The sequence below is a fragment of the Panicum virgatum genome, chromosome 2K (genome assembly GCF_016808335.1).
Source record: "Panicum virgatum strain AP13 chromosome 2K, P.virgatum_v5, whole genome shotgun sequence".
NCBI classification, from domain to species: Eukaryota; Viridiplantae; Streptophyta; class Magnoliopsida; order Poales; family Poaceae; genus Panicum; species Panicum virgatum.
Window position 1 is genome coordinate 51357113 of NC_053137.1, and position 58693 is coordinate 51415805.

The following is a 58693-nucleotide window of genomic DNA, read 5'->3' on the forward strand; positions in this document are numbered from 1 at the left end:
TTAGATACAAAACCTAGAAATATAAGTCGGTTATAGAAATTGTAGAGAACAAATTAAGATAGACCTAAAAATTAATTACGTCCCATTACTCAATTTACAATTATAATTGATGATAAAAAATGCTATCAATATTGGAATGGTCATCAATACAATATAACTGAGTCACATACAGTGCTTGTTTAATTGAAATATGAAAAATTGGTAGGATCGACGTATGTCGACATCTGTGTAGACAGGGGCGGGCCCAGGATTTGGGACCTTGGTATTCAAAATTGTAAGCAGTGGAAAAAAAAATTAACAGCCCAACATACATATTAGTAGCACATGATTTAGTACTAACAACATAAATTGTTCATAATCTGAATTCTGAAATTGTTCAACATATAGAAAATAGAGGTACTAAAACAATAAATGGCATTGATAAGGATGCTTACAAATTACAAGATAATTTTTCGGTCCTTCATAGCTTGAAAATAATTGATGATGTCCTCATCCTTCGCTTGAAAATACCACTATCTGCCTTTGATTTTCATTAGTAGGTGGAGCAACAACCTCTGACTCAAAAGGTTTTTTCTTTGCCGCAGCTCTTTGCAAGAAAGATTTCAAATCAATGGCGGCACTACCACCCCTCTTTCTTTTCATAGTTTAAACCTACAAATTAGAAGGATTCAAGATTTAGAAAATTATGACTACATGTATACATTACTGCTACTTTTTTCACAAATCCATAACTATAATTAATCACAAATTATACATAAATTTCAATTCACCTTGGTTCACGGTCTCTGGTGGTCTTCTTCGCGAACCGAGCTAAGACACTTGCCGGCTTCCTGTCTCAGGCCGTCGCTCCGTCCGGCCTGTCCGTCGCTCCGTCTGGAGTCCGCCGGCCCGCCTCTACCTCGGGCGGCTGAGGCTGCCTTCTGCCGCTGCACGCCATAAAGCAGCTCTGTTTAGATCGAGATCAGCCAGCTTGCTAGTGAATGATTGAGGCCCGCTGTTCATCCATTGATGACTAGTCTGCTCTTGCCGGACAGGATGATGGTTACTTACAGGGTTGAGAGTGGGGTGCTCCCGGAAGCTGTCCTCGAGCACGGCCGCCTGGTCCTTGGACAGACGGAGCATCTTCCTTGAGCCGTCGATGCCGCAGCCGCCTCTACCTCGGACAGCTGAGGTGCGTGCCTGGCCGCTGTGCGCGGTGCGCCGAGCGCGCCGGCCTGCCCCTGGCCGCTGGCGACCTGGCGTGGCACCGAGCCGCGGCGGGGGCGCCTGGACGCGCGGCGCCGGCACAGCGGCACAGCGGCACTGCAGGGCCGCCCCAGCCCCAGGACGACTGGAACGGACGGATCCGGGGCTGACGAGCGGCGGCCTGCAGCGGTGCAGCCCGCAGCCGGCGGCGGCGACCGGCGATGGCCAGGCGAGGCGGCGGCGCGGGCGCACTAGCGAGGACGGGGCGGCAGGCGACGGGAGGGCGGGGAGGGGATCAGGGGAACGGCCGAACGGGCCAACGGGGCAGGGGTGGGGGTGGGATTGACTCATTTTTGGGCTGTGTGAGGGAATTGGGCCTGCGGTGGGTGGGCTGTTTAGTTGTTTTTGGCCCAAATGAAGATTGAGCTCTTAGTAGTCCAGTTTGTAAGTATGATTTTTATTTTTTTGAATCATATACTTAGAATACACTATATGTATAAAATTTTTGTTCAAAAATAATTGGTATTCAACTGAATACCATTGAATTGAATGGGGCCCGCCCCTGTGTGTAGAAAATATTATTAATATTTAAATTGTGGTCTGAATTTGACATTACAAAATAACATAAATAATTACTGGCGTTGATTAAATTGTAAGGACGAGTAATTAATGTCGTAAATGTTGGCAGACATGTCAGATGATTTTAATTTTCAAGTATTCTATGGGTCAGGAGAAGTTAGATATGGTCCTGAAGGGGTAGATTTGTCAGAGTTTAGCTCGATCACAAAAAAATACCCCGAGCTAGAGAGAGGACTTGGATTTCAATATCCAATTGGCTATTTAAGGCTTTCGGCCTTAATCGAGACGGGTACGTTATATCGTTTGTTTTACTTATTGTTACATGCCTTCAGGAATGTACGATTTAGCGGTTAACATTTTTTTTGTTATGCAGCCTTCTTGGGTCGGCGTGCAGACGAGCAAGTCATACCACGACTTCGTGGGACAGTTTGACGCTCTTGTGGACACGGACGTGAGGTGGACTCCGTACACTGCAGCCGACATTTACGCCCGGGCACCGAGCGATCTTTCTTCCTTATGCCTGCGAGACCACGAGTACTGGATGACGAGAAAGCCGATCCTTTACGACATCCACGTCGAGGAGTACCACGTGAACCGGGTCATGAGGCAGTTCGGTCTCTACCAGCAGACCCCGGTCCCAATTGTGCACTCAGTGGAGGCCCACGTCCACAGGTATCGAATATATAGTTCTGTTAACAATTTATTTATTTTTTTTAACCTACCACTTAGCATTGATTCGCTCAATCTTTGTATTATAGGTGGACACGTCAGGGCCAGCCACCAGACTCGTGGTGGGCCGACAAGATCCGTCCTTACGTCGACTCCTGGGCCGCAGCCCTCGACGACGTCATTTTCGAGGATCGGCTGCACAGCAACGAGGCGTTCGCGGACTACCTACGGTGGTACCTGCCGAGGACGCGCACACATGTTGTGCACGTTCCACCAGATGCTCGGATCGAGGCCGCAAGGGTGTCCGAGACGTACCCCGTAGTTCGAGACCAGAATTTCGTCATAGCGGTATGTTTCTCTGATTGATTTTACATTCTACAAAACTGATTGCATATGATGTTACAACTTTCTCGGTTCAGTACGATGTCATACGAGCGATTGAGTCCGAGGCTTCGTCGAGCATGGGCCAGTACCATGACATGATGCCCGCGCAGCACCAGAGCACGCTGCAGAAGATCGTCGACTTGTGCAAGCAGTTTCGGCGAGCCGTGATTTGTCGTGAGGACGACACCTTGCTCCCACCTCGCAGTTGTGGGCCGGTGCCTGGGGCCGGTCCGTCGTCACGACGGTCTACACCCACGGCACAGTCAGGTCCACCACCATCGCCACCCGTCACGATGGCGACACCTTCGGCTTCTGTAGCTCGGCCCACGTACGTGCCGCGGCCGGCACATTTGTACTCGGCAGGTAAATCATACTCTATCCTCGTGTCACTTACAATACCGCATTATGTAAAACTTTATTCATCAACTTGTACTTCTTATTCGTGTAGTGCCCGGCTCGTCGTCGTTTCCGCCGATAGATCCGTACGGCGCAGGATCGTCCTCCCTTCGTCGTCCAATACACGATTTAGGTACGTCTAAAACGAGTTGTTAATTTGCAATAACAAGTACATACTTAATTGAACATTAATAGATGGAGGTTTGTGAATCAGAGTACCGGCAGGTGGGAGGGACAGACGACGATGAGAAGATTCAGGACGTGAACGACCTCGCGCAGATGGAGTGGGTGAACACGTTCTTCTGTACTGCACCGACGCAGGAGGTCGTCGGCACTTCACAGCTGGGGGCGCCCCATCCGCGACCCAGGACTACACGCAGGTGGAGCAGACGCCTGTTCCTGAGCAGGGTCGTCGGTCCACTTGCGAGACCATCCCGCCGGAGCCACTGACGTACTCGCAGCACCACACTAGGGTGGCCCAGGCTGCACAGCGACATGGCAGGAGGAGAGGGGGCAAGCGCGGACGCATTTAGTGTACAGGTTGTAGCTTGTTAATTACTTTGTTCCGTCAGACTATGTTACGTAGGCCTGTGTAGACTATGATGGGCGATGGGATGTGTCTGTGCAGTGACATTATAACGATTAGGCTGGTGCCGTGCATTGGATTCGAATATGAATGTGTTGAACGTTGTGGCCGACATGGGATGCATACAGTTGTCATTTTCCGCTGCACAGTTGCGTCGGCCTCATTTATTCGTGCATTGGATTCGACTATGAAGTGAAGTGACATAAGGTCACGTTCAAAGGACGCTCATTGATTGCTTTGCCTGTCCTGGCGTGCGAGTGCAGTACTGTGCCGCAGTGAACGGACACAACTTTTACTGTCCCGGCGTATAGCAGTGAGAGGTCGTGTCGGTGTTTAAAGTGGTATAAGTGAGCGCTGTGGACCGTGCAAGTGCGGAAGTCATGACCAGTGAGACGTCATGTCGTTGTTTAAAGTGGGAGGAGTGAGCGGTGTAGAGCGTGCGAGAGCAGAAGTCAGGATCAGTGAGAGGTCGTATCTGTGTTTAAAGTGCTTGGACGATGCAGGCAGCCTTGCGTGTATAAAAGGCGACCATGTGGTTGCCGAGAGTACAGACTTGCAATTCAGGTTCCATATATCTTTAGTTAGTCGAAACAAACAGCTATGAGCTCCTCATTCTCCCGGGCAGCTTTCTGTCGGGAAATGGAGGCTAATTTAGGACCCTCTCCTAACGATCCCAATAGATGTATTACAGATTGCAAGGTATGGCCTAAAGGTGTAGAACCACCCGATTGCTATTGCCAGATGCGTTGTGTTCCGAACATATCTCGTGATTACGAGACTTTTGGCCAGAGGTATTGGTGTTGCAAGAATATCGAGGAATTCCAAAAAAGAGGTGCAACATCACATGTATAGATTAATTTGTAAATATATTTTGTTATTTTTTATAATTTAGAATCGTTTCTTTTTTGCGACAGTACGCTGGTGATGACACGCATACTCATTGGTGTCATTTCCATGAGTGGATTGACACGTGGATCACTCGTCGTGATCAGCAATACATAGAGTGGTTGAAGAAGGTGGATGAAGATGTACGCAAATGTGAGCGTGCGAAAGCAGACAGGGCGGGACGTGATAAGGGTACTGCCCGTGAATGATTGATGTTGTACTGCTCCGTCTGAATAAATAATGTAGCTGCCCGGCCAATATGTTGCGTGTTTATTTTCGGCAGCCTCTTCCGCCTGTCTATGTAATGTTGTTTGTTGGAATTACCTAAGGCATGTTAGGTTTATGTTTGGACCTCGTTACCGTAGCTTGCAACAGGTCCTGACATGCCATGTCATGTGTTGTGTGCGTTCAATTGTGTGGACCACTACTTTATTTGTGTTTAATGTATGCAGGGTGATTGTTTTGTTTGTTTTTATTATGTGTAGTGGCCGACATAACGTCATGGAGTTGTCATCACGTCGGTATGAAAAGTTTACTTGTACACCAATACTTCTGAAAAGTCTAGTTGTAGCTCATATTTTATGAAACGGGTACTTGTAGTAGAAAGTACATAATGCAGATTAATTAAACATTAAAATTACATAAATAATTGCACTGGCATGTACATGGAACACGCTAACGTCGTGTTCTATCAAGACCTAACATGCCTTATGGAATATGAAATTCGGACATTAAATGATAGTGATCTACTGAGTGCACTGAGGATACTTCCCCTTCCTAATAGCCTCGGGCCCCGCCTCCTTCGCACGGCGGGCCCTCTCTCGCTTCCTCTCCCTATCAGTTTCACGCTCCTCCGCCTGCCGACGTTCCACATCTGCGAACCTCTTCTGGATCTCTTCTTTATCTTTCTTGCGCTTCTCCTCCATTTTTTCCTCTTGCAGCATTCGCTGCCACCTTTCCGCAGCCCACCTTGCTTCGCGTTCAACGTATTCCTTAGCTTCGGTCGATTGCTCCGTGTCCAGCCACTGTATGAAATCAGAAAGAGGTGGTGGACTCTATTGCCAAGTCGGGTTAGATTTAACTTACTGTACTCCGAAGGCGCAAACTAGATAGTGCGAGGTGATACCTTCGGTTTGTCCTTGCCGTAGCGCTTTGGCGGATCGTACTCGTAGTTGTCACACATGAAGAACCTCCTGCCGAAGTCATCGCCCAAAACTTTGGACTCCATCAGCTTGCACAACGAACCGCAGAAGCACATTAGAACCTGCACTCCTTGAGGTACAAGTTCTCTAATCTTATTCCACGGAATGTAGGTAGAACCAGAGCAAGACATGATGGTAGTGCGGGGATGTCTAGTGATTTCGTATGAGATGGGGTGATATCCCTATTTATAGATGGAGGTATTTGGTCTATAGGCATGGTTCACGCAACCTGAAAAGCGCCCATCTGTCAATTGACGTACCATCACATTCACACACAGTGAACGAGTGGGGGTGCAGAAGAATCCGATGCAAGGTGACAGGACATCGAAATTATAATTGGAGCTCATGATAATATGTTATGAAAATATATTTTCACATTCTCCTAGAGTTAAATCTAATTTGTATTAGATTTTAAAAAAGTATTTCCATAACCTCTGCTATGTCTATTGTTTTTTTAAATATCTCCAAGCGTAAAGAAAATAATTACAGTTCAGAGAGCCTATAAAATAATTAAACAAATAATTACAGTCCAAAAAACATACAAAATAATTAAAAAAATATGGGAGGACTTACCGCCGTTTGAAACGGCGATAGGCAGTATCGGTCTACAGTCCGGCTACAGCGCGACTATAGCCGACTGTAGCGCGGCGGTAGCACCTACCGCCAGTTCATTCGGCGGGAGGTACCTCCCGCCGGATGAACCGGCGGCTGGGCGATATTTTTGTAAAAAAAAATCGGCATATATATTTGATAAATCGAAAAAAAATAAAAAATAAAAAAATTCCCGATTTTTGCTTCCGCAACCACCCAGTCGCCAACTCGCAATCTGGCTGAGAGAGAGCCGTGTCACTCACCGGCGGCCCCTCTCCGCATCCCCCCCCCCCCCCCCCCACACACACACACACCGATTCGGCCGCCGAGAGAGTCCCGTAGGCTCGCCGGGGTCGCGGTCCCAAGCAGGATGGCCGCCAACTTCTGGACGTCGTCGCACTGGTAAGCCTCCCGGCCCCGGCCCCTCCCCGTTCGCGCCTCCCGATTCGGCCCCGCGCGCGGCGAGCCGGGCGGCTGATTGATTGTTGTCTGCCGTGACGTGCAGCAAGCAGCTGCTGGACCCGGAGGATGTGGAGCAGGTGCCGGCGGCGGACCGGGAGCGGGGCATCACGCCGGAGGAGTTCCGCCTCGTCAAGATCCACATGTCCTTCCGTGAGCTCCTGCCCCCCCTCCCGCGCTTTTCCTTACCCCCTTGCTGTACAGGCTAGGGCTGGACGAAAAACTCGTAACTCGCTAGCTCACTCGACTCGCTCGTTAATAGCTCGGCTCGAGCTCGACTCGTTTTATAATGAGCCAGCTCGTTTTATAACAAGCCAGCTCTCGCGAGCCATAACAAGTCAAGTTAACATCCCTCGATAGCTCATCCCAGTCCAATTCTAAAATTGTAGACTTATCATCATGTGTAAACTGTGGAATTGTAGATCAATTGATGGACGAATTTATGTTCTATAGTGTTAAAATTATAAGTACTTTGTTTTTGTTGCTCACTTGTTTTTATAATCTCTCTATATGTGTTTTTATGATTTGACTCGCGAGCCAAACGAGCTGGCTCGAGCTTTTTAGCGAGCCGAGCCGAGCCAGTGTGCTAACGAGTCGAGCTATAACGAGCCGAGCTGGCTCGTTATCCAGCCCTAGTAACAGGCCGTAGCGTTTTCCTGGTGTGGGTTAGGTTCTGGCTGCTTAGTGCGACGCGCCCTGACTCGACTGCCTCTGGGACAATTTGTTGCGATTGGGGAATTTGCTGTGGTTAGCGTAAACGATCAGGTGTCCTTTAAGAACTGCAAAAGCTGCGCCGAGCTTAGCGTGCTCTGTTAAATGTTACCAATTGAGATGGTTTTATGAACATAGTCGTACTGAGTGTATAGCCCAATTCGATAATCAAACGCTCAGCTCTTTTTCTGCAACAGTTACAAATTGATTTTGGTGTATACGCAGTTGTAACCGTGATGCGTGTTGTATCATACAATTTTCTGCAACGCGATGGTTGACTGTTTGCCTACTCAAGGAGACAAGAGTGATGTTTTGCTCTTTGTTTCACTTTGGTTATTTCCGAGAATACAACTTCATGTCCTTTTTTTAATGATGTATCAGTTTTTGGTGATGATTAGTTTTGCAATCACATTATTTGTATAGGTGCTAAATTTGCAGAATTTTCACAATTGCAGTTCGTTTTGTTAGTGTAGCTGCGAAATTGGCACAATCATAGTTCATATTATTGGCATAGGTGTAAATTGAACTCTATTCTATTAGAGAAATCAGAAATCAAGTGCTCAATTTAGTTCTTGCCATCTGCAGCAGTCATAGACTCAATTATGAAGTATCTCACAGTTTCACCACAGGTTGATTAATTTACTTTTTCTGTTAAGGTCACTTACTCACTTGTGTGTCTTACAAAGTAAAGCATTTGATAATTCAGATATCTGGCGGCTGGCACAGCAGGTGAAAGTTAGGCAAAGGTTAGCCATTATTTGCATAACCCATGCTGTTCACTTGTTTTGTAGCTATAGATTTTATCTTTACTGGGAAATGTACCTGTATGCATTGATTTCTTACATATCAGGTATTATTCTGTACTTTAGATGCTAAAAAACAAATCATATAAATTTTTGTTGTGTTAAATAACACAACACAACCACTTGTCTTCTTTCAAAGCATTTAATTAGGGCTAGAGTGTGGAACCATTGCGATAAGTAGACTCTTGATATCCTCAATGGACAGACATTGTGCAACATATTCCCTTGAGGCTATGGACAAACTAACAAAACCGAGGGAATAACATCTTAAGAGAAAAATGAAACCTGTCAATATAATAATTTGCCCCATTAATGTTTATTGGTAATTTACATTGGACTGTAAAAGTGTCATTCAGTCAAAGGAGTTTATAACATGGCTTATGATATTCTGCCTCTAGATTTTTTAGATAACACTTGGTTCTTATGATCCTAAGTTGTTACTTGTTATTATTTCAGAGTTATAGCTACAGCAGTCACTTACTTCAGGCGTGTGTATACAAGGTATGCATCTTTATTTAATAAGGATAATCCACATGCATTTCTGTTTCCATGCATTCCATAGGTAGCATTTTTGAATGACTGCTGAATTATCTACTTAGAGGAAGGAAACACAGTATTATTCTCTAGAATTTAAGGTCAGGAAACAAGATACAAATTCCTATTGGGAATTAGGAAATACAGTGGAATCTTGTGATTGCAAGATTTTGAGAATCATCTAGTTTTGTACTGCTCACCTCTTACAATTCTATACTTAGAAGTACGAGAAAAAACATGTTTTGAAACTAACCTTCTGCAATCAACTAGTTGAATGCCCGTGCGTTGCTACGGGTGAAACAAATTCTATCTATGAGTGTCAATAATCTTCATTACATATTTATAACTACCATGACTTATGTGTTAGAGTATATTAGGCAACTCCAGATATGATAGTTTAGGATTTATGTAATCCCGTGATAGCCTTCCTTATCTCTAGGTGAGGTGTCTTGCCCTCCAAGCTTTGTACTCCTATATATACCGCCCAAGGGGCTCATTGCAATACAATCGACCACATTATACGCATCTTACCTTTCCTACATGGCATCAGACGCCTAGGTTACGAGATCCTAACCCTAGCCGCGCCGCCGCTTCCGCTGCACCCGCGCGCCCCTGGGGAGATCGAGACTGATCTCCGCTGGGGGCAGCGCCCTCCTAGGCACTGGGCCTGCATGCCTCCGCGTCGTCCTCCCTCTCGGCTCCGCATCCGGATCCGCCCGCCCCTCCCGCGCATCAGGCCAGGCGCCCCGACTCCTACCAGCGCCGCCGCACCGCTGCCATGAGCGCGAGTGCGTGGCTGCGGAGGACCACCGCGGGGACGCCAGGCCACTGCGCCATTGGGGCCGGCGGGCCACCGCACCGCCGATCGACGTCGCCGCCGGGCCGCAGCGCCCAGGGGCTTCGCCCCTCCCGCCTTCCATCGCCGGCTCTCTCCTCCGCACAGTCAAGACGGCGTCCCCTTTGTCCTCAGCGTCGCTTCTGCCGCCGCCTTGTGCGCGAGGATGCGGCTGCGAGGGCGGCCCGGGGGCCGCCGGTCCACCCCGCAGCTGGAGCAGAGGCCGCTCGGGTCTCGCCCCCTCTGTTTTTGCCCCTTCCTTTGTCCTCTGGCCAACAGGCGGATGAGGATAAGGTTTGGGGGGGCATTACTTGGTGCACCCGAGATTGTACCCGCAGGTTCGTCTTGATGCTGCTGCTGACAGTGTTACACGGATACTGGTACGAGTATCGGATACGATACGTATCGGATACGATACGTATCGGATACGATACGTATCGGATACGTGGATACGCACTTTCCCAAAAAACACTGATACGGGGATACGGCTAGAATAATTAATAATTATATATAATTATATAAATATCACATAGCTATTCAGCAAGTGAGATTTTACTCTTGAGTAACTTCCCCTATACTCAGATGTGCAATACTTGTATGTCCATATAACATTACCTCTATAATTAGTATTCTTTAAAAGCACAATTGATTCTACAAGGGGTTCTTCAGTTGCTGCTCATCTAGTTCTACAGTTCTATTGCAGCAAGTTCATCATTTTGTATCATCTCTTACTACCAAAACAACATTTGGGTGGGCTGATTACTGCTTTGGGCTGTATCCCATCTAGCCCAAAAGTATCGGATATGCGTATCCAAGCAAATACGTATCCGTTTTTTCAGGATACGGCTAGAAACGTATCCGAGGCGTATCCGGGGCGTATCCGTATCCGATACGTATCGGATACGGATACGCCACCTCCTAGGAGTATCCGCGTAACAGAGGCTGCTGATTTTCCCTTTTTCCGATTTAAGATCGGTTTGCGTCGCCCTGCCGTTCGTCTTCGATCCATCGTCGACCCTCCCGAAGGACGAGGTTGTTGTTGCGCCCTCTAGGCTGCAGCGACGACGTTCGTGATCATGCCAACCTACCGGTGTCGCCGCCTTTTCAGGCGGTGGCGCCACTCGCCGCCGGTCTTCGTCAAGCAGGCGCTCGATCCGCCTCCGCGCCTCCAGCCTTTCTCGCGCGGACATCGCCGCCGATGTTCCTGACGGAAGACGTCGTCGCCACCCCTGATCTGAGCGCGACACTTGCTGCAACCTGCGCCGTCGCCACCCCTGTCCTGAGCGTGACCTAAGTCGCAAACCGCGCCGTCTACCATCGTCATCCGTTGCACCGTCCTGCTGCTATCTTCGGCAAGAAGCTGCTGAGTTTGTGTACTCGAGCACCTCGACGACGCTTCGACCCGCGCCCCCTCCACGGCTTCGACCACGTCCACCTCGACTTCGGCTACTACGGCACTAAAGGGCTATCATCTGCATGAGTCTCCAATCAAAGCTTTCGCACCGGCGTTCCGACTGCAGGGGGGATACGTCTCCATTGTTCTCCAGTCTGACCGTTCGTGTTGCTACCGCTATGACTGCGGGGGGATGTTAGAGTATATTAGGCAACTCCAGATATGATAGTTTAGGATTTATGTAATCCCGTGATAGCCTTCCTTATCTCTAGGTGAGGTGTCTTGCCCTCCAAGCCTTGTACTCCTATATATACCGCCCAAGGGGCTCATTGCAATACAATCGACCACATTATACACCAATCCTACTTTCCTACATTATGTCCACCAAAAACCAAGAATGACACTCAACATAACTCTCAACTGGAACAGGCAAACAGCTAGGTGAAGAAACTAACACAAGCAGAGATCTGAATCAAGCATCCATCATCAGTCCATCACTAAGCTTATCCAATCATCGAGCTTACCTCTGTTCAAAGAGCATTAGAAAAATAACACAATATTGAAGTTTATCTTACTGCAAAACAAGATCCCTCCACAACGGACCATATAAATCAAGTACAATTGGGATCTAAAAAAGCAAAGATTAGCTGGTTAATACATGCAGCTATCCAGTTTCAAGAATTAAGCATGCCTTGATCACTGCAACATGAAAGAACCACTATATATATCTGTAATTGTTCCTGAGCAGTAGTAGTACTTTGTATTTGCAGCATAAATTATATATAGAGAAACAGACCAGATCTTGGTGTGGGACACTGAAACCTGCCGAGCTACTATCCCACGGTACAGAGATGCCATGAGACCACCAGCAGAGGAACCTTTTCCAGATGTATAGACTGCAATAGGAGCTGTCTTCTCTACAAATTTGAGGAACTGTCGAAAAATAGACATTCAATATCACTGAACTACATACGGACATTTGGTTTAAAATAACATCAAAAGAATCACAGGCATCAGTGTCAAATTACTAAACTGAATCATAATACCAATTCATATGATGCCAAACCACAGGTGTAACACAGATGTGAGTTTTATTGTCACTTTATTTTCACCATCAAAGTAAACTCTATGACAATATCAAACAAAACTTGCCTGTGATTTTGCTGTGAATGGATCACCCAGAAGCAAGACAAGAATGTCCCCTCAAATGTACACCATCTAGTAGCCTCTGTAGAAAGAGATTTAAAGTATAGCATGAGAACACTATCGATTGGTAAATGGAATTAGGATTGCTTCTCTGAACATATATCAGTCACTTGATAAGAACCTATACCTTCTTAGATCCCCCAAATAACAAGCATGTAATAGCTTCCTTGACATCAGAATGACCATAAATTGAGGGGCCAATCACTGAGCAAACCTTGGCATATGCATCTGGCTTCTGTTCTCAAATTGCTTTGCAATTACCTGAAGAGCTAAGGTATGTCCAAACAAATCTTCGCTGCTCCTCAATGTCGGAGAGTATAGAGAAAGTAAATGATACAGTAAGCATAAGTAAAAGAGCAAGATACAATTTAGAAATACACATGGTTATGAGTAAAACTAACCAGGATATTTTGCAAAGTCCAGGACATGAGGTGTTGATGTATGGTAATCAGCAGCCATCTCACAAAAGTGATTAGCAATGTAAAATGCAACAGGGTTAAAACTGGCATATTCATAGTTCTGCAGGATTTGATCAACAAAATAGCAGTCAGGTTCAGGAAGACATGGCTACCAACCAAGTTGCCCCCGCCCCTGGCAATCTAGCATTACTTAGCATACCAAATTGTTCATTTTTAGGATCTTTTTTTTTTCTACCAATCTGCCCCCCATTCCTAGAGTAACTGACTTGCTGGAAATTAATAGTTCTGCATCTTTTTACCATATAATTATGCAAGCAGGTACCACACCATGTTTAAATCAAGAATCAAAACACCTTGTGGATCCATTTAATCGTAACTTACAATCAAGGTGACTTGTCTGGTCTCTTCATATATCATAATATTCCCGTACTGCAGATCATTATGTTAAAATCCTACTGTCTGATTGACCCCCGACAGCGCCTTCTCCAGCAATGCAATCTCATCGCCAAGCTTATTCAGCTGAAATTGTTTGGACTCTTCCTCGGAACACCTGACACGAGCCTGCTCAAGCCACCTCCTGATTCAGACAACACCAAGCAAATCAACCTCTGATCAGCAATCACTCACATTTCTTGCAATGATAATAGAAGGTGACATAAAAAAATTGCATGCCTGAGCCTCTGCCACAGTGAGACATCCTTGGGTCCAGGCATGTGGAGATCGTGAAACTCCCTCAGCTTCTTGGCTATCAGCTCTGATATCTCCGGGTCGCGCAGATCGGCCGCAGATAGCATCTGGGTGCAAGCAATACGAGAATAAGATATCACCATGCCAACACAAATTCTGAAATTAACAATGGGGACGCGCGCCTACACTTGGCGTTGATGAACTCCTCCAAGCAGCCGTTGGCGAATCAGCCGAGGAGGCAGGTGCGACATGCACTCGAAGGTGCGGACTTCGTCGGCGCGGTCGAAGAAGATGTCGACACCCTGGCCATAGATGCGGTAGAGCATCTTGCGCGGGTCGCCCTCGCCGCCGGGTCAGGCGGAGTAGGATGCGGCGCGCGTCCTACGGGATGCGCTCGATGCTGGGGCTCTGCCGCACCACGGGTGCGGGGGCCGCGGCACCCCTGCGTGGCCACGGGTCGGCGGTTGCCATCGGGGGCGGAGGAGGGCGAGGAGGCGGCAGCGATCTGCGTAGGACAGAGAGGTAAGGGCGAGTCGTTTCGGTTTGCGCTCGATGGGGAGCGAGGGAAACGGGATTTGGGGTCGGCGGGGCGGAGGAGGTGGTGCCGAGCGTGCCGCACCGGTGCGCGAGAGCGGGGCGGCGGAGCGGTCCGCGCCGAGGGGAGCTGCCGGAGGAGGGGCGCTCGGCTGCGGAGAGGTGGCGAAGGAACCGACAGATGGGGGTGCGATTTTTTTTTAGCGTGGGCAGACTCACAGAGGAGCGGATTCATCCGAGAGGTAAACAGAACTTCGTTCTTTTTAGGTAGTAGGAGATAGCTGGACTCAAGGATTCACATTTAGTGCTCATCTCTTGAATTCCTGAACTTAAAGTATGGAAACCATATTTTCTTCTACTGGGACCTTGTGTTTTGTGGATGTATGTATTTGTAGTGTGAATTTTGTTCTAACATGGAATCTGTTACCAGAAAGAGCATGTCAGAGTATGATCCTCGTTTGGTTGCACCTACCTGTTTGTATTTGGCGTCAAAGGTGGAGGAGAGCACAGTGCAAGCACGTCTTCTTGTCTTTTACATAAAAAAGATGTGCGGTATGTCCTATTACCGTATCTGTGGACATAACATATTTAGTTGGAAAAACTGCACCAAACAACTGTTTCTCTCTCTCTCTCTCTCTCTCTCTCTCTAAGGTGCAGGTTCCGATGATAAGTATCGGTTTGAAATTAAGGATATTCTTGAAATGGAAATGAAGCTCCTGGAAGCACTTGACTATTATTTGGTTGTTTTTCATCCATACCGTCCTCTCTTACAGTAAGCTCACATTTCCAATGTCATTGCTTGTGTTTTCGTGCAACATGCCTTCTCCATATGTCCCTAGCTTTCAGTTCTTTGTTCTGGTGGAGTTTCATGTTGATGGATTTCCTTTTCTGCAGGTTATTGCAGGATGCTGGCATAACAGATCTGACGCAATTTGCCTGGTAAGCACTGCTTTTATGGAAGACATGATTCAGGTTCAGCAATTAAGGAATAAATGTTGAGGCAAATTGTATATTTGACACTAATCTAACCTCCTAACTTGAATCTATCATTATAAAAAGTCATATTGCAAATTCACCACCAAAAAGTGGTCTCAATGTCTTTCTTTTACCCTACTCCGTCTCTTTGACCAGAACCATTTTGTTTTGACTTTCGAGAGCAAAATAATTTATGAAACAAAATATAGCACTGAGGCAAAGATGTCCTTGACCAACCAACGTTTTTGTGGTGGAAGCTGGGTCCTTGTTAAATCATTTTATCTCATGTGTAATACTCCCTCTGGTCAGTTGTAGTTGACTTTTCATACAAGCAAACACTAGACCTACATGCAAGCTAAATTGTCGTCAAGTCAAATAAAGTTGATTTGAGGTAGTATTAGTGGTCTAAGACCAAGAGAACTACCCTAATTCCTTGCAGGATTTTTTGGCACATATATTGGTTTGAGTATTTATACTTTACCATGAAGTTTACACATCAGATTTTTCTTTCTTTTCCTTTTTAATTTTAGTGTGGCACAACACAGTGAAATAAATTGATTTATCTAGAATTGGTAGCACTACTTTCAGTATGATCTTCTTGTGGGTATATATTGTGTATGTATGCTCAGTCTTCAGCCAAACCTATTATCACATGTAGGGGCCTCGTGAATGATACGTACAAGATGGATCTTATTCTCATATACCCGCCCTATATGATTGCACTTGCCTGCATATACATCGCAAGTGCCCTTAAAGACAAGGACACAACTTCATGGTTTGAAGGACTCCGAGTCGACATGAACATTGTAAGCTTTTGCATTGATCATTTCCCATCCATTGATTCTGTTTCTATCTCACTAACTTCACCCATTATAATTTTTTATTGGTTACACTCAGGTTAAGAATATCTCAATGGAAATTCTGGATTTTTATGATACCTACAAGATCGATCCTCAGAGAGGCCTGCCAGACGATAAGATTAGCCCTGTGCTGAACAAGTTACCAGCAAAGTCTTAAGCTCCAGTTTCACTATTTGCCACCTACTTCAAACTAAGCATGAGCTACTAGTTAGCTCACACTTCCATGGCGGGAGTGCGCGTGCAAGTGCACGTCTTGTCTGTCACATATTGGTGAACTACCTCGTAGATTCACAAATTCAACTTAAGGCAAAATATCTGGAATGTCAAGTTCGAAAGCTCTAATTTGGTGGCCCATGGTAGTAGATGCTCTGTATGTGCTTGTACTCATCAATTGTTGACATCGTGACTTTTGATGTATCATACCGAACTCAGTAACATCTGCATATCTTTAACCATTTTACAGCTCAAAACCCCCCCTGTGTTCGCTTGCACAGGCCATTTCCCTAGAGGAATAATCCGGTAGCTTGGTGGTTAAGTTGTACACCTCCAGCACTCCAGCACAGGGGGCAACGCGTGCAGCATACACCGGGAACGGCACACCCCTATTGATTGGCTCAGTAGAAACATTATCCAGATATAAAACGCAATTTGAATGAATAGAGTACAACAAGAAGCAAAAACATCCATAAATGCTAAAGCTTGCGACTGACTATTATCATTTAAGATTGAAGCAAATCCCAGTTACACTGATCAACTAAGCCATTAACCTAATACATACAACACAACAACATCTCAAGTTGTAAGGTGCAATAAAATTCGAGTAAAAACTGAAGCTATCCACTTCCCTTGTCAGGAAGTGGTCGCAATGAGCTGATGAGCTCCTGGCGCTGCAGTTACATGATACAGGCTAGGGTGAAAACCATCAACTGTTCACCCTGGAAAAAACTTCTGATATTGCCCAGCCTTATAGTACCAGAAGTTTCTTTGACACAGCCAATGGACCTGTATTGGGCGATGATGAAGTTCAGCAATTTCCTCAAAAATTACTCCCGCAACATTCCAAATTATTGGTCATTTAGGCTTTTCTAGATACTCCCTCCTACTTTTATAAGGCGCACACGCATATCAAGATCTAGGGCCTGATTGGTTCGCTTCCAAAACGTTGGCATGCCAAAATGGCAAGCCCATAAGTTTTGGCACTAGTTTGGTTAAAAGCCAAAAAACCAGCCCACCTAACTAAATGCTATTCAAAACTTGCCAATATTTTGGTAGAAAAAATTGGCATGCCCACATTTTGGCGCGCCCATGTTTTGGCATGACAACATTTTGGTATGAAACCAAGTAGGCTCTCAAACTTTGCAATCTTTGACCAATAATTTGACTATTAATTTTTTATTTTTATAATGTAAACTTTATATGATTGGATTTGTAATTAAATATACTTTATCATAATTATAAATTTATAACCATAAGTGATATAATATATGATACTATGCCTTATAAAATTGGAAGGAGGGAGTACATAATATTTCCTATATGTATTTAGACATAGTGTATATCTAGTTGCAAAGCATAAGAAAAATTAAAACAATCTATAATTTGGAACGGAAGGAGCACGAGCCATCGGATAGGTTTAAAAGACTTCACCTTAACTAGCAGTGCTTGGAAGGTAAATCCGATGGATACTATTTGCTCTCAGGCCCTTCCTGCACGTTGGACATTTCTTCTGAACCTTGATGGCTTGCTTGATGCATGTGCTGCAGAAGATATGGCCACAAGATGTTGTGGAGGGATCCTCCATCTTATTCCAACATATTGGGCAGGTAAAAATTGGTTCCTTGGGAACCTCCTTATTTGACTGTCGGTAGAAATTCATAGTCAGAGCTCAGTGCAAAGCACAATGTAGAAACAATTAGTATGAAGACTGTTGTAAAAAAAAATAGTACGCAAGAATGAAATTCTTGAAATATACTGTAGCATATGTAATTAGCAAGCCAGTTAGCTGACCATCAACTGCATTACAGAACATAATGTGGCACTAGAAATATAGCAATGATAACAAACGTTTGATTTTCAAGGAATATTAAAATGCTGGTAACTGTCAGGAACAACCTGAAGTTCTGAACAGACCTATATCATGCCATAATAGATATGTAACTATGTTTAAGACTTGATTAGCAAGGAGAATGTTATATGAATTTAAAACAGGTAACTGTGACTCTCTTAGTCCAATCAAAGGACAACATACATGGATCCGCAACTCTTAAGGTTGCTGAAACTGTCAGTTAGGATTGAACATAAACCAGAAACCAGCAGTCATTTAATTAGCTGAAAAGTACCCAACTATAAATCTAGCTGACTTTAGAGCTGGAAAATGTTACTCCCATCAGATAAAATTAAATACCTGAAAGCTAGACCCTTCACCCTTTTTTTGAGAGAGGCAATGCACAGGTACAACCCTCTGGCGTTTGTTCCCTGTGGAGAAGACACATGCACATCGTCATCAAGAAACACCCCTCACTGAATATGATCACATGATTACAGATAAGAGTCTTAAATCACTGAGGGTATTGTGGAATCAAATATGTTTCAAGTAGATGTTCCAGAATAAACACACAAATATGTGCAATACGCAAGTCACTCGATTAAGAAGTTAGAAGTATGTCAATATGAGTCGGAACAGCCTATTGATGTGTCCTACTATTGAATTAATTAATCATAATGTGGTCTAATCAGAGACAAAGTCATCTTAGTGGCACATTGTAGTCATTAACCTCATATTGTTTATGGAAGAATCTAACAGAAGAATTGGTATTACCGTATTAGACTGATGAACAAATATAATTCCTCCTGTAATTCTGAATATTTAATAGGTGGATTAATTCTAAAAAGCACAATAATAGTAAACTAACCTTCCTGGACACCTTCCACCTCCAAGTCAACCACTGTTACTGGTCGCCTCCTGATTCTCCTGTTCCTCCTCTGCAGAATACGAGATGGTTCAATATAAGTGCTAGCCAATGGTTCATTATTTATAACAGGAAAAACAAGCATGAGAAAGAACCACAATAATAAAGAGTTCAATAAGGCCTAGTAAAAGGCGCGCTATATGCTCCTAAAAGACCTCTCTAATGAGCCATGACATAACATTGCTACATTAACAGTACAGATGACCTTATTAAAAAGTGTAGTATTTCTTTCAATTCAAAAGATAACGATGAGAGAATTATACTGGAGGGGGCACTCGTGAGGGCGATATTGCCTGCACTTCATCTTCAATTGCGTCCACATCAATAGGTGAGTTTTGTGCGCCAGCAACAGTAGCTGGTACTCCATGAGGGCTACCCACCACTGGGGAGCTTGCTTCCAAGTTCACCACTACTTTACCAGCTGTCCCATCTTGCGACTGTCTCCTCGGGGCACGCCTTGTACCGCTCATGCTATCTTTGATGCAGATACTCACCTAAACTCCAAAACGAACCTGAAATTCATGGGGATATGGTTTAGTACAATAAGACTAGCCCAGTGCTCTAAAATTCTTAACTTCACGACAAGACTAGACTGGGACACAAACCTAGGCACTCATCCAAACCTAACAACCGAATCCTCAACAAATAACAAAGAATAAAGCACTAACGACGGTAAAAGCCGCAGAATTGTACGCGGGATGATGGGAAATAAAATAGACGAACAAGACTACAACCCGAAATCACGATTCCCAGCAAAGATCTACCAAATCAACCAAGTTCAACGGTGGGGAAACTTTGCTAGAAATGAGCAAATTCCATCTAGAGTGGGGTACTCGCTCGGCGCTGCGATCGAATCAATAGTCTCTCCCTCCCAGCGGTTGCCTCCCCGAGTCAAGACCGATAGCCAATACAGATCCACACGACCCGAATCGATACGGAATCGTACGCATCGGGAGGGTCGAGAAATCCGCACCTAGTCGCCGAAACGAATCGAACCCAGCTCTGCGGCTTCGATCGAACGGAGGAGTTAGGAGCGGATGGGGAAACCGCAACGGCGCGCCCAAACTGGGGAGGAACAAAAGGGGGCGCGGCTTTCTTCTTCTGGGGCCCTCTCGTCGGCGTTTCATGCCATTGGGTCCTGACAGGTGGGGTCCCTCGCTATCCATGTGGGGCCTAGGGTTCAGTTAGAGTTAACTCTGAGTTCAACGAAGTGGGAATTTTTTTCGAAAGATTTTAGTGGGGGTAAAGTGAAAAGTAATCATGGCGGCGGCGGCTGCAACCGCTGGCGACCGCCGCAGAAGGAGCCGCGCTCCAGCGGGTGGCGCCGCGGCCGGAAACGATGATGGCGAGGAGCAGCATCTCAACCCCTTCCTGGACGCAACTCCATCCGCCTCCTCGAGGGTCCAGTTCAGGTGGGTGAGTGCTTTGCTGCGGTTGCTGCTCATGAGCAGTTGGTATTGGCTCCTTGCAAGTGTGACCCGCCCGCTCAATGTGTTCTGCGGCGGCGGGCGCAGGAACGTGGCCTCACGCGCGCGGTGGGTGGAAGAGGTCGGTGCTGCAGAGGTGGTGGAGAGCAAGGGCAAGCTGTGGCTGACCACCGGCGTCACCCGGGGTGGCAAGCTGTGCTACAACGTCGAGGAGATCGGGTACGCCACCTGTTCGATGAAATGCCGTAGCTGTGCAGCATAATCAGATTCCTCGTGGTATTTGATTGTACTGGCCCTTTAGTCATGATGCGTTTTTGCATCCAGCACGCCAAGCTTATCCTTCGGTGCTTGAACGTCTGAGCCATTTGTTAATAGATTATGCATACATTTCCATGTCATTGTTTTTCCTTTTCGAGTATTTGAGTTTCTGATGAAACTATGCAGGTTCTTGGTTGAAAGGGGTGCCTTGATTCTTCTCAATGACAAGGATGAAACGGTAGGAATAGAAGCCATTTATGAAAAGATTGCTGGAGGAAAATATGGGTGTTCCTGGGATTCCTTCCAAGCTTATAAGCACTTGAAATCGCTTGGTTATATTGTTGGACGACACGGTGTCCCCTGGACAATGAAGAATAGCGGTACTTGTGACACTACTGTTCCTCCCAGTGTGGTGCACACTGATCAGAGCTTCAATAGAATCGATGGCACCTGCAGTGACATAACCAAATTGCTGAAGGAAATGCACATTGATGGGATATCTCCATCCTTTGAAGTGTATTTGCCTAACAGCAAGTTCAAAAAGTCATCCCCAGGAGCCCCTAGCTTCCTCTTATATCTGTCAAGGTGATGTTCCTTTTACCCAGTCAATTACAGTTTCATCTTCAAATAGTTCGTCTTCTGAATTTTTTATGGTCTTCCAGTATTTTTGTTAGGCTGTACTTGAATTACTGAACCATTCTTCTGTAAATGTGAAAGTTTTTTTCTTCTTCCTGTGGCGCTTTCTATATGATTTTACTAATACCTTCTTGTTTGAAATGCATTTGAGTGCCCCTGGCACACATGGACCAAGTTTCATGGAGACCAAGGGAGTCTTGCATGGACATTAATTGATTTATTGCTCTAGTATATTTAATCCCAATTGCTATCTGTTAGCTACACATGGACCAAATGAATCAATAGCTCAGTCTCAAAGCTGATTGAATATTTTGTAATGCCTAAGTGGACTCTCACTTAATCACCAACTTTTATCTTATAGATAGATAGGAAAATAGCTGATTCGGAGCATGCAGTAGGCTAAGAGTGTGCAAAATTGTTAAGTGCTGATACACTGTTACGAAAGTGAAGGGAAAAAAAGAGAGGTCAAGATGACTTAATTTATAACATAATACTCTCATGTACTCTGTTGATCCATGTTTGTATCAGACTAAAGTCGTAAAGGAAAGACATTGACATTGTTTTTCAATTCGGTGCAGGAATAAGCCCCCCTCAAGGGTTGAATTGGAAATGGTGGAAAACAATTTTGGGACTGTTCCTCTGAAATATTGCCATGTGGATAATGGGCGGGTCAGTTTTCTTTCCTTCGACAAGGTCGCACTTCCAAGCTTGCCCTGATGGATAGCACATAGCAGGCATTTTGTTAGCACTCCTGTTGCCACTGATCTTTGTAACATACATAGAAATAGCGAGATCTTCATTCCATGAGATCTTTGCCTCAGCAATTATTCTTGTTTGAAGAATGGCTAGTTTTGTTTCTTAGATTACTGGCTGCCTTATAGTACATGAGATGTTCCATATTGAGCTGAATGGGTCTTGTTGAGACAGTGATTTATATATTTATGGACTATGTAAACCAGAATTTTCTTGCACAGGTCATCACAAATAGGATTGCTTTTGACGTGATTAATGAGTAGCACTTGCACAACTCGGGTCATGTGCTTTAGAACCGAAGCCCCAAATTGACATGAAATGTTTTCAAATTGAGACTTCACAAGTAAATCACATAATGAATATAAATATGTAAGCAAGAAATCTGTAGTGTGAACAAAACTTTCAATTATATGAAGCTGTGCTAATGAACATTGACATAAACATGGATATCTCCCTAATACACACAAACCCTACAAAAACAATCTTGCAGCTGCTCACCATGAAATTTGGTTAAGAAACAATAGAAAGGGCCTGCTTCAGAAGCTCAAAGAAATAATGAAAAATTGTAAGCTGTATCTTGAAACGGCAATGGCACTTTCTTAGCTGTTGCTCTCCCCCTGACGAAGAAGAGGGAATTTCCAAAGATATTAAAGTATGGACTTTTCTCCATTCTCAGAATCCAGTAATTTGCTGTAGAGTCCAGATTCTACAGAGGTGTGTGAAATCACATCTAGTCTTTGCTTCTTGTTTACTTCTGATGATTTTGTTTCTGAGGCTGCACTAGGAACCTTTGGATTTCCAACAGCAACGAATGCTACTCTCTTCCTAGTCTCATGCTTGAGGTTCAGGTGTGGAACTGAATGCATACGAGTGGTAACGGTGTCAGGAACTGAACAAGCACCACTTTCATTTTCCAGTTGCCTCCCACTCTCTGAACCTCCAGCACCACTGCAATGGTTCATTTTATCTGGTTGCTCAGCCAGTGCAGCGTCTGTCTCTTTGGCTGGCCTGTTTGTTTCTTCAAGGCTTGGTGTATCTGAAAAAAAAGTCACAAATAGGGTAATGGAGTCCACAAGAATGCTTTTGAAGTTAAACACCATAAAACGGTAAAAACAGAACCGACCCAGTTCGAATGAGTACAATAACAAAGAATTTGATACTTTTACTTTGAGCTGTGAAACAATATGTTTAAATGACCGGAGGAAGTACTTTTGTTTGGTTCCCTAAATAACAAATTAACAATTGACTCTCAAACTAGTGGTAACCTCAAAGGTGTTTTACAATTATCTGAAGGACTAATCAAGCGTTGCACCATAGCTGTAATATGCAAAACCTGATTATTGAAAACCAGCACCTTGTTAGCTATCATTCAGCTAGGATATCTGATGTTAATATTGTAACACATGTCAGCCATGCTATTGGCCATATGACCATAAATCATGCCAAGATGTTCAATGGTAAATTTTTACCAACAATAAGTTCTAATGTGACATACTTCCAAAGATTGATGGATAACCCAAAAAGCCATAGTCTCAAGTGCTTTGGTAACTAGAACGGTAACAAAATAAACAATAACTTTATCATTTAATAATTCAATTCTCTACATTTGATTCAAGCTACGCTCTTCACAATGTAATGATGTTACTAAGGTGCTTGCTGTCGTTCAAACTCGATGCCCACCAAGCAAGCATCAAACAATGTCAGGATTCACGAGAATCACAACTAATTCAGAAATTTGCAACTAAAAGTTCATCATCTTCATATAGGAGTATTTATCATTAAGGATAGAAGATAAAGCATTTCAACCTTCACTAACGAGTGCAAGCGTCTCATACTGGATTGAAGATTCAGGGCCACAGGACCTCTTATCTTCAACTTGTGTTTCTTGACAGCTTTCTTTCATCTTTTCGTGCAAAACAAATTTATCTTTCAACCATACACACTCCAGAATTGCACAGGCATCATTCATAGAGGGGTAGTACTCTCTGAAAGCCTGTGGGAATGATCGAAACAAAATGAGGCAGAGTTATTCAGTGAAATCATTGTATCTTCTAGAAAGAACGGTTTGTGTGAAAAGTGAAAGCACAGTCTTAGACAGTACAGTTTCCCCATGATCTACAAAATTACACCATTGCTAGTGTGGAAGCAAACACACCTGCACTCCACCTATGCTTATCTTAACAGCCTGCTTCCTATCAGTAAGATCTGTAACCTTATTAAATAATGACACAACATCGACTAACATCTGTGAAACAAGTACCAGGGGGTCAGAGTCTACAGCAAAAACTCTGTAGGGAAAAGAGAAAGAACAACAATATCAGGCAGGCAGCCAGCATGCGATTCCAAGGTGAATTTGTTAACTTATTAGGACAGTGTACACATAAAATTTATTACTGTGTTTTCTTGATACAATCTTAGTCATCCCTGTAGATTGTAACCCTCACCTGTTGGATCAGGACCCTTATTCGTGCAAGCAAAGAAAGAACTGCTGTAGAAAGATCGATGAAGAATGATCTAGCAAGTAAAAATGTTATCTGGCTGTAGTGTAGGTCAAGGAATTCTGGACATCTTTAAAACATAGAGGTAGGGTAGGAATTTATATCTGTTTCCTTTATAAGGCTAAGCCAATGGCAAAGGCATGACTCATTTATCAGTAAGCCTAGTACAGGTGGACAACTACTTCTATTAGTGTTCATAAGAAACTAAAAGGGACATGAGGACAGAAGACAAAGGATACATTGCTGCCTTCATAACAGGTTCCGCCATCTGCACAGGATAGAGAAATTTTTGACTGAGATCTGATATGATAAGAGGTCGGGCAGAGTATGAAATCTCACTTCCAGGCTACGGATAAGTCAAGATCACAGGAGCATCAATGCTCAGCAAACACAAAACACACCTGGGATAACAAGCGGGCAACACCCAAAAGCCTCTCATGATGGCTGTGGTTTGCACCAGGTTTCTTCTTAGTCTGCCTACATCAGAATCCAGAAAAAAGGCTAAGTAACAACCCGAGGAATTTGTAAGCAGCGCAACTGCAATAGCGGACTGACTTGGTCGGGACGAGGATCGTGTTGGCCGGCTTGCGGCATGCGAGGACGGGGAACACGGCGTTGAGGACCTCCGCCAGGCCGGCGCCGAGCAGCAGCTTCAGGTCCCTCCTCACCTGCGCGCACAGACACACGTGGACTCGTGGCATTCGCGAGCGACTAGGCAGCCGAGACGGGGGGGTTATCCGGGAGGATGCGGAGATGCGGCGCGCACCTTGAGGAGGTACTGGAAGTAGGCGGCGCCGCGGTGCTGGTTCCGGTGCTTGTACACCAGGCGCTCGAGCACCCCGGCCTCCGCCTGCAGGTGACGCAGCGCCGAGCGCAGCCGCTGCTCCTCGTCTCCCTCCGCCGTAGAACCCGCCTCCGGCCGCTGCGACATGGCCGACGGCGTGTGAGAACGCGGTGGCGGCGGCTGTCCCGTCCGGGTGTTGGTCCTGTCTCTTGACCGATTTGGGCCTGGGCCGGGCGGAGGAGGCGCGGCGCGGAAGTGTTTTGGGCCATATGGGCCCTGAGTCCGATCCAGGCAGAGTTGAACTTTTTTTTTTAGCACACAGGCAGAGTTGAACTATTTCTCAAAAAAAAAAAACCAGAGTTGAACTTTGAGGAGGGCTCGAGGACACTGGAGTAGTATACGAGTCGTTCCCAGGCAGAGTTGTCAACGACGGATGAATGGAGTTTCCTAAAAAAATCCAGATGAAGAGAAAGGCTAGGTTCCCATTTCTGACTTGAGAAATTTGTTCAGTTCTTCTGCCTTATAAGAATATTTTTTTACAAAATTCTTGCATTTTGAATATTACATAAGTAGCCTCGTGACCTTGTATTCTGCAGATATTTGTAACATGCCATTTGCTGTCTTAGCAAGTTACCAACTTACAAGTCTTACACGATCATTCATACATGGCTGTATTCTGCCTGAAGACGGAGTAACGTGCGATGGCCATCAGAGCATGCTCGATTTTACTTGGAGTAGCAGCTCTGCACTCAGGGCTGGCACTAGCGCATGCGCTTTCTTCAGCAGCGATGTACGCAAGCAGAAAGCCGAAAGCCTTCCTTCGTGTTTCCTGCAGAACAGATCTCTTGGAAACTGGAATCACGCCGAGAGAAGATCTTGGCGACCGCCAAGTCGATCTCCTAGATGTGCACACTGTGCCACCCAAATGGAGAGGGGACGCAGACGCACCGCAGTATCAAGGGGGGAAAGCCAAGAGGAACATCTCCATTCCTTACCGCATAGAGAATTCGGAGGCGACATCTTTTTCTGAAATGTGTTTTGGACCAGCGCGTGATAGCATCTTTGACGAAATACTCCAACTTTCCAGGCCTGTGTTTGTCATGAGCATTGTTCTGAACGGAAGACCTTTCCTTGTACCGCAAACCGGGAGTTTTCAGTCTTGGCTGTGTTTACATCTGTAAAACGGTGATAAAAAGAGTCATATTGAACACTGTAGTACACTATAGCATTTTTCGTTTGTTTATGTTAATTGTTGTTCTACCATGATTTAATTGGCTCAAAAGATTCATCTCGTCGTGTACATCAAAACTATACAATTAGTTTTTTTATTTATCTACATTTAATGCTCTATGCATGAAATAAGAGATTTGATGTGATAGATGAATAGTGAAGTTTGGAAAGAGAAATTTTGAAACTAAACATAGCCCTTGTGTGGAAAGGGCACGGTGACAAGGACTGCAAGCCAGGTCGTGCCGGCCATCGCGATCCCTTTTTTTTTTCTTTTGTTGAAGTACGGGAACGTGGCTTCCAAAACTCTTTGATTTATTGATTAGCGCGTCCATAAGAAAAGGATTTGCTCGCGCTGCTGCAGTAGAACGCATGGAAGGGACGCAGGCAGGCAGAGATCGATCGGATACGTGGAGGAAAGACATGGTGGGGGTGGCGGCGTGGATAGGAATAGGATCGAACTGCGTCTGCAGAGGACGTCGCTTTCTTTCCCTGCACACGGTGGCGATCTCTGTAAGAACCGCCCAATTTAATACTAACCGTCGGTCATTATCATTCAGATGAAAGCTAATACATGCTGGCTGGAGAGCGTGCCATGTGTTATTCCTCATCTAGAGACACGAATAACCGACACGTCATCCGTCCAAAATAACATCAAATCCGGTAGTCCCGGTACGTGTTTGCCACGTACCCAGAATTAAGCATGCGTACGGTTATACAACCACATATACAGTGCCGATGAACCTCAAGAGCAGTTTTATACACTTAATATTACAAGTTCGATATAGATGAGTTTCAAGCTTCACTTACGAGCCTTGGGCTCACGATAGTCATATTAAACAGAAACTTAAAATTTATTGCATTTACATATTCTCACGGAGCTCGACTACGATAAAGACATACTAAGATAATGATGCCTTGCTCAAGGACATCATCACAGCCACAATGACCTACTCCTCCCCCGCATTTGGATCGGCAGGGTAGAAGTGGCCGAACACCACTTCCGGCTCACCTGTAACTAGGTTTAGAAAGCAACCTGAGTACAAAAGGTACTCGCAAGACTTACGCGATTAAATAAATAAGGATCATGCAATGGCTCAAGTAAAAATTTTAAGGTTAAGTAATTATTGCATCAGCAATAGCTCTCTACACTATCACCTATCACAATTAATTAATATTGCTCAAACCCCCATTAAATTTTAGTTAGTTACGAGTATAACATATAAAGTGACACAGAGGTGCCCTGAACCATTTCCATCATAACCGAATTTCTACAAGGAGTTCATGGGATAAAGAGCTTGCTCATAACCGAGAGCGCGGCAATTCGAATTGATTAAAAAACCTTGCAAGGTACTACTTTACCCACACGACGCGAGGACCATGCGACTCACCCAACCGGCCAGAGTTGGATAAGGGGATACTCGTGTCAGCCGTTCCCAGCGAGGCTCGATCATTGAAATCTTCACACTTAGCTTACGCATAGAGACTTAGTTTTCATCGAGGACATCTCTAAACTTTTCTACACATAGGTCCACCCGGGGACACCTCTAAGCCTCTCTGCATAGCCCTTAGCCACGTATCTAGAACTGCACATCAATGATCAAGTCAAAGAAGATAATTGGCTTATCCATACCATTATATTGGATATGTGGTAGCACGGAAAGGTGCTCAAAGCCGACGTCATCCACGGACGGTCCTTAAACGATCCAAGCGGACTATGCCCATGTGACTCCATTCTCTAGGTCATACCATTCCACTCGAATCTCGATACTACCAAACTCTTAACAACTCAACCGAACCAGTGCGATCAAGAGTAACCGGTAAATGTGATCCTCCAAACCATTCCTGTCTAGCGAGCAATATAAGTATTCTAAGCAGGGCTAAGCATCTAGTCAAGTTAAGTAATTAACTAACTAGTGCCAAAAACAAAGATAACAAATCAAAGAAGGACTATGCATAAAGATAGGTAAAAAATACAATACATACATACTATACATATATAGCCCAACAATACCCAAGTGGAATAGCTAAACTAAATCAGATTAGACAGGTGCAAGGAATATGCTTAGCTGCTTGTCTTGGTTAACTTCGGGCTCGACCACGAACGGGACTCCGGGTTCAGGCTCAACGGACTCGGTGGGCTCTACAGGTTCGACCTCCGACGGTTCGGTCACTGTAATACATGAATGTGATGCAAGAATTAAGAAATAAACTAAACAACAACCATAAATCATGAAATAATTTGAACATGCCGATAACATTGCAATGAACTCAAGAAAATTGAATTTGAAGGAAAATAATTTTCCTATAATTAATCATAAATATATTAGTTTTCAGCTATTCAAAACAAGATAAATCGGAAAAGACATTCAATCTTATCTAAACAAATCCAAGAAAATTATCTTAGATACTAGGGATGAAAACAAAGCTACAAAAACTAGTTTTACTATTTTCCCACTTTCCAGCAAAAAGTTCTATATTAAACTATTTTCAGATAAAGCATAAGAAAACAAGCTAAAACTTTGATAAACAGCAAGGAAGCATGTGAACAAGTTGCAGCACTGAAACTACACCTCACAAGGAGTCTAACAAAATTTAGTTTGAAATTTTTTTAGAGCAATACTCAAATAACTAAGCATTAAACTCACTTTTGCAAGATAAATCTACAACAAAGTAACATATGAAAATTATTTTTCCTAAGTAGATCTGAGTGATACGAACCCAACAAAATAAGTTTCATATTTTTCGAAGCTATACACGAATTTCTATGGATTTCGCAAGATTGCAGACAAATAAAATCTAATGAAACCCCAGCAAAATTGCTAGGTGCACCCGGATCCGGCCACACCCGTCAGGCCAGAGGCCGACCGGTGGGCCCCACGGGCAGGCGCCCCTGGGCCAGGTCAAGGCAGGCCGGGCGGCCTTGACCCGGGGCGTGCGCGCGCCCACGGCGCGGCCCGCGCGCGCAACGCGGCGGCGCTGGCGAACGGCGGCACGACAGAGGCAGGGCCGGAGCGGGCCAGGGGAGGCGCGCACAGGGATGAGGAGGAGGCGGCGAGCCTCACCAGCGACGGCGCGGACGGGCATCGGCGACGGACGAGCGACGCGGTGGCGTTGGGCGGCGCGGCGGCGGCCCTGCGCGGCGAGGGAGAAGGTCGGGTAAGAAGGGGAACGGGTCGAGGAGGGGTAGGAGATGCTCCCCTCGCGAAGAATCGACGAGGGACACAGCGAGGGCGACGAACCGTGGCGGCGACGGAGCTCGGGGCGGTTGTGGCAATGGTGGATTTGGGATCGAATGGCTAGGGTTTGAGGGGGCTGTGGAGGATAAGGGCGAGCGGCAGGATGCGCGAGGGAGGACGAGCGTGGCACGGCACCCAAGGATGGCCGGCGCGTGTCCCCAGGATGGCCGGCGGCGGGGCGACGCGTGTGTGCCGCGAAACAGAGCAGGGAGGAGAATGGTGGCTGACAGGTGGGCCCGGCGAGGGGATTTTTTTTCTTTTTTTTTTCTCTGGGCTGTGACAATCTCCATCTGATCGCTGCGAATGATGGATTAGTGATAGGCCATGGGATCTCTGGAGCCCCATGCAGCAGATGGGCAAGCAGCTCAACCACCCATTAGCCTCCCTAAGATCATGCATCTATGCCTGCCTGCCAAATCTTCTGAGTTCTGACTGGTACCAATGCTTTTCAGTAGCCGTTCGAGCAATCCAAGCAAGCCGGTTTAGGGTCCGTGGCTAAAGTTGAGTACAAAATTTTAACATCTATTAGCACTTAGCACTTAGGAGTATCTTTACAAAAATCTTTGAATTTTTAGCTAAATTTTACTCAATCTTATTAACACTCCTGTTTGGATACACTAGTGCTAAAGTTTAGCACTTTTGCCCATTAGTATTTGGATCCAAAGAAGTCTTATTAGGTCATGTCGCAACGCAAGAGGACGTGACAGGTGTGGATCAGAGAGGCATTCAAGCAATTTGTAATCTGTGTACGGGAATGGGATCCTAACCGCAGCAGGACCGCGCTGCAGGCCTCCTGAGCAGCGACATCTCCGCGTTCAATAATTCCCCTCGAGCCAATAATGCGCGCATCACACCCGGCCGCCGCTACAGTCCACGGAGCGGCCCTGGAATCTTGTGCGCTACACGGCGACCCCTCCCAGCTACTATGAGTATGCGCTTGTCCGCACCCGCGGCCCGCCCCCATCGCGCGGGCCCCAGTTCCTCTTCCTCGCTGCCGCGACTGGTGGCTCGTCGCTGCCCGCAGCGGGTCGTCGCAATCATGCTCGCTGCCGCCGCTCGCAAGGACAAACGGCGCCGGGGTGAGGCTGCCTGCCTGCCTGTCCGGCCGGGGCCGGGGCCGGGGCCGTCGCGGGCAGCGCCTCGGGGCCTGGAGGACGCGGCGCTCGTCGCCAAGTGTCCGCCGGGACGGGACGATTGCGGCGACCACCGGGGAGGGGGCGGCGAGGGGTGGACGGCATCATGGTAAAGGCCGCTCGGCAACCTTACCCAGCAGGCCAGCACGATCCAATCGAAACCCCAAGTGGGTGATCCGCACGCGCCGCGCGCCGCGTAGCATAATGTAGCCGCGGATGGCGCCGCCGTGCCGGCACCTGAATGGCTCGATCCCGGGTCTGAACTGATCGGCGTCGACCATCATCGATCACGTGCGCGCAGGCAGTGACTCTGTTCGCTGGGCTGAAACTGGTGCTGGAGTGATGTGAGAGAAAAATACTGTTGGTTAGTTGGTGGCTGGAAGCTGGTGCTGGAACAGTGTGAGAGGAAAACACTGTTGAGCTGGAGACTGGTGGAGCTGCCGAACATAGTGAGCGCGGTGAGATCCAGCTTGAATGCTCGAACCGGACTGTTCGCCCGCACACGATCCGGACCAACCCTACCCCTACGAGAGTGACCTGACAGAGCCGTTCGCCCGAGTCAACACACCGGCCGGCCTAACGTGTTCAGGTTGGGCAGGCAGATGGCCTGCTCTTCAACAATTCTGGTCGCCGTCGCCTGTTCCTTCGAACGAAAAAAAAAGGAGCCATCGATCGCATCGCCTCTCTTCTCCTGTTCTGACAGGTATCCCCGCAGTTTTAACTGAACGTTTCCGAGGCGTTGAACGCAGGGGAACGAAGAAACCGGTGGAGTTTTGATGAACCCATGCAACACTGGTAGGCGGGCGAGCCTCGGATGATACGCGTGTACCGTCACGCAATCTCCGAGCAGTAACGCCGGGATATTCGGCCGGCATGGTACTCGCCGTTCATGTGCGACAAGGAGCCAAGGATCTTTACTCGTGATGGATACTACGTCCGGCTTGGAGATGGGGATTGCAGGAATTGAATTTTGATCCATGAATGCTGCATCCACTACGATGTAGTACAAGTGTCCTGTTGAATCTATCTTCGGTTCCGAGGAGGAGAACGAGCAAGAACGAGACAGAAAAAAAAATTATCTACACTGCAAGGTTTCTGCGATGAAAGGAATGGTTGGGTAACTGGGTTCAAGATTGGAGCGTGAACCCGGTGCGAAAACGATGGAAAGATGACTTGTTGCGGGGAGAACGAACAGAACAGCCGTCGCCGGCGGAGGGGCGGCAGGTCAGAAGAGGTTGAGGACCTCGCGGATGGTGGCGTTGCAGAGCGGGCAGCGGCCGCGGCCGGCGCGGAGCTCGCGGGCGCAGGCGCGGCAGAAGGTGTGGCCGCAGGGGATGAAGGCCGCGCCCTTGCCCCGCGCCACGCACACGCAGCCCCGCCCGCCCACGCCCCCGCCGCCGCCCTTCTCCTTCTCCTTCTCCTCCGGCGCGTCGTCGTCCTCCGCGTCCACGCGCTTCCAGTGCCCGCCGGCGGCGCGGGCGGCCCACTGCTGCTCCGTCCGCTCCAGCAGCGCCATCAGGGACACCCTCTCCCCCCGCGCGGCCTCCTCTGGCGCCGGCGCTGGCTCCGCGGCGACCGTGCGTCCCGTCGCGGGGCAGACGCCGCGGCGTGCGGACGCGGCGGCAGGAGCGCGGTCCCCGTCCGCGTCGCGGATGACGTCGAGCAGCGTGCGGCGCCTCCTCGCCGCGCGTTCGCCTTGGCCGTTGCCGTCGCGCAGCTTGAGGAGGTCCCGGAGGTTGGACGACGCAGCGAGCTGCTCGGCCAGCGTCACTCCGCGCCGCGGTCGCGCCCGCGCCTCCATCCCTCGCTTCGCCTTCGCGCGCACCACCAACTGGACTGGAGGGAGTCGCTGACGCCGCCTGCTGGCGCGGCCACCCGCTATCCGGTTTATACCGTCGTGACCGGTTCCTTCCTGTTCGCTTTGGCGGCCCCGCTCGCTCGGGCTCTTGTGTTCGAGGCGCGAGGCGTCGGGCGCGCCCGCGCGGTCTCGGGCGCCACTTGGCGACCGCGCGCGCTCGGCTCGGCCGGCCGCGACCGCGCGGACTTTTGTGTGGGCTGGCGGCTGGATGACCGATGACCTGACCGACCGATCGACTGGCTAGCGGCTGCGGCTGCGGTCGCGGGCTGCCGTTGCCTTGCCTCGTGATGGGACACACACCGATCACGGATGGGTGGGTGGATCATGGATGGGCTGGAGCCGCGCGCGCGCGCCAGGAGCTGTCTACTTTTCTGGCCGTTTGGCACGGGGGTGTCGGGCCGTTTCAGGTTGGTGCGTCGACCGGGGCGGCGGCGAGCGGCGGTCGCAGGGACGTTCAGGTTCAGGTCGCAGTCGTCCAGCACCGAACGGGATCCTCACCTGGGACGGAGCCGCACCGCAAGCCCTGGTGTGCTCTGATCGCGTTCCTCGCGCCGCCGGGTTCCTGGTCTGCTTCTGCCGGGGTTTCGACGGATCCGGCAAGCAGGGAGACGTGAGTCGAGTAACAGTGAGCCGAATAGCCGATGCCGAGCGGCACAGCTTCAGGCACGCCAGCGGTAACTCGCTGCGGCGCTGCCCTTTACGCTACCATTTTGCTTGGCGCAGTTGCAAGCCAGTCAAGCTGGACATCCGCAACGTTTGTTCGTTACGCTGCGATCCAACGTACCAGCACTACTAGGACTTTTGAATAAGCTGCCAGGTTGCAAACTCTGAAACCATGATTACAAGAACAAATTTATAACGAATCTGAATATATATGATGAAAAGGATTCTCAGATACAACTGCCTCCGGGTGACAAGGGTGAAAACAGCTCTGCGACAATTGCAACTACGGGATAGAGAGAGGCTTAACACGTTACAGTATACGCCCCCATCACTCAAAATTTAGGGGCAGCAATGTACCAAGGAAATGTATCGCGCCGAACGATTTAACAAAACCCTGCCAATTTTGACCAATCTCCACACCACCACCTATGTGTTCTCAAAAAAAAAGAAAGAAAGAAAAGATATGGCTGTAGGGGAGTATGAAAAGTTTTGAAGTTTTGCTGTTCAAGTCCACTTGTGAAAATCTCTTCGACCGAGGAAATGAATGGTACTGAAGCCACCTGGGGGCCATGGAGCGACTCAACCGAAGGAACAAAATGGACTTGGTCGATAGCTACATTAGTATGCAGACTCATTGGGCTGTGCCCACCAACATGGTGTTTCCCGCCTCCCAGTTTGCCCCCCTGATAAACGACTAATTGATGAATGGGCTGACAGAGATCTTATCTTAGTCGGCCACCCTCTCATAGAACAGAATGTAAGCCTCGCAGTTCAGAACTTCCTCCAGAGAGGCTTCTCTCACTTGTCCATCGCTTGCGTAAAACCAAGACTTTGAGCCACTGCTCTGCTGCTGCCAACCTCCAATCTTGGCAGCTCTCACGTATGCAACATAATGACCACCTGTCATGGTTCCCAAGTGCTCGACAACACCAACAAGACGATAAGCAGTGTTGTTGTTCTCCTTACATCTGCAGGTAACAGAAAATAGTGATGAACAGGCCAATCACAAGGCTGCAAAGAAGTGAAAGAACTGTTGCTGCTGATATAGAATCACAAGATTCACAATCATGCCCCACTCCTATCACATAGAATCACAAGATTATAGAAGAAGCAATGATCGTCAAGGTCTCATCCAAAGGTTAGAATCACAAATTATAATTGTGCAGGCAGTAAGTATAGAATTTTGCTCCACGTTATGCTAAGTCAAAAGAATATGAATGCATGCACACTTGTTTGGTTAGCAAAGATGGGAAGCTGGAACATGAAGATTTCTTTTCTTCTCTTTCTTAGGGGCGCACGCGTGTGCCCACAAAAACCTGATGCACACACTTGAGAAGAAATTGCATGCCAATGCTACATCCCATTCTATATAATTTAAAAAATCAGAAAAAATGGATAGTTTATTTACTATTATACTGTGCACACATATTTTCGTTTTGTCAATTTGCAGTGGTATGCTAAAAACCCGAAAGAAGTAGCCCCTTTGTATCATTAACATGCTTTTGCAAATAAATAAAAAAGATAAAATACTTCAAACCAAAATCATGTTACTCTATGAGTTGCAATAGATAAACCTTGATAAAAAAGATTGATGTTTAACTCTTTCTTTCATGGATAGGAGCATGAAAGCTTTGAATCAGACAATAAGACAGCAAGCAATCAGCAATTATCTTTCCATCATTCTATGCAGAAAATCCTAGCACATTACATAATTTTAAACCTAGGAGGGACATGATCTAAAATTTATGGCATGGCCATGGCTATCTACTTCTTAGCAATCATCAATAAGAAAAGCCACTCTAATTTCTTCATAAGAAGAAAAGAAAATTATGAAAAAAAGAAACAACCTGCATTCAATTGAATCAGATCAGTAATGTGGTTATTTGGATAACAAGGGTGAGGTGTTGTGTATGAGGAACCAGCACTTTGGAATGTACCAGCAAAGCATGACACCATTTTTTTTTCTCACAGTACGTGTATATGCATGTTACTTGCAAGAGTATTATTAGTTGATTAGACACTATAAATGATTAGCAGGTAAAGTATATACTCATGATGCCTTCACCATGTGGCCAGTAGGAATAAAGTTGTAACGAATTGCAGGAAAGCAGAGAATAATTGACTGATTGAAGGAAAAAATAGATAGATTCAGAAGTATACAGTACCTTGGGTCCATGAATGGCTGTATATCAAGCATCTCCTTAAAGCACACGTGCCCTTTCAGTTTCTTATATCGACCATGGGAATCCTGGCTGAATCTGTTCAAGTTAATTGTCAATACAGGTGGAGCCTTGCTTATAAGAATTCTTCTCATTGCAGCTCTGAAAACCTTTGTCTCATCCTCTTTCTTCTTATTTTGGCTATCTTCCAATTGCTGTGCCTTGCCAACCATCTTCATTCGCTTCCTCCTGCCTTGATTCCTTGTGATGACATCTTCATTATCTTTTGCACTCTGCAAGGTTTTTTGTGCATCCGATGGAAGGCTACTAGAAACAACTTCTTCAGCACCACCAACACGTTCAGCTTCTACGTTGTTAGTTGCACTGAAAGACACAGAATCACTATCACAACTCACTGGTGCACTTGTAGAATCAGCGGTTATATCCACATTATGTCCATCATTAAACTGGATATCCGCATCATGTTGTTGCTTATTCAAAGATGAGGACTCCAGTTCTAAGCTTCTCAAATCCACACCCTGTTCCTTATCGTCAGTCTGACTATTTGACGGTTCAGTCTTCTCAACTGTGAACGCTGCAACAGTTCTCTGTGTAGTAGTATTTTCTGTGTCTGGAAAATTACCATTACAGTTTTGTTCAGGGTCAGCCAAAGAAGGATTCACACATCCTCCTTCCTTGCAATGTATACCAGAATGTAAATTGTCAGAGCAATCATCAGTTGCCATAACCTGATCAATGTCCTTTTTGCAACCATCAGTATTCATAACCTGATCAATGTCCTCTTTGCTGCACCTCATGATCAACTCCTCGCCATCTTGTCTTACATCACCACCGGCCATCATCTCCTCACCATCCTTTATTTCAGCACCATCCTTCATCTCCACGACATTTTTTGCTTCATCAGCGCTTAGGCGTGCAGCATTAGTACAGTGCTCACACAACCATGGTTCAGATAGTAGCTCTGGTTCAGTATACAAAGCCAAGCAGCCCTCAACTGATACAGGAGCATTACTATCATCTACCTCATCATCAGCACTATTACTACTCCAAGCCATCACATCAATGTCTTCAGCTTTACCATTTTCTTTCTTGACTTCAGAAGTAACTTCTGGTTCATTGAACATATCACCAATACCATAGTCATCTTGCTCTACATCTCCACCATATGCAGGTTGAATATTATTTTCCGTTACTGGAGAAACATCTGGAGAAGGAACGACACATGCTGAATTCTGTGAATTTTCTATGGTTTCATCCATTTCCTTGGCAGTGGTACCGAATTCTTTATAAGGAAGTAAGATAACAGGCTGCAAGAGGGGAGCATCATCAACAGTGTTCTCACCTGAGTGCTCAGAACCCAAGATCTGCTCTTTAGGTAGGGCATCATCCTGAGGGTGTAAAGGATCATGTGCAGCATCCCTACTTTCCCAAATCTGTCCTGCTTCAGTAGAATCTGCAGAATCAAGAATCTCAGATTTTGTTTCGTCTGCATCGGCAAGGTAATCCAACCAGCATATGCTATCCACCGCATTTGAAGTGGCCTTTTGTTCTATATTAGACACAGAAGCACATGACTCACTGCAGATAGAGGGCTCTGGCTCTTTCTCGCTGACTACCTGTTTGAGTTCTGAATCAGGAATTTGGGAATTGTTGCACGCAGTAATTGTTTGAATCTGTTCTTTATTACTCTCCACTGAAGGAGATGCTCGAGCAGGAGTCTTCCCATATCTGCGACTTTTGTTCCTATCTCGTATGGACTGTTTGATCTTCTTTGCAGGTGGGGATGAAACACTCTTGGTAGGAGGCCTCCGTGATGGAACTGGGAGTGAGAGATCAAGGAATTGATCGTGTTTCACAGAACTGTGTGAGCATTCTGTGCTGGACACAGTACTAGACAGCTGACCCCCAAAGATGGAGTCGACAATTGTGGGGACCCCTGCATCTGAAGCTTCTTCCACTAGCTTCCGTGCATCAGTTTCCTCAGTGCGTAAACCATCAAGAAAACAGCGGAGTAATTCATGGCTATCCTGCATCTGGTAGCCCCTGAACTGTGGATATTTTGAGCAAATGCTTGAGAAGAGATTCTTCGGGCTAAGTGCCCCTCCTGCATGGTTTGAAGCACTTGTCTCTGCAAAGAGCTTTTTCAGTGACATAGCAAGTGCTCCTGTAGGAACATCTGGTCCTAACATCTTCCTACGCAACCTATCAAGAGCAAGGAGGTTCTGCAGCACTGCATTGAAGAAGCATGTGTTTCCAAGATTTGGCAGCCCTTTGATCACATTAGCATGAGGGTTAACCAAACCTGATGAATCAGTATCCTCAATACCAACCACCTTAGCATCCACTACTTCTGCCACAACTGTCTCTAATTTGGGCATCTCAATTGGCACCTCCTTTTCACATGACAAGCAATAAGCAACTGTTGGGTCATCATACCTTGCAGCCCACCAATGCCGGTCCTGCTTAGCATGCCGTCTGGCATGGCCATAGGGCTTGGTATCCTCTACTGCACCACCACAAAAATGCCGACCACAGTCCAAGCAGACCCACATATCGCTTTTCTCAGCCTTTGCCTGTGCCTTGGCAGCAGCGCCTTTGGAGGCGCCTCCTTTCTTCTTCTTCCCACCTTTCTCCTTGCTTCCAGCACCGCCTTTCTTTCTCGGGGCATCCTCCCGACAATGCTCGCACGACGCAACGTGCTTGGAAGACAAGATCTCCAGGAGGACCTTGTCCAAATGGGCACTGTCGCGGCTGTAGTGGCCGCAATGCTCCCTGCCACTGGCCGACGCAGTTGCTTCTTCTGCTGAGAGGCTTGCGTCCTGCAATGCCGCATCGCCAGGTCCAACATCTGAGGATGAGGCTGAAGGACCCCGTTCCTGCGCTTTACGCAGGTTCTTCGGCTTAGCCTTCACCTTCTTCCCCATCAATACTGGATAGGGGCAGAATCAGCCAGGCGCATGCGGGGGTTCAAAACCCCCCAAAGCCTATCTCTGCAAAACGAACTGCAACCACAAGTCGTGTAATCTTCCCCCCAAGCAGAAGAACCTAACCAGACCAAACCAAAGATGGACGGATTAGCGACAAATTGAATGAAGAGAAAGAAGAATACGATTGCTCTGTCACAGAAAAGAAGAGATCCCTAGACGAGCTGCATGAACAAAGCCATCTTAAACAACTAGTGCCCCTTACCAACGAAAGAAATCGAACCAAGCCCGGATGGATCTGCCCTCCGCTACTGTCCAGCACCAGTAGAGGACGGGGGAGAGGGCGCGGGCGACGCCCCTCTACTTCAGAAGGCTTCGGAGGACGTCCTGGCTGGTTGTGTCCCGTCGCCGGCGGCGAGGACGCCGGCGATGAGGCACAGGAAATAGGCGGCGGTAGAATAGGAACTGACGAGAGAGAGCAAGGAGGGGGCAAAGGAAAGCTCCCTTAAGTTTGCAGCTTTCCCGTTTTACCCTCGGATAGGGTTTTGGTGTCCGACTCGAAACTGGGCCCGGTTCTCTTCAAACCGGTTGCTCTTCAAGCAGGGTTTGGGGGCCGAGTTCTCCTTCTACCCCCGCGTGCTTCGCCGGAGTAGGTGCGGTGGCTGGTGGTGGCAACGACCACAGCAAGGAGAAGGCTGACGTGGGGGTGATGGCCACGGCGAGGGGGAGGATGCGGTCCGGTAGTGCTGCAGGTCGGCGGCGAATTGAAGAGAGGCGAAGGGAGTACAAGGTATGGGGCGGTCGAACCGGCACTGTGGTGCCCGGTGGAGGTCAATGGCGGGGGTGGAGGGAAAGTGGCGCCGGCTTGCAGTACGCGGCGGGTGCGCAGCACGGGATAGGCGGCGGCGGCGGGGCTTGGGAGGGGGCGGCGGTGATTGGGATCGGCCGGGGTGGGGAAACGGGGACTGGGATGGATTTGGGTGGGTGGGTTGGCGTGACAGCAATCTGACGGCCGTGCGGGTGGGAGCGGCTGGATCGGACTCCACACCGCGGCGCCCTCACCTTGCTTGTTTGCCCTGCCCCTGCTTGCATCATCAGCTTGCTTAGCCTTCCTGCACCGCTGTGCCTGCTTCAAGGGGGCTGGCGCCAGAGCTCATGGTCATGGGGATAGGGGTTGGGTCTCTGGAAGCGGCACTGGTGGAGGAAAAGAGAGTGAGCGGCGAGAGAGGCGCTACCTCAGGTCCACCTCCCTTCGCCACCGCTCTTGTTTGCTATGAACACGCGCGGCACGCTTCATTTGGAAAGAGAAAGAGGGAGGCAGTTTTGGTCTGCTGGTTTTGGCATTTAGGGTGAAAAGGAGGATGCAACGATTAAAGGAAGTAGCCGAGAAGTAACGGAAAAGGCAAGAAAAGTTGGATTTAACATGCTGAGAGGGTGCAGAGAATTGGGGAATTGAGCTACAACTCGAGATAGATCTGGGGAGAAGCGATCTCCTTTCGTCGTCATACCTCCTTGCCTCCGCGGCCGCCGGCGCCGGCGCCGGTTGCCCATCCCCGCCAGGGATTCGTAGGCTTCTCCGTGATCGTGGAGTTCTTCGGTGGGATCACGAGCTCGGCTGTTTTTGCTGCCTATTGAAGGTTACATCTCCCCTCTTGCTTTGTTTGTTTTGTTTCATAGTCCATCAATCTGAAATGGGTCTGTGTTGAATCTGCATATATGCTGACGGATTTGTGTATTAGAGAGTTTGATGTCCTGTGATAAGTAATACAAAAGGAGATACCATGTTTTCATGTGAGTTATGATGAGAAAACTTGAGTATTAAGGTAGCTGGGTTGATATGGTAGTAGATAGACTGCTAGAGGAGTTAACATAATGGTTTCATAGAAGGGTTTATTAAATACGTGTCATTACATCTTTGCTGATTTTGAAACATTCCACCACAAAGGTTGATTTTAGAGATGTCATCACGATTTTCTTTTTATTTGAGATATGATGGGAAGTGGTGGCAGACTCAACCTTGGGTGGATCTGCTCGTGTTCATCTTTGGGGACAGAAGAGCTCCCTCCAGAAGGGTGCCAGCCTGCCAGGGATGAGGGAGATCTCTGTCGCTGCACAGATCCTGCTGGCAGAGTAAAGAGGGCCTGGGGTCATGTCTCGAGGCCTGTGGCGGCGGGGAAATATTGAGCCATGGAGGAGGGAAAGGAGGTGGGCACCACGGGAGATGGCTAGAGAAGGAAGACGAGGGTAGTTTGGTCCAAACAATTTAAAAAATTGCACATCTCAAATAAAAAGCTAATTTTGATGGCATGTCTAAGATTTTGACCTGTTTAGTGACATATTTGAAAACTGGCGAATTTTAAGGGGATGGATCTGATTAACCCTTTCATGAAAGGGTGGACAAGAAGGATGTATGCTCCCTTGCAACTGTTTTGTATGTATTGTGCATGCCTTGCTTACAATTGATGTTAAGGTGGTAGTAGTTCAGGTAATGTGGCATGCAATTTTGTGTTTGGGATGAGAACAATTCTCCAGTTTTGGCTGACCAGTTTAGGGGCTTCCTCTTTATTCAAGGAAGAAGTGAGATATTAGGGTGAGGGCATATTTATGCAATGTTCTTTTATTACAGTTTTTTTACTACGTTAGGTAGTTTTTGTATGGGTCCCCCCCCCCCCCCCACACACACCCCATAAAAAATCCAGATTTGGACCCAAACTTCTACTTACAAGTTCACCATTTTCATGCCACAACTCAAAGCTGGCATATCTGGTGCTGAACTTGAGGATACATCATCTTGTGCTAAAATGTGAGAAACAACCATTGCCCACTCAACAGCTGATCGTCGCTGAATAGCCTGGATGTGTAGTGTTTAGCACATGGTGTGCACCAAGTTCACATGCACTGTGCCTTGTAGTTACTGAACCCAGATTCAGTGACTGGTGAACCTTGTAGTTATTGAATGCAATGCACATTACTCGCAAGCTTCATTTACATTGGCTGGTGGGCAATGTCATGGCTGCATGCATGTTACTCAAATCTATGCTCTAGCTACCTTGTGAATGTCCTAATATCAGGTTGGGTTCCACAGCTTGATTCAAAGTGTATGTTCCAAATCTTTTTTTATCTGAAAAATAGTTGTCATGTTGGTCGAAATCTGGAAAGTAAACTGAAAAATGTCCAATTCGTGCAAAATCTACCTCTGATAGGTTGTACTTCTCTTAAGGCTTGATGAAAGTTAGTCTGCATGTTGACTTTGCTATGATGAGTTTTGGACTGTTTTAAGCACAATTTTAATTGGGCCATGCATCCAAGCAGCTTTAGAGCTACTCAGACTGATGCCATGCCATGACCTAGCGAGAGCTTTACAATCATGCCAGATAAGTTTAAATTTCCATTGTCACTCCTGGTTTTTAGTAAGTTGATATGGATAAAGAAAACTGTCCTCATGAATATATTCTTGTGCTCCATGAATTCATGGCCATCTTCTAAACACAGCTAACAGGTGTCCCTCTTGGATACTGGCATTTCCTTTTCCGCAAGCTTTATTTCTCTCTTTTTCTTGAGGTAGTTGCTATGAACATATGATTTTAAAATCATGCCTGGTTTTGAAACGCATTCATCATTTGGCATTTTAGAGATTGATGCACACCACTGTGATTGGGAAAAGTAGTGTTGTTAACCTTCAAAACCCAATGTGCGAACATGTAGTCAGACACCTGGTTGCCCAAGTGACAGTTTCTGGCTGGATAAGTGGCACTGACCAATTGTGCTCATAATCTTATATGCTCATCAGTAGCTATAGATACTGGAAAAGGAAATGGAACTTATATTCCCCCAAAATTGTATCTACATGTCATCATCAATACTACTGAACTACTAACGGAATAGTGGACTTTGGTTTTTATTTGTAGTCTGCATATGTTATCAAGAAACATAATTTTTCATATCTCTGTCTTTTCTGGAATGATTTGAAGAAAGTAGAAGATATACTTATGCAGCATCCATTATCTTAGCTACTACTCCCTCCATTCCAAAATGTAGGTCGTTTTGACTTTTCTAGGTTCATAGTGTTTGCTATGCACCTAGATATAACATATGTCTAGGTGCATAGCAAAAGTTACTAGAAAAGTCAAAATGACCAACATTTTGGGACAGAGGGAGTAGAATATATTTGTGAACTCTGATCTCTTTTTTTAAAAAAAAAAATAATAGCAGTATACTTTGCTCCTGTATCATGGCCTCTGCTGTTTAGCATGAGATTGCATAATCTATATTTGCAATTCTGCTAGTATCTACAGCATTACAACTGCACCATACTTTAACAAATCCTCCATATGATCTGTAAAAAACACTGAAAGGCTCATGTATCTTGTTTGCTTTTACTACCAGGAATACTGAAGATGGCAGCCCCAAATTCTTCAGCGGTATCAGTTGATCGTGATCATATATTGCCTGGTTTTCCCCAGCCTGGTTTTGCCAAGCTTCAGGGTAAAGATTTTGAGTACTTTATACAGAAATATTCAATCATCTTGGGGCGCAATACTAAAACATGCAAAGTAGATTTGGATCTTTCTGAATTTGGTGGGGGCAGAGGCCCACGTGTTTCCCGTCATCATGCACGTATATTCTATGATTTTGATCGCCACCATTTTGCCCTTGAAGTTCTTGGCAAAAATGGATGCAGCATCGGGAATTTCTCTTATCTCCCAGGTTGTGATCCAATTAAACTGGAATCCCAGAACCTCATTGAGATTGCTGGCAGAAAATTCTACTTTCTCCTAGCAATTCGCTCTGTTGCTGCCACTCTTGCTGCTTGGGGTGCTCATGCTTCCTCGGTGCCCCAATCATCATCCTTGATGCTTCCTGATGGCCCTGGGCATTCCTATGCTGATGTTTATGGCCGTAGCAATGGTGAAAATGGGGTGAGGCAAAGCGGGAGGTTCTCTGGAGAACTGGACATCTCTAACAGCGATAGCATTACTGCTGATCCAGCTGTAACAGATGGTGAATCTGGTATGTTATCTCTGCTACATACTTATTCAAGATCCATTTCCCTCCTGTTTTCCTGCATTCTTGCATGCTAACAGAAAATATTAGAGTATTTACCAGGAATGAATTAATAGTGAGCAAGGCATCCTTTCTTTTGGCTGCAAAATATGAATATGTTGAAATCAGTTTCTGAACATTTTGAAATGTCAATGGCTTTTCCTGGCAGAGAATGATACAGAGGATCAACAACTCCTGGATGAAGAGAAAGATATCGTGTCATCTCTTGTACTCCTGATACCTGACATATGTAGTCCTGGAGAATGGCTGCCTATGGAGAAACTCCATTCAGAGGTTTGTCGTGGAAGAATAATCCATTTCTGTACAGATTCTTGGAATTCTAAAAGAAACAAAACATTATGGAAATATGCTGTCATCTTAACTAGCAAAAGTTTTTTTAATCAGTTTAACTAGCAAATATTGGCTTACGTCTTGTTATTGTTGGGTCAAACTTGACATAATTGAGTGTTGAATTATTGACCATTGTTCTATAAATGCTAAACTAAATTCAAATGCAAGACTGCTTTGTCTCGTATTATCCATTCAATATGTTACGCACTGCATATATATAGTTGCCGTAGCAGCTGTCAAACAATTTCCTAGCAGCATGCATGGTTTGCAATGTAGGTGACTAAAGTGGTGGTTGCATTGTTGCAAAGTCGAATGTGCAAAATTATTAAAAAGAATATATAGTTGTCATGTTTCTAAATTGATAGGTGGTATCCATTCTTCATCCAGAAAGGCTCTCTGTACACATTTTTTTTGAAGTTCTGTACACATTGCCAACTTGAAGTTTGGATATATTTTTAAGATCTTGATATTGAATATGGCATCCACCACTTCCAGAGCTGCCTGACAACCACTACCTCCAGCCGATTATTAACCTGCCATCTGCTCTTGAGAACTTTGGCTACAATACTATGGTCATATGATTCTTTTTCAGTGCATTGCTATGCTTTCGAACACACTATGGCTTAGCCATGTGCTGTGCAATTATTGACATGCAGACTCACTCTTGATTATCTGCAGCTTCTTGAACGCTTTGGTAATAACTGGCCTAGTGCCAGGGTCAGGAGGTACCTGCAACAACAAGACGGCTCAGTCTCATCAACTGAAACAGAAGGCAGGCCGTGGTGCAGCCTATTGCCACTACTGAGGAAGTATCCAGATGATTTTGTCCTGAGCTCAGTGACCAGAGGGGAAGTAACAACAGAGTATGTTGGGTTGGTATCCCTAGTGTCTTTGGGGAATGGACCATGAACCTTAAAACCATTCTCTGCATTCTGATGCTGCTCAGGCCAGCATCAGCCTTTGTTCTAAAGAAACAGGGACATGTCGCTGTTTGTATCCGAAGCTCATGTTGTAGGGGCTATCATGATGGTATTGTAAACCTGTGCACCTTCGTTGTGGGTATCTTTAGGATTTGATATGTGCACTCCATTGCAACAATTTGCAAACTTTCTTTCGACAGAATTGGTTGTGTTTGGACAATTGTAGGTGTGTTTAGCTTGTTCATCTTATTTCTTGTTGCATAATAGCGGGGAGGGTTTTAAGCTGCTAGTGCTAGCAGAACAGCAGATTCTGGTGTCCGTAGGAATTTCTCTGTCAACATTTTCAGGATGTGGAATGGTGGTTGTAGCGCGTTTTCATTTTTTGCACACGATGGATCTGAAGCAACAATATCACCATATCTTGCACACGATGGATCTGAAGCAACAATATCACCAGTTCGCGTGGGTAGCATGCGGTCTATTGTATGGGAAAGCACCGCCTAGCAGATTATTGGGCAAACCTTAACCCTGTTCCTTAATATTAAAGACCAGCATTTTGAAAAATTGCGCATGACCCAAAGTTGTCTGTAAGACTGTAACATTCTTCACGCTTCATCCATGAAATGGACTAAATTTTGCTGAGTAGGGCATCTTAGATTGACGCAAAGTTGGGGTTGCTGGAAAAACACTGGTTATTGCATCGCAGAACATTGTTCACTGGTACAAAACGGACAGAGTTACACACTCCAACGAATGTCCCGAATGTCACAAATCGCAGAGTTACATGGTACGTTTTAGCGGGTAACAAAACCCATCACAAAATTGTGGTACAATTGATTCTCAAAGGATGCTAGGCCAGCCGCGATAAGCAAATCGGAGCAAAATACAGATCACCCAAAACCATTTTTATCTAGCTAGCTTCCTCCACACAGTGCGTCCACGGTTGATCTCATCCCCATTCCCAGCAAATCTCAAGCAGTGCAGGAACTGCTGCCGCTCTTCTTTGTGTTGTGCTGCAGAAGCAGAACCGTTCATACTTTTCCCCTCTCCTTCCTCTATGTAAGTAAGTGAATCAACAATGTCATCGTGTTGGCACTCTCTTCTGTAGTCAAGAGTGATGGTTTGCAACTCGTGCGTATCAATTATATCTTGAGGTATGCTCTGCAGTTTCGAATGTAGAAAAAAAATTATCAGAAATCATCACAAAATCAATAAATATGGTAATTTCGATTTAGAAGGAAAATAGTATTACTAAGGAACAACTGAATGAGTCATTTCGAACTATACTCTGATTAGATATCCCACATAAACCAAAGTTTAAAAGCAGGATTGGAAGTAAGAAAAAGGCTAGTGGAACACTTACTTCAAGGACCCAACCAATGTAGGTAACATTATTGACATGTTGGTTCATATCCAGATCAGCTCTTCTTGGCTGCAGTTCAGAAATAAATGTTTGTCAGCACTGGAAGTAGTGCAGTGCTAAGAACTGGATTATTCACAAAGGAAAGGAAAACTGACCACTAGTCCTAGTCTTGAGTACTGTGCAGGATCTGAAAGAATTGGAATCTTCTTCAAACTGCCATTATTTTCCTCTGGGAATGCTAATCTGCACAACCGTAGCTTGTTTACAATTCTTATAACTACAGTATGAGATTATAGTGACAATCATCACAAGCCAACAACCAAGACAATTGCATCAGATTGATTACATGCAAAAAAAATTTCAAGCTATTTTCATGTTATTCAGATTAGGACATATTCATCCAATGAACTAAAGGTACTTTCATCCAATGATGCTTAAAATGGCGCAGATGAGTGTAAAACCCAAATAGACTTCAGCTAAGGTCCAAACAGGCACACTGCTTGGGCACTTTCATGAACTGTACGGAAAAAACAATAGTGCATGTATATGCAGAATGTCGAAAACAAAAGTGAGCCACTTTACCTTGGAGTCTTTGGACAGTGTATAAACACCTCATCCCTCACATCATCACTAACTCGCTGAAGTCTCCGTGTATTTTGGTTCATCATGACCCACTTGCTGGACAATAAGTGATATAACCACAGTTACTTGTACTGTACACTATGACAAAAAAATATGCAATTCTGTACTAAAAGAAAACAGAAAATGAATCTGATCAGCTCATTACTAGTTTACTACTGTCTAGTTTGTAACAGTTTGCTGCACTGCTAAAGCCTCATTAATTGGTCTCACTTCCTAAATATGAAGGTTGCTTTCAGTAAAGACAGCAAGAATTAATATTCCCTGCTTATGCAAGTGAATGGTATAATGCCACCCAGAGGAACAAGCAGGATAAAATCCACAAGTTTAAGATTGACACCAATCAACTAAAGGTGAAAACCACCAGCCTAACAAGGTAGAATGAAGTTTTTAGAGGACGAGAGAAATATATCTCAAACAGGAATAAAATTACACTTTTCCTGTTTCATTTACTAGGAGATAGAAACATGGTATGGAATGTGACTGCAAGCATCATATCAGCCTAAAAAAGAATGAAACACCGATGAACCTCTTTTAGGCCCTGCATTATACTCAAGCAGCAAGTACCTAGTAGCTCTGCCAATAACTTCACCATTAGCCAGGTCCTTGAGGATCCAATCACGACGAGTACCGATTCTTCCATCTTCTTGGCACCACGTTTCAATCTCAACAACATCACCCCTGCAAGCAACAGAGTTAACAGTCAGGATTAAATCTCAGTGTAGGAAAAAGGGTGGAAATAAAGGTTCAATGTAAGCTTGAAAATTTACCAAGCTGGGTACTTGTAGATCTCAATGTGCATTCGGTTCGTCACCCAAATAAGTCCGAGTTTTCTCATTGTAGTGGTCGTGGCAAAACCATCAGTGGAGAACCCAACGCTTTGGGCATGGTTACATCCTACTTCCTGTATTTATGAGAATGCTTACCGTTAAAGAAATGATACAGGAAACAAAAAAAACAACAGTACACCTCTATATGCTTGCTATAAATGGCAGCAATATTGATACTTCAGAACCAGTTGATCAAATGGGAACATGGGGAGTTACTCTTGTCCCATTTGGAGTGAATTTCATCTCTAGACTTAGATTTCAAACCAGCAAATGCATTGGATCCACCAAATTCCACCAATGCTAACTCCAGGGACATGTACCTGATATGAATTTCGTTTGTGAATGCCAAAGCAAGCGCATCCAGAAAATTGGTGACAGTGAGAACCACCCCCATATTCCCAGCACATGACTTAATTTGTAGCTGCTTATAGGCATTGCCTTCAGCACACGAATTCAAGAGCTCTTATCTCTTCTATCCCATTCCCAGGACTGGCAGACAGAGAAGAGGCACACTAGGTTTTAGCATTGCAAATGGCCAGTTTGTTGCATTCATATTGTAAAATTCTATGGCCGATTTGCGACTTTGCAACACTAAACAAAACCAGAACAGTTAGCATTTCAATCCACCAAAGCACAAACTAAGCTAAGCTCAACTTATGCAAGGGGCATGCCCATATTCGTGGAGTAACAGTAACCAGATTCCTCTTTCAGAATCCAATCGTAGCGCAGAAGAGGAGCTCCGATTCTACCACAAGTTTGGAGCGTCCTAAATTCAGATCCACGCATCCCAACTCTTGAATCCAGCATATCCCGAATCCAATTAAGAAGAACACGCCACAAATCGGGGGCGCGAGCGTACCTGGAGGAGGTTAGCGATGGTCTCGACGGTGGCCGTCTTGTTGATGCCCACCTCATAGCAGCGCACGATGAAGCTCTCCTTGTATGAGAGCCCGTCCTCCAGGAGGCTCCCCAGCCGCAGCCGCTCGGCCAGGCTCGGCCGCGCGCCACCCCCTCCCGCCCTGGCCGCCTCTGCCTCCGCCTTCGCGGCGGCCGCGTGGCCCGGCGACGCCGCCTCGACCCCGGCCACCTGCGGCGCCCAGCGCGCGCACCGCACCGCCACCCCGGGCGCCGACTCCCGCCTCCCGTGGTGGCGGAGCGGCACGCGGCCGCATTGCGGCGGCGTGTGGCAGCGCAGCATGGGGCCCGGGTGGGGGGCGCGCGCTTCGTGGGCCGGCCGCCGCCGCCGCCGATGCGGGTGGGGTTTACACGGGCGGCGTGGGGGTGGGCCGTGGGGGTGGTGGCGCGACGGGCGCTGCACAGGGCGATATGAAGACGGGGGAGGGGGGACAGGCCCGGGCGGTGGACCGGGCGCACAGGGCGATAGGAACGAGGACCGGCTGGGCGACGGGAGGAGGGGAGCTCCGTGGACCCGGCGCATGCGGCGGCGGCGTGGTCCACGGCTCCGCGGCGGCGATTGAATTGAAACGCTTGGAGCACTCGTACACCCAGCGTTCGCGGTGAAGATGATGTCGCGCCGGTTGGATTGCGCGGGCGGCGTGCCAGTGCCGGTGTCGGCATGTGTAGTCCAGGCTCTGGTAGTAGGGATCTGTTGGTTCGCCGGAACACCTAGTATAAAAAAGAATCTTATATGTACGAAGTATTAAATAAAATTTATTTATAAAGTCTTTTTACGAATGGATACAACTTTGCGCGACGAATCTAATGATGATAATTAATTTGTAATTGACTACAATAATGCTACAGTAATCATCATCTAAACATGCGGTCGAAGACCTCATTAGATTCATCTTGCGGAGTAGCACAAAATTGTAGAATTAGTTTTACAAACTGCCTTCATTTAATACTAGTAATTAATAGTCAAAATTCTCTAGTATAACTAGTAGTAAGACCGTCCACAGCGATAGGAGGAAATGGAAGAGTAAATCTACTGTTTGGTACTGTAAATGTACTGTTTGGCACTGTAGATAGAGAGGGCGTGGGAAACGAGGCAAGAGCAAATTTGCTCTTGCTCTTGCCATTGTAGACAGCCTAAGAACCCTAGATACACGGAGTACAGCAGCAGTAGGCTGTAGGCCAGCCGCATGCGGCAGTAAACATCTGCACATTACTTTTGTCGCCTAGTATGTATACTTCTCTGTTTGTCGTTCTCCTAGGTACACCCATCCTCTCCCTTTGGGTAATGTCACACCAAACTTTTTTTTTAATAATGTTTTGCTTCTTAGGCCGCGTTTAGTTTCGCATCCAAAAATTTTTGGATGTCAAATCAGCACTTTGACCGGATGTCGGGAGGACTTTTCGGACAATAATTAAAAAACTAATTTCAGAACTCACTTGGAAACCACGAGACGAATCTTTTGAGGCATTTGAACGCGTCATTAGCACATGTGGGTTACTGTAGCACTTATGGCTAATCATGCACTAATTAGGCTTAAAAGATTCGTCTCGTCATGTACATCCAAACTGTGTAATTAGTTTTGTTATTTAATTACATTTAGTGCTTCATACATGTGTTTAAAGGGGAGGTGAAAATTTTGGGTGAAAATTTTTGGGAACTAAACGCGCCCTTATTGTCAAAATGGTTGAAGGGTGTAGGTTCAGAAAAAGAGTTTTGGTGGTTCATTGCTAGATAGGCTGGAGGTGGATAGGGGACGACGTGGTGACGTCCAGTGGCGGATGTACACCCCGGGCCACCCGTGCCATGGCCCGGGGTTTGGCCCAAAAAATTGTTGAAAAAGTCCAAAAAATTGCTGAAGAAGAATAAATATACTACTTCGCGATGACACTTGTTGTATGTTTTCTATCTTTACATTATGTTCTCGTGTATCTTTTGAACTATGAGTTTGTCGACGTCTGGTTTTTGTCACAACTATATTTAAAACTCGGCCCAAGGTTCAACTCAATCCTGGTTCCGCCACTGGTGACGTCGGTGGAAGCAATGAGAGAGTTCGTCAGTGCCACAACAGTGGATTAGTTATTTTGGGAGGGCAAGATATGGATGGTGTTAAGGGTGGCAGTGTCACCACAAGTTTCATCAGGGAGGTTCACCTAATTCTTGGTAAGTAAATTCTATAGAATTACGATACTATCCTTAATACTTGGTCAATAATATAAATTTCCACCAACATACCATTCAGAAAAAACAAGATCAAAATAGCATGCTACCACAACCAATACGTAAAAACTATCCTAAATTACCCATGTGCATATTTATAAATTATGTATCACTGTTGCTAAAAAATTAACCCAAGTACTCCATACTTTTATAAATACCCACAATTGCCATTAAAGAATAACCCAAAATACCATTATACACGGCTCTCTGTTACCCAACTCTTATATTACTAAAAAAAAGTGAAGCTAAGATAAGAGGAAAATGTCAAGGTCGCGATGTTAGCAATGCGATAGGGAAAGTGCGGTTCAATTACATACGTGTAGGTGTAGCTGATGAAACCTGACCTAGCAACGAAAATAAAATCCACTCGATTGAAAAGGAAAATGGTGAGGTACATACAAAGTACAGTCTTAGACCTCCTCCAATTGTACAAGCTAGCGCCTAGCTCTAAGCACTCTAAGAGATACCCCTTTTAATAATCTAGCTCTTAGCACATAGCTCATAACATGAATGACCCACACGTCATCCCCTTGCAATCTTAAAATTCGTGTATAAGACTATATTTTGAATATGAGATAGCTCTTCACTTTTGATACTGTTTATATATGGTCTAAAAAACTTCTATGAGCTGACTAAGAATCACCCTTTGGAGGAGGCCTTATATGAAACCGAGTGCTAGTACCATCAATCATCATGGCAGCAAAACCCACACAGATGGAACTGCTATATATATTTTCGATAGACCCAAATTCGGATCAATTATGTCCATCCAGGAGTAGGTCTTGCCGTGGCCTTACACCAATTCATGCACATTTGGCTAAACGAACACCGTACCGGTAACATTCTGTTTTCCGAATATGAAAGGAAAAGGCTAAGAAAAAAAAGAAGAAGCTCAAATCATGCTACGGCTACGCGCTCTGACGGTTCCGAGAAAAAAAAACGGAAAAAAAACGGTTACGCGCTCTGAAGAGCGCGACAGCGACTTGACGATGCGATCGGGAGCATCAGACGAAGCATGCCCGGCCGGGCCGCCGCATGGGCAGGCAGTGAGCTCCTGAACTTGTTGTCGCCAACGTGCTGAATCGATGTGCAGGGTCATGCGGAAGGTGCTGGTCTCTTCTCTCTTCTACTACTAGCAGCTGAGCTGGCCTCGTCTCGCGCACCCCGGACGACGATCTCGGAGGCGCCTCGCCGTCGCGGGCCTCGGCGTGGCGCGGCCACTGCGTCCTCTTGGTGGCCTCCGCTCCACCTGCCATTGGTTTCGGTTCCTGAACTTGCTGCAACTTGTTCCTCGGCATCGCCGACGACACCCGGCCGGCAGCGTACTCCCCGGAACGCATCTCAGCATCTGACTTCTAGGCAAATCTGATGCGAATCCGGGGGAAATCGAGTGCAGTCCCGGGCTACCGGGGCGGTCTGATCCGACAGTGACGAGTAAACAGTTTGCAATGCCGGTCAGCCCACAATGCTACAATGGGCATTGTCAGCAGGTACTCCATGTCCATCGGGAATTCAGGACCAAAGCTCTACAGGTACGCTGCAGCTTTGTATTTTTTTTCTTCTGTAGTAAGCATTTTTCAGATGCTACCTGTGACCTGTCTCTCTCCATCACCTAGGATCCCCAGTCCCCACCATTCTTTGTTCTCAACGTGCCGGGCCTTGCTTGTCGAGCATGCATACGACGGCGCGGCGGTGACGACGGTAAACGTTGACAGCCCAGAGCTACACGAACATAAAATCCGAAGCAGATTACATGCGGCGAGCGACGATCAGATTAGTACTGGGTTCCCTGTCCGTCGATCTCCACTGAATCCATCTTGAGCCTGAATATATTCATCCATCCCGTGAGGGCTGTGGCATGTGGCAGAGATCAGTTCCCGGACAGGAACGACTGAACATGGCTTTGAGGATTATTCGTTACAGATCTTTTTCGCCAAAAAAAAAAACATAAGCAGAGTTGAAAAGCAGCTGCGATCGATGACCAGACAAAGACAGTGGATGCTCAGAACACTGCAACTCTGCGAGCCATGCTCGTTGCCCACCGTTGATTCACCGGCCGCCACTCCCACCCTTTGTCGGAGTCGTAGCTGCTTCATGCAATTATACTGCCATGAACGTACACTTGGGCTGAAGGATACGCCATTGCCTGGTCTGGTTGGTTCCTTTCTGGTTCCTCCAGTCCATGGTGCCTTAGCTAGAGCTGCAAGTTGTTCTCTGTCAGCCAGAATCTGCAGGAAATGGGAGACAGGGAGAGTGAGTGCCGTCTCAGTCACTCGCTCGTCAGCTACTCAGCTACGATGCGTGCTGCTGTAGAATCGGTTCTCAACGTTCTGGTGATCTGATTCGGTCCATGAAGCTTTTGCGGTGCTGATCCGTCGATAGAATTTTCGCACCGAGTTTCGATCATCTAGGGGCTAGGGAGGGTGAGCTTTTTGAGATGCCAAAAGTCTTCAGATGCTACCTGTAACCTGTCCATCAGGATGCAGGTAAAATCAGGCATGTGGTTCTGCTTCCACTCTTCTTTTCTTTTCTTTCTTTTTTTTATGAAAATTGTTCTGCTTCCACTCTTACCCCGGCTGTTTGTCCACCTGATTGACACTTAATCGTTCAGAAATAGAAATTTTTGCTTTGCAGCGCTCAGAAATTATTTAACTTTGCTGCACTTGTGAGATGGTCATTATATATTGATGCCCTCATCAAATACTAGCCACAGTGCTTACTGGTACAGTTGCATATACAAGAGCAAAGCCACAAGCTTAATAAGCACCAGCTAATCTAGTTGATTACTGAAGGTCAGGGCCGGGGTGCAACCGGCAACTCCTCTGCAAGTAGGTAAATCCACTGAAAAAGGTAACGCCGCCTGTTGCGTGCTGCGTCGTCAGCACTAACACCTCACCAAACCTAGAACAATGTAGTACACGATCAGCACGGGCAACGACGCCAGCGTCCCGAAGATAACCCTGCAAGATCGCACCGGGGTGCAGTTCCAGTCAGTATGGCCTGAGGAGAGCCGAGACAGGTTCAGGCGAATAACCTAGGCCTTGTTTAGTTAGATAAATAAAGTTTTGGGTGTAAAACACTGTAGTACGTTCATTTGTATTTGATAATTATTGTCCTGTTATTAGTTAACTAGGCTTAAAAAATTCGTCTAGCAAATTATAGACAAACTGTCTAATTAGTTATTTTGTTTAGCTATATTTAATACTTTATGCATGCATTAAAAATTCGATGTCACGGGAAATCTTGTAAAATTTTGGAATTTTGAAGGAAACTAAACAAGACCTTACTAGTAGTTATTATTATGCACGCAACCCAAGCCACTTACGCTGTGCTGAGGACGTCCGCGTGCAGGCCGTACTCCCTGGCGAACACGAACGTGGTGATGGACTGGGGGAGCGCGGCCTGGATGACGGCGAGGCGCAGGACGTCGCCGCGGAGCCCGAGAGCCACGGCCCCGGCGGCCGTGGCCGCCGGCCCGGCCACGAACCGCAGCGCCATGCCGAGCATGGTCGGCCCGGCGCCGCAGGCGATGATATTCTCCTGCAGCGCCATGAACAGCCCTGCCACGCACCAGTGGGTACACGTCAGACGAGTGCAGATTCTGTTTTTTTTTTGTGTGTCTGTGCGCGCTCGCTTCGTTCTCGTCAATTACCCATGCTGAACATGGAGAGCCCAACGCCGGTCTTGGACATGACGAGCACGGAGCCCTCGATGATGCTCGGCGTCTCGATGTGCCACCTGCGTCGCGCACACATCAAGAAACAGCCAACCAAAACAATGGCTGTGTTTAGACGGGGAAAAGTGGGAGAAAAAGCCACATCGCTCACTGTAGCACACTGTAGCACTTTTCGTTTATTTGTGGTAAATATTGTCCTATCATGACCTAACTAGGCTCAAAAAATTCGTCTCGCAACGTACATCAAAACTAAGCAATTAGTTTTTTTATTTAACTACATTTAAGTACTCCATGCATGAGTCATTTGTTATATTTAATGTTTCGATGTGATAGGGGATGTGATGGAAAATTTGGAAATTTTGTGGGATCTAAATACACCCAATGAAACATTGCTGCTGCTGCTGCTCGAGTGCTGATGGAAAGAAAAAACTTGAGGAAGCAAAACTTCTTTTTTTTTTGCTCACGAGTGGCAATGATGACATCACTGCACGCAAACAATTGCACTTGTGCGATTGACATTGCATTGTACAAGCATGCCTCTAGTGGCGTGTAGCAGTAGCTGAGCATTAAAATTTACAGCCCAACAGACAGACAGAGACTAGTGGGACATTAGTTCATGGAGAAAATGGACGAAAAGAACGGCAGGGGTTACCCAAGCCGCCTGAACCTTTTCGGCAACTACTGATTTCCGCCGGACATTCTCTCAGGACAAGCCAACTTTTTTATGCCAAAGTGGTATTATTTCGAATACCACTTACTGGACTGTACCATTTGTGGTACTATGTTTTGTTATACTTTAATGTTTTTCAGTGGATTTGGAAAATTTCAATAAAGCGGATGCTAAGTCAAATCATTGTGCTTTAGCTCAAAATGAATTGTTTTTTAGTAGTAATTATTGTTCCACTAACAAGAGAGTATTTGTTCTTGTTCCAGTTTCCTTTTGGTGTGGCATCACCTCAGAGAATTAATAGCATTATTCGCTATATGTTCACCCACGTTCAAGTGTAGTAGCTAGTAGCTATTCTATGACCTTTATTCGTCCATGCAAATTCAACTTTTAAATAAAAATATTACTTTACAAGCCAACATTTGTTGTTATTACTGTGATATATATAGTGTGTTGCCATAGTGAGTAATTACATAATAAATTTGCTCAAGAAAAAGAGCATAAGCTACTCATATGGAGTGCCTATCTAATTATAGTAGATACTACTAGTTAATTTTTAAATTTTAGTACGATTTGTTGTTATAGATTAAAAAATGCGCTCACAGAGCTTAGGTTTCAATGGAATCACGGTAGAAAATTCTTACCAATCTAGCTCACACGTTGGATAAAAAAAATGCAAATGCTCGAGTAGGCAAAATCATCGACCACGGCCATGGTGTTCGTGCGTAGTGACGCGCACCTGTTCGTGACGCACGCCCACGCGACGCCTAGGACGCCCGCGTAGACGTTCGGGTTCCTCGCCACCTTCATCCACACCGCCCTAACCAGCGGCCGGAACGACCGCGCCGCCGTCTCGCCGCCGCTTTCCTCCACGTCGCCCGCAGCTCCCTCCGCCGCGGCCGGCTTCCCGGCGGCGCCCCACGCGCGCCTGGCCTCGAACGCCAGCAGCAGGGCCGGGAAGTACACGATGATCTGCACCACGGAGATCTGTACGATGAGGTCGCGCGCCCACTTGCCGTACATGGCGTCCAGCAGCGGCACGCCCACGACGAGGGTGTTGTTGAGCGCGGCCAGAGAGAACCCCGTGATGCACCACGAGAAGGCCCGGTCCTTGCCCTTGGCCCCGGCGGCGCCGCCGCGGGTGGACGCTGACGCGGCGGCGGCGGCGGCCCAGGCGGCGAGGGAGAGCGCGACGGCGAGCTTGGACAGCGCGTCGGCGGCCAGGACGCGGTAGCTGAGAGCGAAGGGGTCGATGCGCGCGGCGAAGTCGAAGGCAAAGAAGGGAACGCAGAAGTAGGCCACGAGGCGGTTCACGGCGTCGCACTGGTCCGGCGTGAAGAGCTTCCACCACCGCACGGAGCCGTAGCCGAGCCCCAGCGCGAAGTAGAGCGGCGCCATGGCCGCCACCACCTTGTACACGTCGCCCCACCCTATCATCCCCTACTCTCCTCCTGTGCTCGGGCCTCCCCTCGCCGGCGCGGTGCCTTTTTTTTTCTGTTCTTTGTTGACGTAGGAGTACGTCACAGCTCACGCAAGTGAGCTCACTGCTTGATCGTGCGTGTCAGGTGCCGCCGCCGTTCAGTCTTTTTATAGAGGAGAGGGGGATGCAAAAAGCGACAACTTATTGGAGTGGCGTGGATCGTGCTTCCCGTTTCAGGCCTCGTTTGGTTGCTCAGGAACGGTTTCCTGAGCCTGAACCGTTCCAGGCCTGGATCCAGTTAAACGGGGTGGTGCACTCATTCCTATTTTCTGATCATTTTTGAACAGGACAATTCCAAGCAGTAAAAAATAATGTTCGGTTGATTATGAACAGGATCAATTCCATGCAACTCATTCCTGCCCATGATCCGTCGTTCAGTAGGAACATGTTTCCATCATGTTTCCAAAAAAAAAACATGTTTCCATCAATGGTACCAAACAAAGCTAAGCATAAATAGTTAAAGATCTTGACTAGTTTGCCAAGCATCATGACAGTAAAAAACTTGAACATTATAATGTTTTGCCGAGCAAAACTCTAAACCCTCAAACAGGTTTTTCAACATCTAGCCTGCCAATATATATGCTTCCATCCGTGCTCCGGCTCAGGCTTGTGCAGTGCAGGATCTAAACAAGGACAACAAAAGCAATGTAGGGATAGACCAATGCACGCTAGTAGCAACAAATGATCAAAGAAATTAACAAGCTACAAGCATCTACTCCCCTCCTGCTGCACTGCTGATCAAATAACATCTAGAAAACCATCCTAGTTGCCCAGATTTTGAAATGATAATGGAAGACACATGTGGCAGCTCCGAATACTCCTACTGGCGAGCAGATAGTTTGAATAAATAATCATCTAAAATGATCACTATCCCGCATATGCATAGATAGTTGGCAGCATATCAAGGATACACTGATCAGAAAACAATGAAACCTAGTGACAATGATCAAAAAAATTTAAGCAAACTATTAATATGCTCCCAAGTTTTAGAACTCCAATAGTAACATGCATAGACAGAGGGCAATATATTTGATCAAAATAGGTTGAATAATATATAGAACAAGAACGTAGCATGAGGTTTTACATGCTAGGCCATCTCATTTCTGAGCCAAATCAAAATCGGAATTTCTAACGATTACTCGAGTAATAATCGTTTTGTTCCATCAGTCGATTCTTGTACACGCGCTTACGTTTGTTTCCTGTGATTGTTTCTGGTCCATCAGTGAATACGGCCCATTAGCACATAGACTTCTTTGTTCTGTAATTTGTTTGAGCGTGTGGCTCGCATGGCCCATGAGGAGGTCGTGTGTGTCGTTAATGGGTTAACTGAATTGTCCTTGGCCCGGGTTTCTCTTCATGTGTTGTGCTTGAGATGGGAATTGTTCTATATTATTGTCTTTTATTTGAGCCTTAGGGTTCGTCTTAATCTCGCATCTTGGCGGCGGATAGCTCTCCTCATATAAGCAATCATCACCCGTACACTCTCATATACGTCGGTTCCCTTGTGTATGTGTGGCTACTTTGTTTTTTTAATCCATTCGGTGCTAGAGTTCCCAAAACTCCTTGAAGCACATTATTTTGAGTTTATCTGGCTACAAAAATTGCCTTAGGTGGAATGAACAGTTACACGTAGAATCATGAGGGCATGGTTGTCATTGTAAACAACCTTTTTCTCGTTTGTTGTTCGCACTGATAAAACCACTTGAATATCTTGTTAATGTTGGGATAACACATGTTCAATTAGAGCAGATAGAACCTCCCACAGAATTCTTTTGTTCACAGAAGGAACAAAACTCTTTTTGTAAGTTTTTTTTTGTGTGTATGAAATAGTGCAATGTGCTTTCCTTGTTATTATTTCTAAAGTTGTTTCTGTTCTATGGTGTGTCATTTCTTTTTTGTTGAATAAGAGTGTGTCGTTTATTTGGGTCAAATCGAATTAATGGATGAATTTGTAATGTTTTGTAAGTGCAAGGTATGTTTTAATATTGTCAAATTCAGGTTTTATATATTTTCAAATTTGTGTTATGTCCATGTCTTGCCTTTTGTAGTAATCTTCTAAAAAGAAAAAAAGTTCTAAAATGTAGATGATGGGTCTGTCAAGCTGTTTGTCTATGGATGGCGTCCTTTTTGGCAATTGATTATTGTGCCC

At 46.2% G+C, this 58693-nt stretch overlaps 9 protein-coding genes, 1 long non-coding RNA gene and 1 pseudogene across 17 annotated transcripts; 3 read left to right on the forward strand and 8 right to left on the reverse strand.

Annotated features, from left to right (window-relative positions):
• Positions 1-294: 294 nt before the first annotated feature.
• LOC120695779 lies at positions 295-1233 on the reverse strand. The gene is made up of 2 exons (XR_005683898.1): positions 1051-1233; positions 295-926 (listed from the first exon to the last, which is right to left on the reverse strand). It is a non-coding gene; the product is annotated as an uncharacterized LOC120695779 (long non-coding RNA).
• Positions 1234-6735: 5502 nt separating this feature from the next.
• Positions 6736-16355, forward strand: LOC120695782 (cyclin-C1-1-like). 2 transcript variants are annotated; one of them, XM_039979012.1, is made up of 9 exons: positions 6736-6879; positions 6983-7089; positions 8354-8393; positions 8907-8951; positions 14489-14610; positions 14710-14830; positions 14953-14997; positions 15692-15839; positions 15931-16355. In XM_039979012.1, the coding sequence occupies exons 1-9, from the start codon at positions 6848-6850 to the stop codon at positions 16048-16050; spliced, it is 780 nt and encodes a 259-aa protein (XP_039834946.1). In that variant the 5' UTR covers positions 6736-6847; the 3' UTR covers positions 16051-16355. The 2 variants fall into 2 exon arrangements, with proteins under 2 accessions (XP_039834946.1, XP_039834947.1); XM_039979013.1 differs by having other exon boundaries at positions 6792-6879; positions 14716-14830.
• LOC120695784 lies at positions 11753-14169 on the reverse strand (annotated as a pseudogene).
• A 224-nt stretch (positions 16356-16579) lies between the features above and the next one.
• On the reverse strand, positions 16580-19978 carry LOC120695783 (E3 ubiquitin-protein ligase RNF4-like). 2 transcript variants are annotated; one of them, XM_039979016.1, is made up of 6 exons: positions 19836-19978; positions 19156-19374; positions 18806-18875; positions 18298-18368; positions 17541-17751; positions 16580-16895 (listed from the first exon to the last, which is right to left on the reverse strand). In XM_039979016.1, exons 2-5 carry the CDS (start codon positions 19330-19332, stop codon positions 17542-17544), a joined length of 528 nt encoding a protein of 175 aa, XP_039834950.1. In that variant the 5' UTR covers positions 19333-19374; positions 19836-19978; the 3' UTR covers positions 16580-16895; position 17541. The 2 variants fall into 2 exon arrangements, with proteins under 2 accessions (XP_039834950.1, XP_039834948.1); XM_039979014.1 differs by having other exon boundaries at positions 19126-19374; positions 19836-19975.
• Positions 19979-20007: 29 nt separating this feature from the next.
• LOC120695781 lies at positions 20008-22154 on the forward strand. 3 transcript variants are annotated; one of them, XM_039979010.1, is made up of 4 exons: positions 20008-20274; positions 20377-20508; positions 20734-21132; positions 21762-22154. In XM_039979010.1, the coding sequence occupies exons 1-4, from the start codon at positions 20123-20125 to the stop codon at positions 21898-21900; spliced, it is 822 nt and encodes a 273-aa protein (XP_039834944.1). In that variant the 5' UTR covers positions 20008-20122; the 3' UTR covers positions 21901-22154. The 3 variants fall into 3 exon arrangements, with proteins under 3 accessions (XP_039834944.1, XP_039834943.1, XP_039834945.1); XM_039979011.1 differs by having other exon boundaries at positions 20069-20278; XM_039979009.1 differs by having other exon boundaries at positions 20008-20508.
• A 138-nt stretch (positions 22155-22292) lies between these two features.
• Positions 22293-25400, reverse strand: LOC120695780. 2 transcript variants are annotated; one of them, XM_039979007.1, is made up of 8 exons: positions 25201-25400; positions 24990-25102; positions 24836-24911; positions 24674-24702; positions 24381-24474; positions 24092-24181; positions 23743-23929; positions 22293-22972 (listed from the first exon to the last, which is right to left on the reverse strand). In XM_039979007.1, the coding sequence occupies exons 1-8, from the start codon at positions 25363-25365 to the stop codon at positions 22584-22586; spliced, it is 1143 nt and encodes a 380-aa protein (XP_039834941.1). In that variant the 5' UTR covers positions 25366-25400; the 3' UTR covers positions 22293-22583. The 2 variants fall into 2 exon arrangements, with proteins under 2 accessions (XP_039834941.1, XP_039834942.1); XM_039979008.1 differs by lacking the exon at positions 24092-24181 and having other exon boundaries at positions 22320-22972; positions 25201-25381.
• A 6371-nt stretch (positions 25401-31771) lies between these two features.
• Positions 31772-32805, reverse strand: LOC120695785. Its single transcript, XM_039979017.1, has one exon. The coding sequence runs from the start codon at positions 32616-32618 to the stop codon at positions 32043-32045; it is 576 nt and encodes a 191-aa protein (XP_039834951.1). The 5' UTR covers positions 32619-32805; the 3' UTR covers positions 31772-32042.
• A 709-nt stretch (positions 32806-33514) lies between these two features.
• Positions 33515-38957, reverse strand: LOC120695786 (ubiquitin carboxyl-terminal hydrolase 2-like). 2 transcript variants are annotated; one of them, XM_039979019.1, is made up of 4 exons: positions 38708-38912; positions 36861-38563; positions 35504-36722; positions 33528-34306 (listed from the first exon to the last, which is right to left on the reverse strand). In XM_039979019.1, exons 2-4 carry the CDS (start codon positions 38440-38442, stop codon positions 34066-34068), a joined length of 3042 nt encoding a protein of 1013 aa, XP_039834953.1. In that variant the 5' UTR covers positions 38443-38563; positions 38708-38912; the 3' UTR covers positions 33528-34065. The 2 variants fall into 2 exon arrangements, with proteins under 2 accessions (XP_039834952.1, XP_039834953.1); XM_039979018.1 differs by having other exon boundaries at positions 33515-34306; positions 35504-38563; positions 38708-38957.
• A 452-nt stretch (positions 38958-39409) lies between these two features.
• LOC120695787 (FHA domain-containing protein FHA2-like) lies at positions 39410-44976 on the forward strand. 2 transcript variants are annotated; one of them, XM_039979021.1, is made up of 5 exons: positions 39410-40079; positions 42829-42927; positions 43102-43452; positions 43655-43779; positions 44515-44976. In XM_039979021.1, the coding sequence occupies exons 2-5, from the start codon at positions 42840-42842 to the stop codon at positions 44743-44745; spliced, it is 795 nt and encodes a 264-aa protein (XP_039834955.1). In that variant the 5' UTR covers positions 39410-40079; positions 42829-42839; the 3' UTR covers positions 44746-44976. The 2 variants fall into 2 exon arrangements, with proteins under 2 accessions (XP_039834955.1, XP_039834954.1); XM_039979020.1 differs by having other exon boundaries at positions 42829-43452.
• A 448-nt stretch (positions 44977-45424) lies between these two features.
• LOC120695788 (oleoyl-acyl carrier protein thioesterase 1, chloroplastic-like) lies at positions 45425-49073 on the reverse strand. Its single transcript, XM_039979022.1, has 7 exons — positions 48448-49073; positions 47529-47662; positions 47326-47439; positions 46702-46797; positions 46275-46362; positions 46120-46188; positions 45425-45917 (listed from the first exon to the last, which is right to left on the reverse strand). Exons 1-7 carry the CDS (start codon positions 49024-49026, stop codon positions 45663-45665), a joined length of 1335 nt encoding a protein of 444 aa, XP_039834956.1. The 5' UTR covers positions 49027-49073; the 3' UTR covers positions 45425-45662.
• Positions 49074-53368: 4295 nt separating this feature from the next.
• On the reverse strand, positions 53369-56621 carry LOC120695790 (probable auxin efflux carrier component 5b). The gene is made up of 4 exons (XM_039979023.1): positions 55804-56621; positions 54374-54459; positions 54047-54281; positions 53369-53681 (listed from the first exon to the last, which is right to left on the reverse strand). Exons 1-4 carry the CDS (start codon positions 56499-56501, stop codon positions 53606-53608), a joined length of 1095 nt encoding a protein of 364 aa, XP_039834957.1. The 5' UTR covers positions 56502-56621; the 3' UTR covers positions 53369-53605.
• Between the last annotated feature and the right edge of the window lie 2072 nt (positions 56622-58693).

Coding starts and splice junctions, on each gene's coding strand:
- LOC120695780 (XM_039979007.1), bottom strand. CDS start 25,365: ATGTCGCAGCGGCCGGAGGCGGGTTCTACGGCGGAGGGAGACGAGGAG. Junction 25,103..25,200: donor ACTTCCAGTACCTCCTCAAG/GTGCGCGCCGCA, acceptor CTGTGCGCGCAG/GTGAGGAGGGACCTGAAGCT. Junction 23,930..24,091: donor TAAGCATAGGTGGAGTGCAG/GTGTGTTTGCTT, acceptor TCATTCCCACAG/GCTTTCAGAGAGTACTACCC.
- LOC120695787 (XM_039979020.1), top strand. CDS start 42,840: ATGGCAGCCCCAAATTCTTCAGCGGTATCAGTTGATCGTGATCATATA. Junction 43,453..43,654: donor TGTAACAGATGGTGAATCTG/GTATGTTATCTC, acceptor TTTTCCTGGCAG/AGAATGATACAGAGGATCAA. Junction 43,780..44,514: donor TGGAGAAACTCCATTCAGAG/GTTTGTCGTGGA, acceptor GATTATCTGCAG/CTTCTTGAACGCTTTGGTAA.
- LOC120695788 (XM_039979022.1), bottom strand. CDS start 49,026: ATGCGCCGGGTCCACGGAGCTCCCCTCCTCCCGTCGCCCAGCCGGTCC. Junction 47,663..48,447: donor CCATCGCTAACCTCCTCCAG/GTACGCTCGCGC, acceptor TCATAAATACAG/GAAGTAGGATGTAACCATGC. Junction 46,798..47,325: donor GTTATTGGCAGAGCTACTAG/GTACTTGCTGCT, acceptor CTTATTGTCCAG/CAAGTGGGTCATGATGAACC.
- LOC120695782 (XM_039979012.1), top strand. CDS start 6,848: ATGGCCGCCAACTTCTGGACGTCGTCGCACTG. Junction 14,611..14,709: donor TTACATAAAAAAGATGTGCG/GTATGTCCTATT, acceptor TCTCTCTCTAAG/GTGCAGGTTCCGATGATAAG. Junction 15,840..15,930: donor TCCGAGTCGACATGAACATT/GTAAGCTTTTGC, acceptor GGTTACACTCAG/GTTAAGAATATCTCAATGGA.
- LOC120695790 (XM_039979023.1), bottom strand. CDS start 56,501: ATGATAGGGTGGGGCGACGTGTACAAGGTGGTGGCGGCCATGGCGCCG. Junction 54,282..54,373: donor GCTCTCCATGTTCAGCATGG/GTAATTGACGAG, acceptor GGTGCGTGGCAG/GGCTGTTCATGGCGCTGCAG. Junction 53,682..54,046: donor GCGGACGTCCTCAGCACAGC/GTAAGTGGCTTG, acceptor GCGATCTTGCAG/GGTTATCTTCGGGACGCTGG.
- LOC120695785 (XM_039979017.1), bottom strand. CDS start 32,618: ATGGAGGCGCGGGCGCGACCGCGGCGCGGAGTGACGCTGGCCGAGCAG.
- LOC120695786 (XM_039979018.1), bottom strand. CDS start 38,442: ATGGGGAAGAAGGTGAAGGCTAAGCCGAAGAACCTGCGTAAAGCGCAG. Junction 34,307..35,503: donor CAGCCATTCATGGACCCAAG/GTACTGTATACT, acceptor TGTTACCTGCAG/ATGTAAGGAGAACAACAACA.
- LOC120695783 (XM_039979014.1), bottom strand. CDS start 19,332: ATGAGCGGTACAAGGCGTGCCCCGAGGAGACAGTCGCAAGATGGGACA. Junction 18,876..19,125: donor CCTCACGAGTGCCCCCTCCA/GTATAATTCTCT, acceptor CGTATTCTGCAG/AGGAGGAACAGGAGAATCAG. Junction 18,369..18,805: donor GGTGGAAGGTGTCCAGGAAG/GTTAGTTTACTA, acceptor TCTTCTCCACAG/GGAACAAACGCCAGAGGGTT.
- LOC120695781 (XM_039979009.1), top strand. CDS start 20,123: ATGGCGGCGGCGGCTGCAACCGCTGGCGACCGCCGCAGAAGGAGCCGC. Junction 20,509..20,733: donor TACAACGTCGAGGAGATCGG/GTACGCCACCTG, acceptor GAAACTATGCAG/GTTCTTGGTTGAAAGGGGTG. Junction 21,133..21,761: donor TTCCTCTTATATCTGTCAAG/GTGATGTTCCTT, acceptor AATTCGGTGCAG/GAATAAGCCCCCCTCAAGGG.